Source organism: Diadema antillarum, unplaced genomic scaffold (genome assembly GCF_040938485.1).
Source record: "Diadema antillarum isolate AM-2024a unplaced genomic scaffold, OU_Dant_1.0 seq00001465_RagTag, whole genome shotgun sequence".
NCBI classification, from domain to species: domain Eukaryota; kingdom Metazoa; phylum Echinodermata; class Echinoidea; order Diadematoida; family Diadematidae; genus Diadema; species Diadema antillarum.
The window spans coordinates 380249-452337 of record NW_027272205.1 but is presented as its reverse complement, the minus strand read 5'-3'; the positions used below and the strand labels follow the sequence as shown (position 1 = coordinate 452337).

At 37.9% G+C, this 72089-nt stretch overlaps 3 protein-coding genes across 3 annotated transcripts; 2 read left to right on the top strand and 1 right to left on the bottom strand.

Moving 5' to 3' along the window:
• Positions 1 to 7992: 7992 nt before the first annotated feature.
• LOC139709738 (NADH dehydrogenase (ubiquinone) complex I, assembly factor 6-like) lies at positions 7993 to 14381 on the top strand. The gene is made up of 7 exons (XM_071621693.1): positions 7993 to 8126; positions 9902 to 10082; positions 10355 to 10453; positions 10821 to 10923; positions 11858 to 11991; positions 13093 to 13194; positions 14196 to 14381. The coding sequence occupies exons 2-7, from the start codon at positions 9939 to 9941 to the stop codon at positions 14379 to 14381; spliced, it is 768 nt and encodes a 255-aa protein (XP_071477794.1). The 5' UTR covers positions 7993 to 8126; positions 9902 to 9938.
• Positions 14382 to 18789: 4408 nt separating this feature from the next.
• Positions 18790 to 27373, bottom strand: LOC139709737 (ribosome biogenesis protein bop1-like). Its single transcript, XM_071621692.1, has 12 exons — positions 27227 to 27373; positions 26343 to 26558; positions 25759 to 25910; positions 24761 to 24980; positions 23760 to 24005; positions 23133 to 23294; positions 22480 to 22630; positions 21512 to 21831; positions 20980 to 21165; positions 20304 to 20406; positions 19494 to 19686; positions 18790 to 19202 (listed from the first exon to the last, which is right to left on the bottom strand). Exons 1-12 carry the CDS (start codon positions 27287 to 27289, stop codon positions 19049 to 19051), a joined length of 2166 nt encoding a protein of 721 aa, XP_071477793.1. The 5' UTR covers positions 27290 to 27373; the 3' UTR covers positions 18790 to 19048.
• Positions 27374 to 34279: 6906 nt separating this feature from the next.
• Positions 34280 to 45345, top strand: LOC139709736 (LYR motif-containing protein 4-like). Its single transcript, XM_071621691.1, has 3 exons — positions 34280 to 34373; positions 42740 to 42860; positions 44923 to 45345. Exons 1-3 carry the CDS (start codon positions 34282 to 34284, stop codon positions 44989 to 44991), a joined length of 282 nt encoding a protein of 93 aa, XP_071477792.1. The 5' UTR covers positions 34280 to 34281; the 3' UTR covers positions 44992 to 45345.
• Positions 45346 to 72089: the final 26744 nt, after the last annotated feature.

Below are 72089 nucleotides of genomic sequence, written 5' to 3'. Positions count from 1 at the left end.
AACGTTAATGTTAGGAAGGCCGAATGTACTAACAGTTACAGCCAGTGTTGCCAGATGGTGATTTCGGGAACCAAAAAGGGTGAAATTTGGTGATTTTTGAAGTTGTTTGGTGACAAAATTTTAGCCTGGTAACCAAATCAAAAATTGGTGATTTTTGGTAACTTTTTGGTGATTTTTAGACCAATGAAAAATAATCACACTAATTGAAAACGAAAATGCATTTTGCCCAAAGTTTTCCCCTTATTTCCTTTAGAAACGTGAGATGTGCCCCTTTTTTTGTCACTCGACACACACAAACACTCACATATCCATACACATCGTACACATTTTGCATTTAGTATGTGTGACTACGGCGCGCCGAAAATTGCACCGAGACTCGCTCAGAGTGTTTGATAAAGGTTTATTGACATAATCTTGTCTTGAAATTGAAGCCTTAGCTACGCTTTTCCAAATTTGGTGATTTTTGATGGCTTTTGGTGATTTTTTACAAGCCTTTTGGTGATTTTGCTCTGTTGGGACCTGGCAACGCTGGTTACAGCTACACAGTCGAATGCAGTGACATAGTAACAGTAAGAACGTGAATGAGAAGGCATCAATCAGACTGCCTGTAACAGTGTACGCTGTATTGCCTGTAACGTTAGGAATGATACGAGGCACGATCATGCTCGCAGCTCGATCCATGCACCACAGGAGCGTTAATTTACATGATAAACTGTCCACTAGCAAAGTTACGCTCAATCGAGCGAGCACTACGAATTCCCGATGCCTTCAGGACCGAGATATCGAGTGAGCTTATCGAAGATTAATTGTATTTCTTATAGTTATGCATGATGCAACGTAGGTCTGAGATTTTACGAGACCTAGATCTAGTGCAGTATCTGGAAGAAGTTACCTCTGTGACGCGACCTGCAGGTGGTGGAAGCGTGCGGCACCGCCGCCGCGCTTCCGAGTTTTCCGTTCCGAAAGCAAAGAAGAAAAAATCACGATCGCGAATTCGCTTTTCGGAACCGAGAAAACTCTAACGTTAGTACTCGAGTCCGGTGCACGAGTTTCCATCGAGCCAACACACAAACGAGTTAGCTGCCAGCTAGCTAACGTTAGCTGGCATCTAACGTTAGCTGCCAGCTTGGCAGCTAACGTTAGCTACATTATCGATAGCTAACGTTAGGTATCGATCGCTAACGTTAGCTTTCGTTAGCTAACGTTAGACAGGACAATTTTCACGACACCAACGTTAGGTGAAACGTTAGGTGAAACTTTATTGTGACAGATACTGTACGCTATCGACTCCTCCTTAGCGCTTACCCTGTGGCCCACTTCCCCGAGTCCGAAGAAGTCCGATTCACTGACAGTCAGTGGTCGGATCACAGTTCGGCTCATGGTATGGCTGAGGGGGATGACAGCTTTAGCAAACTTCTTTTGTGATGTCATAATAACAAGCACACATGCACGCACCCTGGCATTACTACAGACTGCGCGATGCGCAGAGAAGACAATGAAGGCAACGTTACTTAGCAACACCTACTGTACGCACATTACTCTTGATGACAGCTCAACTTTGGTAATCTTCGTATCAATGCTAACGGTGATCAGCAGTATCATCAACAGCGCCCTCTACACTACCATGACTATGCACCTTTAAATCACCACAAACAAGTCGCTGAGGTACGATGAGGCCCAGTAAACTTATGTAAGTTGAAGACTTGTTGTAGAGGGCCATTCAAAGGATTCAATCCTGTGCCTGAGGAGATCCATGCCATGTGATGCATCCAAAACCACGGGATGGTCAGTTCATGCAATCTGGATTACAACTGTGGAAAGTACTCATTCATTCCAAGAACTGTATTATTGGACTTGTTAGGGTCCTAAAGTCTAGTATGGAACGCACTACCACCGACAGTCACCGGCATCACTAGACAGAAAGATCCGTCTGTCCGAAGGACTCTTTTATACTTTGCCATTAACGCTGTCCTCCGTAGACAGACGGAAGGTTCCAGTACCCATTGCTGTGTGGATATTCTTAACCACTGTCTCTATGGAAAATTGGGTGAGGTACCTCACCCTTCTCGATTGTGTCTAATTCACGGCCCTAGGTCGGCAAATTTAAGCTTGTATAGTTATATCAACTATCCAAGAATAGACTACACTCACCAGATTAATGAATAATCCAACATTTTAGTAGAATTTTCAACGTAAAACACAGCCTGTCGCGTCGTCACGTTCAAACTGCAGAAACATAGTCTACACTATGAATCTATTAGCCAATCACATGCGAGGTAGTTTCTACGTGTTTGTTTTACTAAAACACGTACCTCGCATGTGATTGGCTTACAGATTCAAAATGGCGACTTACTGCTTGCGAACAGCGATGTTGCGATATCGATACAATTTCTGCATTATAACCGAGTTTATGTGAGTATTTCGATTGCACAATGTGAGAAATTTATCCCAAATATTGCTGCATAATCTGTAATGTCATGTCAAACTTGTTTGAATGTAAAAAAGCTGTCTGAAAATTGGTCTCGTAATGTTTGATCTGAGCGCGACTGCTCCACACAGGAGCCACAATCATTGACTTCGGTCTGTATACGGAGGGGATCCGTGAAGCCAGACGCAGTCTCCGTGGAACATTCCCGACGGACAGATACAGACCGATCTTTCGGTCAACGGCATCACAAACTGAACAAGGACTCCTTCGAAGCAGCAACCTTCCACTACATCAAAGAGCAAAGCAACGGAACTAAACATCTAACACGTTATCGTTAGAACTGATCGAACAACATGTTTGTGGTAAATGGAAATATGCGGTATGTTATTGTTGCGTCAATGCGTTGAGGCGCGTTGTGTCCATGCCAATGGCGCAGTGTGCGTGTGGTTGGCATGGGCACAACGCAACTTTTATTTTTCATGTGAATATAATGACGCAGATTTGATTGATTCTGGATTCTTCACTTTGACTTGAGAGAGAATGGACATACAAATGTTGTATTCTCTATGAGCTCTGCTATGTTGAATAGTTGATAGGCCTGTATCTGTTATTCACTCTGTATTCGACATGTAGCTGAGGATAGTGCGGAGTTTAGACTGTCTATTTGATTTGCTCAATAAATCATTGCAATTTCAACTCATGGAGACTGTCATCGTCAGCGTCATCATTAACCCGGCTTACAACAAATGGTGTCAGGAGTGGGATGATGACAGCCTGACGGAGTGATCCACTTCATCCAGTTGAAGAACCCGGGGTGATCGACGAATAACAGCCTCGAGTACGACGGAATAATGGTCCACGTTTCGCTCCGAGGAGACCTGCTGTTTTGACTACACTTTGGTAGCGGACAGGAGTATGGAGGAGCGCTGGGTAATCTTGATCTTGATCTTGATCTTGATGGTGTACGTTGATCAGCCCTGGTAGAGCAGCACTACTCTGTGAGGCAGCTTCAAGATGATCAGGCTCGTCAATGGCGGGCTGGAGACTGGAGCTGATGGTGCGTCGGGAGTTTTGCTGTGGACGTCGGAGTGCGCTGGCGTGACTCGGGGGCGGCTGAACATCAATCGGGATGCGAAATCGACGGTTATTACAGAGCTGCGATATAGCATCTCACGCACTGAGCAAGTATTTGGTAACTGAAATAATGGATGATGCTGAACTTTCGTTTAACCGATTGGACTTCATGCAGATTTTGGACCTATGATGCCATTTGGGCATTACGTTTCATGTTTGAAAATGATGTGTCTTAATTGGTCAGTTTAACTGCGTAATTAGTCATGTGTGAACAGTTTGTTTATAAGGATGTGCAAAGTGATAATTGCTCTTCGTCATCATATCGACAGGCAATAGGGTTGTGTGTAAATCTCGCTCTAGGCCATGCTCAGATTGAAAAGTTTAGTGGGTATTGTGAAGATGGCACTGAAACACCTTTTTCTAACTGGATGGAAGAATTCAATTTTATTATTGAACCTTTCCATTTCAATGATGAGGAGAAGGCTTGGGTTTTGGTGAGCAACCTTACGGGGTCAGCAAGAGAGGAGATTCTTTATTGTCTGTCTGACGAGAAGCGGAGGAGTTTCACAGAGATTGTAAAAGCTCTCCGTCTGTGTTTTAGTCGAGAGAATTCTCACTATTTGCGATGCTTGTTCTATAATCGTGTTCAACATGATAGTGAAGACTTGGCAGACTTCAGTAGGGCTCTCATGCGTCTTTATGCCAAATTGGTAGATGCTGCAGACGATGAGAAGGAAGCTGCGGCTCTGAGGCAGCTTAGGGATGAAGCTCTGTCAAATCAATTTGTCAGTGGAACACGGGATGAGAGAGAACGAATTTTGTTAAGGCGTTTGCACATGAGAAATAGGGGAGACCGATTTGAAGTGCTTAGGAGAGAAGCATTGTTAGTTCTCCGTGAAGACTGTATGCTTGAGGGAGATGGGCTGAAAACTGGGAGTGCTGATACTGGAACACAAGGAGTGTTCACTGACCCGGTTGCTCAGCAGCTAGATCTTTCCTCAGATACAGCTGGACAGGAGAAGGAGGACGTCATATCTCTTTTGGATGGGGGATCGCAATTTCTGGGTTGCGTTGATGTAGATGAGGGTGGTGCAGAAATTGATGCTGGGGGACATGGACATGAGTCATGTGATGAACAGGTTGATGCAAAGGATTTAGTTGCTGGGGTGCTTCTAATTGCAAAACCTGTAGGAGAGGGTACCAAGAGGGTTCCCGAATTATCACTTGAAGGTCAGGATGTCCAAAAGCATGCAAAAGTGCAGCCACAAAGAACTAACGTAGAGCCAAAGGAGTGGTCAATTCCAAAAGGGGAGAATATTTCTCATGGTGACATTGTTGTCAATAATGTAACAACAAGGGAGGCATGCATACCTATTTGTAACGTGTGGAAACATGGATGTCATGTTCAGGGAACGGTATGGGGGCCTTGGGAGTCAAATTGGAGACCGGATTCTTATGAAAGCTTGGTCGCTGCAGGTTAGAAATTCGTTGTCCGTCCATGGAATTTGTTGTGACTTGATTCGCTTACAGTGTATATAATTATACGTTCATGACTGCAGCTGAAACTTGTGTACCATCTCAAGTAGCAATGGAATTATAGGAACTATGCGCATTAGAGATGCAATATCAATGCGAGAAATGATTATCAAGATATGGTTGTTTTCATTGATATGTGATTGATAAGAAGTTTCTAATGAGATATTGGAATAGTGATATGAAAGTATATTTGAAATCACTATTACGTGGAAAAACGAAGGAACTATAATAGCTATTGTTTTAATTGTTTTGTTGGCAGCTGAACAACATGGCATTCTGACAATATTAGTGGTTGTTCAGTGAGTCAGAAACTTTTGATAATGAGAATAATTGGTCAAAAATTCATGCTTTGAATGATCCCTTAATTTGTGTGAAGTTTTGTCAATGAGCAAATTGTCGACTGTGACGATATGACACATAAAGCGGGGAAGTTATCTTTATCATTCGCTTGCTAAAGCGGGGAAGCTCATATTTGTTATTAGTGAATTCTAACATTCCGTGACTTCACTTTGTTTTAACTGTTGCATTTCCTGATATGTGTTATATTGAGTAATTGAGAAATATTACTCTTAGAAAATAGATTATCATCATACGGGTCGTATGATATAATCGCGGGGAAGTTGTCGTGTTGTATGTACAATTTGCATAGTGTATTAAGAGACCTGTCTATGTTGTGCCTCGATATAAATCTTAATTGATACAGACATTAATGTATGGTTTTATATACAACGCAGAACATGTTCTGTTGCGGCACGTTTGACGTTATTCTGGGCTTATATAGACCATTTTCTCGGAGAATCTGTACATAACTGACAATGTGGAACAACTGAGCTTTACATTGAAGCGGAACTGAAGATGACGTATTGATGTGTTATTCTCTTGGCCCGAACCTTTATGCCATGTATCTGAATTTGTATGATTTACTGTAAATTTGGAAGGTTCAAGAGTTTCAGCTTTTGGCAGATTTCAAAAATAATGTTCGATTTTGTAGTATTTCCGCGTTTGTATATTTGGCTGGAAAAGCGGGGAACACACGCTTTCCTGAAACATATTTTTGTAATTATCTACTGTTAATCCGCTCTGTGTGTAATTGCTGTAAAGTGTAATGATCTGATGTGAAGAGCGGGGAATTTTTCGTTATGTATTATTGTGTGTAATGGTATGAAAATAATATGATGTAATTGGGATTATATAACACATGGTTGTGTTCTATAATCGCGGGGAAGTTTGTGGTAAATGGAAATATGCGGTATGTTATTGTTGCGTCAATGCGTTGAGGCGCGTTGTGTCCATGCCAATGGCGCAGTGTGCGTGTGGTTGGCATGGGCACAACGCAACTTTTATTTTTCATGTGAATATAATGACGCAGATTTGATTGATTCTGGATTCTTCACTTTGACTTGAGAGAGAATGGACATACAAATGTTGTATTCTCTATGAGCTCTGCTATGTTGAATAGTTGATAGGCCTGTATCTGTTATTCACTCTGTATTCGACATGTAGCTGAGGATAGTGCGGAGTTTAGACTGTCTATTTGATTTGCTCAATAAATCATTGCAATTTCAACTCATGGAGACTGTCATCGTCAGCGTCATCATTAACCCGGCTTACAACATTATTATCTAAATCTTAATAGGCCTAACGACTAACTTGATACTTGATACTTGAAGTTAGGAAGTACGGAATACTTTTTGAATAGTTTTTAAGTTTCTCTCTCCGTGCTATCATCAACATCAGCGCACCCTCTGTCAGGTTGGTCCCTAAGGCCTAACGTTACTTATTAGGTGTGTTGGACTGGAGCTGGACAGTAACATCATTATTATTAGAAGAAGAATTATCAACTGTTGTCTATTCAACGTTACATGTATCTTAGCAGACCCTGAAGAAAGTCTGCACTGGCAATCACTGGACTTTGGTTTGCACTTACCTCGACTGCTTAGAAGCAGTTGTTCCAATGCATCTGGCGTTTGTAGTAGATGCACGAGACTGGCGTACAGCAGAATTCAACGCTGCTCTCAGGGCCATTTTGCGATTGAGAGTAACGGTGTTACCGGTACCCAATAATACGAGTGTAACAGAGGATTACTAGCAGTAAGTACTGCCTATATGTGAACAAATCAGCTAGCAATAAAAGGCAAGATAAACACAACCGGTGGATGACGATGAGCGATCTTCCGTCCAGCACGTAGGCGCAGGCAGCGGGCGAGCGAGATCCTACCGTTCGCGTCGTATACTAGTAATAGCCGTGGCCGTCTCGTCTCTACATAGTCTCCGCCGAGCTAGCGACGAGCGGTGCGGCGCGGCGGATCACGGTACGTACTGTCAATCAGTAGAGCCGCGATGCGTACGCATCGAACGCTGGCGCTGTGCACGGCAATACAGTCCGCGCCACGCACATGGGCAGCTGGAACACGACTGTATTAGGCTACGTGCTGGTCAGTCTTTTAGAATTTAGGTCATACGTTTCAAAATTATAATTTTCTTCGCAAACAAATCTATGAAAAATACATACATTTATATATAAAAAATAAACATAACTTACTTTTTTACTAAAAATCTATTGAAACTCTCTGTTTTTTCCAACTTGTATTGTAATCGCTTTCATAGTAGGCTAGGAAACGTTAGAATCACGCATTCCCCGACTGACCTGGATGAGGGTCAACAAACTATTTTCATGGATTTTTAGTGAAACGTGAAGTTTTATTTTGTGCTTCCCTACGAGTACCACCAGTCGGATATTTTTTTTTTTCTCTTCAATTATGTATTATACATGTACTAAAACCAACACAACTCTTCATGGCGTCAAGCAGTATAGTCATTAACTGTTTTGCTGAAAATGTTGTAATTTGCTCATTTCACTACTGAATCACTGTAGTTAAAGATTTTAATAACTGTAAATTGTCATTCTATATTTGAAGTCACCATACAAAATGGCAGCCCCCATGCTCCTGAGAAATACACGCCATGAGATACAATTTTTATCATGTTTCTGTCATCATGGAGCACTTATTAGCAAATCTTCTCATCGATTTCGCACTTATTCTACAAGGAATGTAGACAATTCACAGTATTGCGTAGATCAACTAAGGTAATGTTTCAACGGCAGGCAATATGCATATGATTTGAACTGATTAGTTGCGTCAGTCCCACCCCTAGGTATACTTGCTGTATTTTCGTTGCTCCAAAGTCAACAAAGATTGATATGATGTGACTGTGAGATATCTGTAAAATATCATGTTTCGGAGGTAAATGTAATTATCATCACTAACAACACTACCCTTGATGTATAACCACACGGCACGAACACCTACAAGGTCATTTTTTTAGGACCTAACTACACGCAGCCGCTGTCGCGAACGCGCCACAGCGCCAGCTGCAGCGGTCTGGTCAGGCTATTTAGGACCATGATTGAGTAAATACTAGGATTCAGGGTGGTCCACAACTTACAAGTTACAGCTAGCAACTTGAATTTCAGTTGAAATTATTTTGAGCATGTTGTTTGTTGCATGTTGCAAGCTCAGAACTATCCGCACCAGCGACCCCCCAACCCGTACTAACTGTTAGTTACTAGTTACAGCGCAGCGCCCCACGCTGGGGTTAGCTCAAAACCTGAGAATATTGCAGAAATTGTATGTGCGGAGCGCATGAGCTGCGCACACCATGAGCATGTAAATTGATTACCTTACGCAGTATTTTGCAGCTTATCTCTCTTTGTGCTGCTTACATTCAATGTTCTCTCATGTTTTGCACACAAATATCGAAGTATATGGTACCATATAGTTTGATGGGGATGTTTTGCACAAGAATTTGAGCATGTTGCAGCAACATCATTGAACATGCTAATAAAACCCATCGCGGAGCACCCTGAGGATTTGTTGTGATCGCGTCGGTGTCCTATCACTGCCTGATCGTATCTAGACTTTTAGAATGTGTATGTTTTCTAAAGTGATTTGTTGATTAATTGTACCATTCAGAAACAGTAAATGAAATGAAATGAAATATGGTAGAATAGGTACCGGGTAGAGGGTGATTATACATGGCATCTTGTGAGGCTATTAAAAGCTTGGGTTAGCTTGTAAACCCTACTATTGGTCCAATGACAAGCTTTTAAAGAAAATATTCAAAATAGGTAATATTCACTAGTAGGAATAGGAGTAGGAGAGAAAACAGGGATGTGAAGGTGAATGGTGCTGTTTGTGTATTAATATGTCAATGATAATGGTAACGGTAAACAATCTTGTAATGTAGTTGTGCCTTGAAGCTTCAAGGTTGATGAAGGAGAGGTAGTTGGAGCTTTGATGAGACAGCACTTCCAAATTGTATGTTACACAACTTACACATGTATTCAATGATATGATAAGTAGATACATATGTATGTCTAATGTGGTTATAGATTCCATCAAGAATTTATAGTGTCATGGAAATTATGTTTATGCTGCAATTTATTATGAATTTACAAAACTTTGTAAACTTAGTTACACTGCACCATTGCATTTTTAGCCCTTCATTATACTTGCCAATTTCCACATCATCATCAGGATTCATGATCATTTTCATATTTTAGTCAATTATTTCATTTATTGATTTTGTATGTGGTATCTAAAGCACTTTATTCCTCTTGAAAATTTTCATATAATATTGCTATAAATGGGTTATTGTTTTATTTCAGTTTTTTGTTGAACAAAACTTTGTTTATTTTTGTTCATATTTTTGGCCACCAAAATCTATTGTTGGGCCAATGAAATTGTGTGTGTGGGTGTGTGTGTGTGCATGTTTTTGTGTGTGTGGGTGTGTGTGTGAGTGTGATTCTTGAAGATTAGATTGAATTAATAATCCTATTTCTCTCATTTTTTTTCTGAAAAGGAAGCAAGATTATGAGGGTTTCTTAGTCTCTCTCTTGATGCCTTCATCATCTCGTTCGGCATCGATAGCCTTGAGGACCTTCAACGCTGAACTAGCCTCAGTCAGAGATTCTGTTTCAAATGTTCACATTGGGAAGATGAGGCTACAGTTTTGGAGAGATTGTATTGAGAAGATATATGCTGTGAGTACATGTTTTCTTGAATTTTTTTTTTTTTTAAGTTGTTCAAACATGGGCAAAATGTATTTTGCTGTAAGAGAATTTATCAGAAATAAATATCAAAGATAACTAATATAATTCTAGGGTTATCTTAGTGTTCATGAGAAAATGTTGAAATTGTATTAAGTATTATGCACCTCAACATTTATCCAAATGTATAGAATGCCCGTACAAGGTGTATGTGTCAAGATAGAAATCGATGACATATCTGCATTAATTTGTGTCTCATTTCACAGGGGAACCCTCCACATCAACCCATTGCCATGGAACTCTTCAAAGCAGTACAAAAGCATCAATTATCTCGCAGATGGCTGTCACGCATGGTTGATGAACGGGTATGTTGGCTTTGATTTAACCTCAAGGAAGGCAATGTTTAATGAAGTTCAATGTCGAGTTAGAATGAGCTGATTTGATAAGTTACTTATTGTGCTAATGATGGTAAAAAGGAGGTGGAAATGTGGAGAACCCCTTTCATGCTCTCTGTTATAAAGCTAAATTGTGAATGTTGCTGAGTATTTAGTCCCATGTTGCATTCCTAATGTCTAATTTCTAATGCTCAGTTGCTGTACAGCCTACTTGAAAACATGCAATATGAATATACTTTTCACAAGAGACTGATAGCTATGATTATCTTTTAAATTGTAACTAACTATACAAGTTTGTTGTTTTGTTTAGTCCATAACTGTTGATTTATCCTTACAGGAAAGTACTTTGAAGGACAAGTCATTTGCCACTGTTTCAGATGTCGAGACTTATGCAGAGAACACAATGTCATCAGTATTGTACTTGACCTTACAAGTGTTAGGTGTGTATGCCTCAGTAATTGCCTCTTGTAGTCATAGCTTCCCTTTTCATTGTTTCTTTACTTGCAGATTTAATTTTTCCTACTTTCCTTTCTGCAAAGATTTCCTCGGTAATAATTCCTACAATTGTGTTTGAATTTCAAAGCATACTGGTAATCAACCCTGTACATAGATGCAAAAGTGCTCCAAAACACACTGTACATCCCTGTGCTATCTGCAAGCAGTCACAGTTATAATGATGTTTATACAGTAATGCAGTGGTTAGACTCCATAGATAAACTCAAAATTAATTGTGATGAGATTTCTGTTGATAATATGAATGCTAAGTTATTGTTGTTGTTTTTTATAATAAAGTATATAGGCTGCAAAACTCCGCCATCAAATATTTCTGTTGTCTTTGAAAATTTATTAGGGTTGAGAAATACACAGTAGGCATGTATCAAACACACTGTGGCAATCTAAGGGGGCCTTGCAAAAAAGCTCAGTTGCAATCTATTTCAAATATCAATTGCATCTTTTGCAAATTATAGGTCAAATACAACTTTGCAATCAATTACTGGTACAAATTTGCTAGTATACATAAGAATGGTTTGGGGGATTTGTAATCGATTGCAACTTTCTTGCAATGCCCCCTTTAACTACAAAGTTAGATTCTTCTAAGTAAACTGTGTGTTGAAACTAATCTCTATATGCACACATGTATTATAATGCACTGGGATATGTATGGAAACAGACTGAAATCATAAATTAAAGTGATATCAGCTCGAATAATAATCTGAAGCTCATGAAATCTTGTCATGCTTCTAAATGAAATGAAAATTGTCAGCAACAGAATAACGCTTTTACTGTGGACCTCAATGCATATAAAATTTGTTCATGTATTCAAACTGAGATTTTAACATTGACAATGCCATGACATTCCTTTGTATTTCCAAGGCGTTAAAGACATCCACGCAGACCATGCTGCCAGTCATATTGGTAAATCACATGGCATTGTGAACCTCATTCGGGGAATACCCTACCTCGCCCAGAAAAGGAATGTCCTCGTTCCCATGGAACTAACAATGAAGGTTTGTGTCAGAAACTTTTCTCAAGATGACAAATTGTGACTAGAAACAAACGCATGTGATCCTTTATGAATAGATTCAAATTTCATAACCATGGCTCATACTTAGCACGAGCAAATCTGTATGAAATAGAGCCCCGAACAGGAACCTCCTCCATTAAACATGTGTTTGTTTATATGATTGGCTTTATCCTGCTTGTAAAGTCAAAACAAAATAGAATTAAATTGTTGTAAAGAATTTAACAAAACATTACTGAATTATAAAGGAGCAAAAGAAAAGGATAATCTCATGTGATACTATGTACAGCATATATGAATTATAAAAGGCACTATATTTGATTTAACAAGGAAGCAGGAGACCATCATCATAACATTGCTTCATCCGGATGAAGGCCTCATGGGAAGTATAGCTCAGGTATTCCTCTCACAAAAGGTGTATTTTGCAGTAGTACTGTATAGCAAGATATTTTCACGGCATGAAATTTTCGCGAATTGGAGCTCACAGCCTTTTTTCGTGGCATAAAATTTTCACAAGTTGTCACTGGCATTCAATGCAAATAGTGTAGACAAGAACTTTCGCATGCATTTTAATTTCAAGAATCTTGGCTCTTGCGAAAGGAAAAAAAAAAGAGAAAACATTCCTTAAAGCCATATCATATGTAGTGTGTGCATATGGGGGAATATCTCTGTGTATTTCAGAAATTTGTTCAAGGCAGTTATATCATGGAAATGTGTACTCATATACAAATGGTAATGTTTTAGTAAGTCATTCTTGTTTCATGTCAAAATTTCTGTGAATCATCCATTTTTATTGAGAATGAATGGGAAATCCATTTTGTTTTGCAAGTTATCCAAGTTGTAACAAAGTTTCATTTGAAATTACTACTGGAATAAAATAACGAAGTGTCAAATTAAGGCAAACTGCCAACTGGTTCAGTAATGCACATTAATGTTCTCTTAGAATCTTTTGTACTGTTATTTTGAATGTGTGAAGAATGTCCCGTGTGCTCAATGTGATGTTTAATTTCTTCAATGAATATCACTTTATGATGAACCCAAGCATGGTTTGACATGTTCAAGTTTTTTTCTTAATTTTGTCCCATAGTACAATCTATCTCATGAAGACATCATCAGAGGGAATAGAGGACAGGCCATGAAAGACTTGACCTTTGACCTTGCCAGTTTAGCAAATTCACATCTTTCACACGTAAGCTCATGTATTTTTCATGATCCAGTTCATGTAATCCGTCTTAAACCACAAAGGGCTCTGCATTTTGTTTATGTCAATGTCAAGACACAAGCATTTTTGCAGCTCTACAGAATTTTTACAGAACAAATTTGTTTTCAACAGCATGAAGTTATCAGAGATATATTTTATAGCTGTAGTGTTCATTATGTATTTAAATCATGTGCATATTGTACACATACAGCAATTGCAGGGAAAAATAAGAGTTTATGAGCAATTGTACATGTACTTGTATAGGTAATTATCACAGATGACTGATATATTTTAATATGTAATTTCAGCTGTTGTTGCAATAGCTGTAAGTCTTAAAGGACAAGTTCACCCTCATAAACATAAGGATTGAGAGAATGTAGCAATATTAGGAGAACACGTCATTGAAAGTTTGAGGAAAATCGGACAACCCGTTCAAAAGTTATGAATTTTTGAAGGTTTTGTGTAGTAACCGCTGGATGAGAAGACTACTGCAGTGTATGAATAACTTAGATGTCACATGCGTACAACAATATAAGGAAAATATAAAGAGAATTTCACAAAATTCCATCTTTTGAAAAAAGTACATATTCCCTTGACTCGTTACCGATATATGTTAGGGGTAATATTATTCCCCCTGCTTTTAGAAAGAGACAAGTCAAGTGCTCTTTTATTATGCGAAAAAAGTGAAAATATGTTGAATTTTCTTTACATTTTCTTTATCCTGTTGTACGCATATGACTCACAAGCTGTAGTAGTCTCCTCATCCAGCGGTTCCAACACAAAAATTTTAAAAATTCATAACTTTTGCATCGATTGTCCAATTTTCCTCAAACTTTCACTGATGTGTTCTACTAATATTGTTGCATTTTCTCAATCCTTATGTTTATGAAGGTGAACTTGTCCTTTAAATACATGTATTTCATAATTCTGGTCATAGTAAGATGTATAGATAATGATAATAGTTAAATACTTTCTGTTTTCACCTTCAGGCTCGGGACCTGAAGAAGGATATTCCTCGCAGTGCCTTCCCAGCATTCCTTGTGACCGTTTCCTTGGAGTCGTACCTAAAACGAATCCAACAGGCGGACTTTGATGTCTTCCATTCAAGTCTCACCAACAGGAACCCTCTCCTCCCTGCACAGCTTTGGCTCCAGACATGGCGGAGAACATACTGAGACTTTGTTCTTCTTCTTTCAGTTAAGAAGGAGAGAAAGAAACAAAGTGATCTGGTCCATGCAACATTCTGTAACAACTTTGCTTCAGTGACATTGGCTCACCTGATCGAAAGTCTGGTAGCAATCACACTTACTGTGATGGAACTGTTAAAGAAACACTGGAGCAGCTGTGGTCACAAATGGTACTGATGCACAACATTGCAGGAATACTGTCACCAAGTCACCAAGACACAAACAGGGTGTAAGCTTCTCAGGTTCCCTCCCCCCCCCCCCCCCCCCCCCCCCCACACACACACTTTGATGGCAGTAAAAACTTCTACATAGTTTCATAGCAGTGAGGGGGTCATTCTAAAGTATTCTTTACTAAAAGAAATTCTTGTGCAATTTCTTAGCCTTTCAAAGTATCTGTAAGTTACTGTAAAATGAATGTTCGTGTGCATTTTAATTTCATGAATTTCTTGAGAGCCAAGATTCGCAAATTTAAAATGCACATGAAAGTTCTTGTCTACACTATATGCATTGAATGTTAGAGGCAACTTGCGAAAATTTCATGCCGCGAAAAAGGCTGTCGGCTCCAATTCGCGAAAATTTCATGCCACGAAAATATTGTGTTTTACGATATTGATTGTTGGGGTATACATATACTTTAGTAGCAATATCAGTCACTTTGCTGTTAAGTTTATACTTTTCAGAACTTCCTGGTATATCTTCTTTGCATTGACTGCCCAAACTGTTACTGTCATGCAGTAACTCATGTGATGATGGAACAAATATGCTGATGAATACAATCATAAGTAGGGGCAAATTACTATAGATAATCGAAACTGGATGACCTTATAGGAAAATCAAGCCCATAGAGAAAGATGCATATGTTTGCAGTGATTCAATGACAACAGAGTAGTGTAGATTTACAGACAGGACGATAAAAAACATGAACATTACACTTATTCAAATGTTAGACGGTCATTTGATGTGGGGTTTTACCACAAGAAAAAAAAAAGAGAGCAGAGAACAGACCTTTTAGGTATACATGTATGAAGATGGTTATAGATGAAAGTGCCACTGTCTTTAATGTCACTCTCAATGAGAAATTCATATTCATGGGCATATATTGTCAAAAAAAACCCCCATGAAATGACAAGTACATGTCTATGTCATGCAGTATGGCAACTATGGCAATGACTTCAGTCCTCCAAGTTGCTTGGCTCCTGCTGCCATGGTATACATGTATGAAGATAGTTATAGATGAAAGTGCCACTGTCTTTAATGTCACTCTCAATGAGAAATTCATATTCATGGGCATATATTGTCAAAAAAAACCCCCATGAAATGACAAGTACATGTTTATGTCATGCAGTATGGCAATTATGGCAACGACTTCAGTCCTCCAAGTTGCTTGGCTCCTGCTGCCATGGTTGCAGAGGTTTGTGTGACATGGCTAAGGGTAATCATATCCTGCCAGATGTATTACTGAGGATGCGTGTGCGTGTGTGTTTGTGTGTGTGTATCCTGTTCATGCCAACACTGCTACAACATTGAAGTACGAATTATACATTTATTCAGCAGGAAAGAAATATTGTATTGAATACCCCTAAAGAATATGTATCTTTTCTATATGTGTTTAATTTCTTTGCTCAGTGTGTGAATGTACTTTTTAACTATTATTTTGTTTTGATATTCATGAACCGTCAGATCATGCATTTATTCATAGGTCCATGCCTATGTGTGTGTGCGTGTGTGTGTGTGTCTGTGTGTGTGTGTCTGTGTGTGTGTGTACCTGTGGCTGTTTGTCTGCAAATGATTTCTATAACTATAGCTGAGCAAGATATCAAGCCAGATATTTGAAAAGATGGCTCTGTCTTTCAGATGTGAAGTACGTGTAATGCAAAAGCTGTTATTTTTGCGGACGGACATTTTTTGCGAGATGCTGTTTTTGCAATTTGACACCGTGGCTACTAGTATCGTAAGTGCATGCCACTTTAATGTACATGGTGATATTTTCGGCTGTTGTTAAATTCACAAAATTCACGAAAATTTAACCCTTACGAAAATCACAGCTTTTACAGTACAGTATTTATGTTGCACCTGCTTATGTGTGATTGATACGTATTTCAACATTTCCTTCAAGCTTGTGAAGTTGTGGGAGATTACCACAGATGGTATCAAAAGTCTCCTGTATTTGAAACAAGTAAATAGAAGATGTCAACAATACAAAACATGCTTGATGACTATTATTTCAGTAATTAAGTGCTGGCATTGAGGCATGAATTCTTTTGTAAATAATAATGAAGGCAAGTGTGAACAATCAATACATTGCATATCCATGTCTAACTTATCAAAACTTATCGTCTGCAAAGTTTGAAGTTTGGATGCTTGTTGACATATGGCTTTTATCAAATCTAATTTCATACACAGATTTACATTTACTGCATCACCACTTACAATGGATTTTGAAACATTATCATGCCTTGATGTGGTGAAATTAGACTGGTTTTCTACCCAAAACAAAACTACATGGGGCAAGATAGTTGTTTGATAAAGACAACATACATGTATTTATTTTTTGAGCATGTCCTTTGAAGTTTGAAGCAGTGCAACACTTAGATAGAAAAATCTGTCTGTCCAGAGGAGTTTTATAACATTTTTGTTACCTTCACGGTTTTGCTCCAAGACAGACAGAAGCCTCTCATAGACATCGCTGTGGGGGATGCTCAACCACTGGCCCCATGGACATATAGGGTGAGGTATCTCACCCTCCGTGATTACATGCTAGATCGACAAATTTAGACTTAAATAGTAAAATTTGCATAAATTATGATACATAAGATTGTAGTACACTGTATACAGTGTGCTCACCAGCTGTATGAAATACTAGTGAAGATATGAGTGGAATTTTCATGGAAAAAGACGCAGCTACAGGCTCATCAACACACTAATACAGTGTAATGCAATAATACATTGTAGCATGCTGATAACTGATCATTGGCGAATGCATCCATTAGCCAATCACATTGGTTTCCATGGGCAGAGCATCCCCCTACAGTATTGGTTGTGAGAGCCTTTACTCTGTACAGGAGAGGAGATTCTGTGAAGCCAGATGTAGTCTCCATGGAACATATCAGCGATGATAAATACAGACTGGTCTTTAAGTTTCGGTCTACACAACACTACCTTACACGTTGAATACATGTACCTCACTATCATAAGTTCAGATGCATATGTGAGCAAGGTAGCAAATATTTTTGAGAGTAGCCCTCTTTTATGTACTGTCAAATGGGCATTAGGCTGTGATAGGTTTACCAGTCTTCTGCAGAATTAAACCTTCCATGAAATATAAATCCATATTAAGTAGTTGCCCAAATCAGAAATGTATCTGAAGAATTTATAAAACTGCATCTTGATTCTTCTGCCAAAGAATGAGAGGGGTATAAATACAAACATGCATTTTTAATCCTCGCTACTCTCCCAGATCATATGGGCTTTGCATGTGCAGACCAAGGAAAATATACCATCATATATTTTCAAGTTTAATAACAAGGAATGCAGTCAAATTGAAATCTGTGGCAACACACAAGGCTCTTACAGAACTATAAGTTTGATCTTAACATTAGCACATACTTGATGGCTTCACAGTTCATAAAGCTTGATTTTGTTATTACACTCGTGTGACCAAAACTTGGTGTGCTGGAGGATGGGTTTATATGGCTTTTACCTGTATATTATTTGTTAACAATTTCCAACTGGTTTGGGAAAAAAGAGCTAAGAATGTCACTTGTTACTATTGGGCAATGCCATATATCTTGGCTCAACTAGTATCATGTTGCCCCCATCTTCAACTTGAATAAATATGGCCTAGGTTAAGTCATTACATATAGTATCAGTCTAGATCTCGTGAGCATTTAAGCAGGGCTTGACATTTGTGGTGGCCCAGTTGCCCAGGACTACTTAGAATTGATGTTGGGCCACCAAATTTCCAAAAGGCTATCTTTTAGTGGCCTAAGCTAATATTCCAAATGAATTTTTACATTACTTGTCATTTTGAGTCACTACATTTCTTTCTTGGTACACCAAATTTCAAATTTCATAGATTTTAATGGCCTGAACACGCCACCAGAGAAAAAAGTTAGTGTCTGAGTTCTGTATTTATTTAGGGTAACGCCACACCAAAGTTAGATTTGACAACATGCCCAGCTAGGAAGAGTTGTGGACATTATGTGAGGCTGCAATTACAAAATGTCATGTACATAATCACAAGAGACCTGGGATGAATTTGGCAGCTCTATAAAATGATGTTACCATACTCGTGCCATAATTCCTTTATCATTATATTAGTACCTGTATGTGTAGTGTAAAATCAGCAGACTGGAACATAGTTGTACTCTCTGCTGACACTTGGAAGAAGCTGCTTTGGTAGGAAAGAGAACCATTCTGGGATGGAGATAACTGTATCTTCCAAGCATTTGATTAAATAGGATTCAGCATCTGGTATGATGCAAAGACTGCATCTCTGACTCATCCTTTGCAAGTGAAGAACTTAGCATAGAAGATGACATAGGTCATGCTGGCACTGGTCCTAACATGTCACAGTTCACCATGATAACAAGGCACTGAGAATGTTCTTTTCAAGTGTACACAGAAAGTATTTCACAGCTTTTTGTTATGGGTCTTCATGTGAAGAGTCGTATCGTTGCATCAGCTCCAGCCGTGAATATCCATGGTTGCGAAGGGTGGAACTCACAGGCTAGCACACCAAGGCTGTTGGTGATCACATGACCTCGAAGGATCTTCACGGGCACGATGAGCGGATTCTGGAGGAGATCGCTGCACAACAAAGAGAAAGAAGTGAGAGAGAATGCCTCATTTCAAGATTTGTAAAAAAAATGCCAAAGAATCATTTTATACTGGAAATGTGTCTAATAGAATAAAACCAATAGCTTGGCTTGACATCAGTGGTGACCCTGGAGGCCTGGAGCAACTAAAAATTGACGTTGGACCACCAAATTTCAAAACAGACTATCTTTTGAGGCCCAACTGGGCAGCTAAATTCAATGTGAATATCTGTATTTCCTTTTTTTTTTTGAACCTCTACATTGAATTGAAGCATGCACTCACTTGTACACCTGTCCATGGAATATCATAACAGCGCCATCATCGGAGGCAGAGGCGAAGAGTGGATATCGACGGTGGTAGCTGACCTCCCTCACAGCCTTACGATGGTGTCTTAGTGTCTGGTAAGGCTTGGTAGACAGATCCATGTCAAACCAAGACACTCTGCAGTCATAGCTCCCTATCAGCACATTGTCACCTTCATACAAGCAAAGTCACAAACACTAATAATAGCTGTAGAATGAGACTACACTGTACAGTGCACTCCCATTATAACAAACACGGTTATAACAAAATTCCGGTTACAACGTAACAAAAATCTAGGTCACAAAATTAATGTTTTTAATTGTTTATTTGTTCGGTTATAATGAAATTTCGATATAACAAAAGAAAACTGCCTGTCCCGAGGATTTGTTATAATGCGAGTCCACTGTATAACCATTGGATGTCATGTGATGGTGCTAGAAGATGAACTGTTCGCACATCATAGCTGAAGTTTACACACTGCTAGGTGCTGAACAACTTAACAGAGCAAAGGAGAGGACCATTCATTTATACATGTATCAGCATAACAAATAGGTGCAATTGACTTTAAGATTGTATGTATCCCACACTCTATGAAATGAAAGAAAAGAACAATACAGTAGGTTTCAGTCCAACAAAGTAAATTGCAAGGGCATAGCATGAACATATGAAAATTGTCCGTAGTACATTGAGAAGTTTTACATTCACTTTTCAATGTGACTTATTATTGGATAGCACTTAATCAAATTGGTAGTGTATCTACGGTAACCGATCGAAGTAACTTATCCATACCTGCGGGATGAATTGAGATGCTGGAGACCCATTTGGCATTGGAGATGAGCTTTTTGGTCAGCTCCTGTTTCAGGAGGTTGTACACCCTTACATACCTCTGGGTCTGCAGGATAGAAATACATCATTTGATGGATTAATCATCCTGTGTTACTTGAGCATAACATGAATGTTTCACTGGGACTGAATGTTTACTACCTTAAAATGGTCTTCTATGAACTGAATAATTAAACTGAAATTCTAAGATGAAGGAGTTATCTTCAAGTGCATTTACTTTTACAGAGGTAGAAAATAGTTTACATTGCAGCCATAAAGGTGACTTATATGGTACGAAAAGCATTACATCCCAAAAGCTACACTACATATCTGATGACAAACACATTTTGACCTTTATCATTGTACAGTTGGCCCGAACTATTAAGTTTGGTCACCACTATACCATAATTACTAGTAATCACAGTCATGATGATGATAAGAGTGATGATAAATCATCATCTTCATCACTATCATCATCATGACCGTCAGCAGAATCTTGCACATCAATTTCAACATTGACCACACAACGGGTAAACATTTCAGTCACTGTTTCTGACCACAGTATTTGTCTCAGTCTATGCCTTTGTAACCTAGGTACTAGTAACTGGAAGGGGATGGACAAAGATGAACTGTATAAACTCACAGCAACAAAGAAGAATGGTCTGGAAGGGTGGAAGGCCACACATTGGACCAGTCCTTTGGTCTTCTTGAAAGGAGTCTGTGACCTACGCTTGGAGAGCTGGTGTATGAGGACAGACGAGTTCCCTCCATCCGGTATCACTGCAGCAAAGTAGTCTCCCTTTCCGTGCCATGTGACCTTCTTCACCGCCTGTTGGATAATAGATGTTGAGATTGGATTGTCTTTTCATCTGCAATCCTTTCTAGCAAGCTGATTTATCAATAAAACTGCAAATGTCATGGTAAAGATAGGCACATTCTACATAAAAACTGCAATTCTAGTGCCCAGTATGACACAGTGTACAAGCCATATGTGACATTGACAGAAATGCATACATTTGAAAGGAAACACCTGAAGTGAAGACATCAACACTTCTGTTGGTCACAATTTGCAACAGCACCACAAGTATCTGTTCTCATCAAAGAATATAGACCGATGTTAAGATTACCATCCTCATTGATGCTATTCTCATTGTCATGGAATATTTTGTGTGTACCTTGAAATGTTTAAGTTGCAACCTGATGCCTTTCTCTTTCTCCTCCTCGTCCTCCGTTACATCCCACTCCACCAGGGGCGAGGTCTTCAGCTCTTCCGGTCTCTCGTACCCCTCGATCAGACGGTCCGTTCCCGAGGCAACCATCTTGTCGCCGAGTTGGGGATTGATGATGTAGATCATCGTCTCTGCACACGCCGCCACCAGGCAGACGGCGGGGTTTGGACACCAAGCAACAGAAACCGGTGTGTCTGGGAGGTCCACTGTCTTCATACAGCGGCCTGTAGACACCTCCCAGAACCTCAGTGTCTTGTCATCAGAGCCTGGAAAAGTTATAGTCACAAAATATGTGACACGGGTGTCGATATAACTTTGAAAATAAATTAAATTATGCTGTCATGACTGCAGTGACAGTAAAACCAACATATTGCTCCTCATCTCAAAGTGTATGAGCAGAACACAAGACACCATCCACCATCCTCAAGGCCTGTGCTTTTGAGATACATCCATAGGTTTACCGTGTGTTAAAGATACCACTAGGAACCGGCTTCAAAGCATGTGTGACACTGTGCAGCCTGCTCAATACTTTGCATGAATAACGAAGACCACACTTCATAAATCGTTGTTAACATGCACAAAGGTGTGCAAGTTGGCAAGTTGGTATATACCTCACAAAGGTTATGTCTAGGCCGTTGGTATATACTGTCAACTGTTAACACTACCAACACTGTTATACAGCTTATTTCTTGTTTCATGTAAAATTGGCTGACTTATCATTTATATTCCATGATGGCAGAAATTTTGGATAATTCTTTACACAGAATCAAGATTCTCAGTGGAGACAATTCATTTTATTTGTGCCATTTGTGATATACTTGCACAATTACTCTCAATCAAAACACACCTTAAAATAAGATGTTTGTCGCAAAAATCAGGGATCAACATGATACGATTTGTAGGACTAAACTGACCTGACGCCATCCATTGACCACTTGGGTCCACACTGATGGAGCGGATATAGCTCTTATGACCCTCGTAGACAATGGACTGTGTGGTGGGGAAGGGCTGCAGGTCCTTGGGGCGTGGAAGCTTTGGCAGCAGTTCCTCTGGCTCAACTTGCACCTGATGCAGACCAACATGAAGACATTTGAAACTGGTCACTTCTCAATTAGTAGGGTATTTCCATGACTACCTCTTTTACCCCGTATTCTTCATATCTATACTCTCTGAAATCACATATGAAGTGATGAAATGAGAGAGGCAGAGAACGGAAAAAGCCCCCCCAAAAAAAAAAAATAAAAAATAAAAAAAATAAATAAATAAAAGATGAAGAAGAAGTAGAAGAAGATGAAGAAGAAGAAGAAGAAGAAGAAGAAGAAGAAGAAGAAGAAGAAGAAGAAGAAGAAGAAGAAGAAAAAAAGAAGAAGAAGAAGAAGAAGTAAAATAAACCCTTTTCGTCTGTACCATCAAATCATTGCTTGAATACAATTTTGGAAAGTTTAAAGGCTATTCTGGAATGTTAACGTCATTTTGGCATGTCAACAAGCCCTATTGCAAAGATCAAAGATTATCATGAAATGTCAAAGGTCATCACGGAAGGCTCAAAGGTCAAACAAAAACTCACCCTCATTCTCCTCTGTCGGGGACAGAGGTAGAGGTCAAGGCAGCGCTCAAAGCGATCCTGGATGAAGCGTGGGTAGTACGGAACCTTGCGCAGACAGTCATACTTTTTGGGCAAGAAATCTGTTTTTCTGTCCTCTGGATCCTCTTCATTCCAAGCCAGAATCTGAGTTATAGAATTCAAAGCATGCTCAAAGATTGTGAAATTATTTAGCTCTAATGTGCCCATTCATTGCAATGATCTAAGCATCAGTAGATTTAGTCAGTTTGCAGCACTATCCTTTGCTAGTTATCATTTTAGCAAGTCTTGGAAACTCATTTTATCTTTATCTGTAGATACAATATCAATCTCTTCTATTATGACAAGGTACAGATTTTTGTTTTGTCAGTCACACCTATTATTCTCTTACCCATTCCCTCCTTCCCCTGTAGTATACTGTAATCCTTTCACACATCGATGTGTTCAATTAGGATTGTAACTATCTGTTCTTTTTCATATTAATAACAATATTAACCAACAGAGATATTATATTGAATGATGACATTCTGAACAATGGGATACAAATGCTAAAGAATAACAAAAGAAAGCAATAAATCATAGCACATCTTTCACAAGTAACCAACATCTCACCTCTTCCTCTGTGGGGAGGTACTCTGGTAGAGGGTTGTAGGATTCCTCGTGGCCTGGCAGTTTCAACTTGGGTGCTGCGATGTGGGCGTGGTGTCGCTTGGAAAGTTTGATGTTCTCCTCATCACCCCAAAGGTCGTAGAACTTTGGACCTTTCTTCTCCTCCTCCTCCTTCTTCTTTCTCTCTGCCTCCAACTCGCTGGGAAGTTTCATCCAGCCCATCTTCATGGCATGCACCAGTTTGCTCACCTGATGTATCAAATCATTAATGTCACAATTTACCACCATGCTTCGGAATGTGGCTGAACAAGACCAAAGAGTCAACCTACATTAGCCAAGAGCCCTGTTTTAGAACCACATCCTCCACACGCTGATGATCATACTGAACACAAACACTGTGTTGTGAGATCTTCTGAAAACAAAGACAACAAATGTTCAGACTACTGTAAAAGTGGATATTTTCGCGGTACTAATTTTTCGCGCTTGGCCAGGTGAGAAGAGTTTTGCGTGTTTTTAATTCCGCGGAATCAAGACATCACACACAGTAAAACATGGCAAGCAAAAATATTCGCGTGCTTTTATTTTCGCGCTAGTTGCTGGTTGCGCGAAATGCGCAAAAATTTCAACACCACGAATCTTTCCACTTTTACAGTAGTCTTCTCTATACCCGCAATCAGGGATGACATTGACTTCTGTCCATTACGAAACTGGGTTTGTCTCTTATATCTATCCTGGAGCCATACATCTTGTGCCTAAAAATTGTTACCATCCCCCAAAACAGGCACACATTCTCTTTAGAATAACAATGTTGCCTCAACGTGAATCATATCATTCACTAGTTTCTATCACCAAATTATCATAATCAAATCACAATTGTGTCATGTTCTACAACTTCAAACTAAATACAAATCTAGTAAATATACCCAAACTACGGTTTTGTGGAATTTGTAACGCTGTGAGACCTCAACAAGATTTTTTATATTTTTTTAAGTCAGGACTTTTACCTTGTCTTTCTCTGTGAGTGATGGGATGAAACTGCGCTTGTGCGCTGGCCGCCTGGTAACTGGATGGATCATCTTCTCGTATGTGAAGTGATCGATGTAGTCTTCATAGGGGTCAAAGGTCGTTTCGGGATAGAAGCCCCGCTGAATCCTCTGTATGGTCATCAGCTGCTCCTCACTCAGAACAACATCCTTTCCCAGCTTCTTGTCAAACACTGTCCGCCTGAGTTGATAAAAAAAGAAAAGGAAATATATTTGATTGTCTAGCTGTTCTACCACTGATGACTCTACCTCCTCCATGAGAAAATTAAGCCTCCTTAAAAAAGTAAAAATAATCTGTGAACTCATTTTAACAGAGAACCAGAAGATTTCCACATTTCTCACTATGTCATTAAAACACACAGCTCTACAGAAATTCAGAGAATATCCTGTATAGCTGGTTATCCCCACCAGCAATGCGAAATCACAATTGATTGATTGATTGTCCACTTTGGGTTCACAAAAATAAAGAACAAACAAAACTGTGTAATGATAATTAATACTATACTAGAATTTTTTTTTTCGGAGGTAAAAATGTAATCAAAAAGTATATTCTAATAACATATATTTGCATTAAATTGTGAAGTACATATTAGTCATCATAATCAAAGTGGGGGAACCTAAATTGAAAGCACAGCTTGTATTACTTAGGCCCCTGAAAATCACATCACATCATAGAGAAACAATTTAACACATTACAGAGTATTTACTAAAATGGCATAAATAAAACAAAAAACAAAAACAAAACAAACTTAAAATGAAGATCCGCTAAATGACAAAGATACAGGAAGAGAGGATAAGAAATAAAGGGAATAGATAAGACAAATTGAGATGACAGGGGAAAGAAGAGATGGAGAGAGGAGAGGATATCAAACAGGATGCTGCAATGCAGCACATAAAGTTACATGTACTCAAAGCATACCACAGATGTAAAAGATTTTCCTGGAGCTTATATACATTACCAGTAGTCTGGGTTGTCCATCTTGTTCAAGAATTCTTCCAGCTTGTCACGACCTTCAGGTTTGACAATCTTTTGACCCTTGACATCATACCCTAGATGCTTGTATCCTTCATACCACTCCATGGGAATGTTGCCCACTGTATTGCGGATGTCCTAGAAGCAACAACCATATATGTCACATTATTAAAACATATAAATTGGGGGGGGGGGAAGAGAAATTATGGACCCATGTAGCTTGGACATATGCTTTATCAGTTTCCTGCACTGTAATGGCTTAATAGTTCTGGAGTAGCAAAGGTATGAGTTCATGTATTAACATATAGCATTTCCTCACATGGTCACTGCTCTTCAGATAAGTTAGCAAACAAAATGATTTCTTCAGTTTGCTTAGTCTGTCTAAGCTTCTGTAAGCTTTAGCCCCTGCCTCCTCCTCACAAGAAAGAAAACCAAAAAATACAAGACATGCATTATGAATTAACCCTCACCACCAGGATCATAAACACAAACATACAAACCACCATATAGACGTTTTCTAACAGAATAAGGTTTCAAAGTAATGAGGGGAAAGACAGACAAAATAATCACCTCTTCATCTGACGAGTCAAAATCGTATTCATCAACCCGAGCTGTGTCTGTCCTGTTATCAAGTGCTTCTGCCTCAGAATTCTGAGCATTCTGTGAAGAGCCCGACTGTGAGGACTCAACTTCATCCTTTACAGCCACTTCCTGTGAGTCCTGCTTCTTTTTCCTCAGCAAGCTTTTCTCTTTTCTTGCTTTGTCCTTGCCCTTTTTACGTTCATTCTGTCAAGAAAAATGAAAAATGAAGTAAAAATCAAACTAAACAAAACAGCAGAAGTTTTCAATAACCATCTTGTCAATATCAGATAAGCTAAAAAACAGGTACATTCAGAGCTCAGACAAAAATTTTAAAATGGTCACCAGAGAAAAATGTTAAAATGTGACATTACATGAGGCTAATTTTTTTGGGGGGGCAAACTATTGACAGACTAATGAGACAAAGTTCTGCATGTCTTAACTACCAGCTGGCTATTAGATCAACATCATTATCAAGCATATTATCAGTCAAAGTGATAAATGTTTTTGGTATTTCTTCCTTTCATTTATTTTTTGTGATCTTTTTACTAGTCCGAATGTGCATCACACAAAACCATATATCTGTGCTGAGGGTAACTGGTATAAGACTTGCAAGTTCCAATTTTTGGATAAAACCTAGTGCTCAATGATGAAATGTTAACGTCATATATGTTTCCATTAGTATACTTGGCATTCAACAGTAATTCAGGTAGCATCTCAATGACGAGGTACAATGAAACTGTCTTGGCAATATGACCACGGACCAGATGCTGAGATGCATCATGTTTGAAACTTCATCTTCACTACAATGAATCCTTTCCTATTTAGCAGCAGAATAGCCCTCTGGTAGCAACTGTGAAAGTTCCAGCAATCACCTCTGCTTCTTCAGCTTCCTCATCATCTGCATCATCGCTGGATTCATCCTCTTCCTCAGACATGCTTGACCCTTGACCTCCTTCACTGTCACTGTCATCGTCTCCACTGCTGTCAAGGTCTACAAGATGACCACACAGAGAAATAGGTTTTATGTATCATGCAGTGGACACACTGTTTCAGGTACTCAAATGCAACTACTATAGGCTGTGAGGATCAAACTTAACTTTACAAACAATATGATATGATAAAGAAAAACAATTACATGTCCTCATTACTAGACACCATGCAGAGGAAGCATAATATGCATACTATATGTTCAACATATGACCAAAAATTAACAAATACACTGAAATATGCATCATAAAACAAAGTTGATGTCTTTTCCATCAATAGGCTCCTACAAATGATTAATAATGATGAAGAATAGTTTAAAGCCAATTCTGTTATCATTGCAATCAGAATTATATTTTGTTATGTCTTCATTATGTTTGACATCATTCTCATCAAAATACCCCACACTCACAAAGTTTGTAGAATACAAGCATCATCACTGTAGCAATTAAAACAAATTACCCTCATCATATTCGTCATCATCATCACTTTCAAAGTTTTTGAAAGGATCATAGTCAATGTCATCACTGTCATCAGCATCTGCTTGAACGTCATCATCATCATCGTCAACTTCAGAGTCGGTGCTGTCCTGGTCATCATCTTTGTCAACAGGGGCATCTACAAACAGATTAAGCTGAAAAAAAAAAAGAAGAAGACATTTTAGAAGATTCCATTGAATACAGATGAATAAGAGATGAATTTCAGCCTTCTGGACTGAAATTCATCCCTAAGGGAAAGCAGCTGTCTCTGGTGGCTCTTAATATACACATATGCTCTATAGAGATGTGTATAGTATAAATAGTTAAATAAAGCCCTCCATAATTCGGTCATAATGCTGTCCAAAATCATTGAAAATTCGACCCCTCGCTACATGTAAGAGTTAAAACCTATATGCCTTTGCACACGGTCAAAGTCTTGCATGGGACAGAGGTCGAACCTTGTCCTTACCTTGTTAGTTTTTATGATGCAAAAGCGGCGCTCCCTCCCATTAGAATGCTATATTGTGGGAACACTTTGGGTGTGAGCTGGTTGCATTTTTGAGATCGCAGTCATGCTGCATGTCCCATTTGTTGTAACGTTATATTTTAGGCCAAGTAAAAAAAGAAACCAGTTTCTCGTCCTCGCGCACATCGATTTTGGCCGCCGCGTCAATTTTTTTACTATTTACTATTTTCAAAATGGCACTGAAAATACCAAGAAATTCATAATTCTTGTCCCAGCCCGCTCCCCGCCCGCATCGATTTTCAGTTACCGCATCAACTTTTTTGATATTTTACTATTTTTTCGGCCGCCGAAAAAAAGAATCGACAATTCACCTGCCAATCGTGATGTCTCATTTCTAATTACGCCTTGCATCCTCTACTTTATAGCTGTAGTACAGCTGTAGCTTCTGTAGTGCGTATGTAATAACGCATGCATTTCACACTGCGAGCTCGGCAAGAAGGAATGACCCACAAAGCAGTTGAACTGTAATTGGATGAGCGCGGGCGGGCGCGGCCTGGGCTGTGATGTACAGCGCACTCAGTACGTCGTGGTGTAGACAGGACGTTGAGCACCTTCTGTACATTTTTCTCGTGCTGTTGCCCGCTTCATGTGCTGCTAGATTGATTGCGCAATGTAACCACATACTAGTCATAGACACAGAACTCTTACACAGTGGTCATAGAGGAGCCAGCCAGCCAGCATAGCATGCGCGCGTTCTGGAGCTGGAAAAAAAATCGTGGAGTGCAGTGATGGAGAGAACCGATCTCAAGCGCACGTGTGCACAGCGAACGGCTTTAATAACAGGGCCCCGTTTTATCAAAAGATAATATCAATTCTAATTTTCCTTACTACACAGTCTGCCATAGACTTACAGTTGAAATCGACTTCATAATCAATTCTAACTCTTCATAAAACGGGGCCCAGAGCTGCCAACCTTTGGAAGCACAAATTAGTACTCAGCAGCTCCAAAATTCGTATTTTTCCACCAGAATTCGTATTTTTTCAATCTCCCTCTTTTTGCTATTTTGAATTAAACTCGTCGACTTATGAGGCCTACAGGCTCTTAACATAACGTTATGACACATGCCGAAGCATCGAGCTGGTCACCAGCACGATAAAGATGCCAAACTACGCAATGTTCAGCGTTGATTGATTGCTTTCTCGCAATGAATGTGTACAAGTGCAAGTATATCCTCCAAAAACTTGCTGGGATGATTATGGAAGCTTCCACTATCTAGCAGGGGGCGTGGAATGCTTTCATCTTCTCAAGAGAGCTTCTTTGTGAGCGGATGCAATACCAGTACTCTGTTCCGTGTTTCCAATTATCGTTTACTATGAAAACATAATCACGCGTTGTTTTCAGGCTTTTTTCATTTTATTGGATTTTAAACATCAGTCTTTTCCGAAGTATTCCAATTCCTTTTCCCCTGACTGGAATCGGAAAGTCTGCTATAACGATGATCGCAAAATGCCGCGCTGTGTGTGGAAGCGCCGATGTGCAAACACGTGGCTTCACTTTCAAGTTTAAAGGAATGCGCCATGTGCTCCTGCCTATAAGAGGTTACTGCAAGTTCGATGAATCGAATGCGCCGTATAGCTGAGCTGAGCGGAATGGCTTATTTACGGTAAACATCAGTTTACGTTCGATACGAAGAAATCATTACGTCTTTCACGAGGGAAAAACACACAAAACAAACAAACAAACAAAATACACCCACAAACGAATGTTGATAGCCAAAACCTTGAAAAGTAATAAGCAGTTTTGATGAGCGTGAACTGAAATTGTCATTACACGTTGTATTTTGCTGTTTATATCACTGCTGCTTCTTGGTAGCACTGTAATGATGGCCATGGAAGAAATGAAGGGAGAATGTGACTTACCTGCACAGGTACATGTTTTGCTACATTTATGTAGTTTTGGTATACAATCATTCATCATCCAAATGATGAGTGATTATCAAATGTCTTTTTAGAACATGAAGAAACATCTTTAAATGTTTAATGCTATAATGCCATATCAGTATCATTTTGACATCCATCTGCAATTGTACAAGCCAGTTTCCAGTTGAATGTGCTACAATTGTACTGTGAAGAACTTACCAGCTGTGTGGACTCAAAAAGTCACAAACACAAATGATAAATAAAGCAGTGTTTTGAATATCATGGAATTAATTTCAGTCGTACATTTGTTGAAAGACATGTTTTATACCTGTTTCAATTAAATATAGCACAATACATCAGAATTGCAAGTACACTGGTATCAGAAATGCCAGTATTAAGATGGTCATTTTCCCTTGACATCTGTAGTGGAAAGAAAAAGCAAATGTATTTCTGCATGCATGAAGTTTCGTTTCAAGTATGGTACATAATATATCTATTTGTTTGAAAATGCACAGAGTGCAGGCAAGACATACGCACACTTGGGACCTGGTCTCTCATAACACAGCTACCAGAGTGATATTTCATTTCATAAATTGGATATAGAAAATAGTAAACCCCTCTCTCGTTACCTTTCTCAGAATTACCGGACGAGAAACACATATTACTTACATTTTGACAATCCTCGAAAAAATAGTAAGATATCAAATACTACTGAAATACGTGTAGTAAGGACCTCCCTCATCGCCTTGCTCAAAAAACCCGGACGAGAAACTGCTTTCTTTTTTTACTTGGCCTTATGTAAAACTAAAATCTACTGTCTTGTTGAATGTACCTAAACTTACAACCTTAACTATTTATAGTAATACACAGCCCAGTCGCTGTAAAAACGGGGAGACGCCGTGCTCCGTACGGCGTCTGGTCTGGTTGGGTACATGTATTCGTGTTTCGTACGTGTATGAGATTTGGTGAATGTTTGCCGAATTGCCAAACACAAAAGTGAATACTCGGGGCTACTCGGTAATGGTATATGGTAAGTACTGCGATCTTTCCAAGAAACGAGAACTGATTTTGAGATAACGTCAAAGCAGAGATAAACCACTTAACAACTCTTCGTCAAAAAACTTCAAAATAGGGTCACTTACAGAATCCGATATATCATTTTCTTGTCCACGTGCCGGTCTCTTTCTCGATTTCGAAGCCATGATCGCACTCATCACAGATAACGACGACACGTGCGTGTGTGTGTGTGTGTGTGTGATGTGTGGTGACTTGTACAGTGTGTCAGCTGTCGATGTCCGCTGTGTGTATCAAAGAGTGTACACTCTTAGCGTGTATGCAGCTTCTGTACTCTTTTGGTACGTACGTACATGGGATATGCACGAGCTGGTAGATGGTGAAAGAAGCCCATAACTCGGATGGTGTAATGCCAATTTGAAGTGGCCACGGGGGTGGGGGGGGGGGGGGGTGGGAACTGCACTGATTAGCATCTTGCCCATGAATATTAATCGTGGATCTAATATTAGAGATCATGCGATCAGTGATTATAATACACTGTACAACTTTTGTCTTTATAGAGGTTTAATAAAGAACACAACATCCCGCTTGAGTTAACATTTTCCCCTCGAAACAATGATTTATCTTCCCAGTTCTGCATGCTTCGAGAAAATTGACTCATATCTTCTCGAAGACAATCTTGGGACTCAATGGCCTAGATAAGAAACCCGTGTAAGGACTGAGAGAGAGAAAACACACACACACACACACACACACACAAACAAACAAACAAAAACAAAGATTATAGAGACCCGAGGTGTCTCGCTGTCACCTAAGTACAGGCCTATTGCAGGACATTTCTTGCAGATTGTTACCCATCAAGAAGAACATGGTTAACTTGGGTCGAAGCTTTGGGGAATATACTCAGAGGAAATGGTGTCCATATCTATAATCTATTACACACTGGCAATAATACCTGACAAGTTTGTAGAAAATTTGATGCATTTTCAAAAAGAAGATAGGAATGTGGGCCCCAATTTGGGCCCTGATGGGGCACCACGGGCAGTGGGCAGACCATGAACAAAATTAAACTACATGTATAGTATTAACGTAGTAACTCAGAGTGCTTTAGACCCTTCTCATAATAGCACTATAAGATTTCACGTCCGGTTCAAGAGAAGAAGATATTTCGAGATTTCGAGCCCCAAAAGAGCAAAACAGAAGACTGATTTGATCGAAATCGAAAAAAAAAAAATGGAAAGTTGTGAAATTGTTAAGTTTTGCTTATTTTCACACAAAAGTTCTTGAACAGGTGACTGGTGTTTATAAAGAAATGAGTGAGCTGATGACGTCATCATGCACAATATAGACTACATATTAATTTGTAAAAGAACGGAAATTCAATTCTACTGCTTTCAAATATTAAACATAGTGTTATTCTTATATATATATATATATATATATATATATATATATATATGAAGGGTTTGTTTGCAAAAACCGATAAGTCCATTTTTGAAGATTTTGAAGTACGATCTCTGTCATAAAGTACAAAATAATACCTTTTAAATGATATATTGGTCACTACATGTAAAGGTATATTTTTGAAGTTATGGTCAAAAGAAGCAAAAATTTTCTTATTATTCTCTTTATTTTGCTTGACCTTTAATCGCAAATATCTCCATTTGGCAAATATGGATTTACCGGCTTTTGCAAACAAACTCTTCATATATATATATATATATATATATATATACATATTATATATAATTATATATACATATATATATATCCATTTTCAAAAAACATTCATTTACCCACCGAAGTGAGTTTGAACTATATGAATAGTCATTGATTTTCGCTACACTGCCCAGCAGTCAGCTAGCGGTTTCCATAACTTTAACCTTTGACCAATCAGAGTCCTAGAATTTTAGAGTAAGGTATACTTAAACTTTACTAATGACTCGTTGTAAGCGAAATTTCGTGTAAGGCTAAATAAATACCAAGTCACCATTGTTCGCTCTTGATCAATCATTTCTTTGATAAGGATCTGTTTTAGATCTAGGGCATGATTGTTCATCATTATCACACACGTCCGTTTATTCGCACGGGGTGACCTACAGCTAGTTTGAAAATGAGCAAAGTCTGAAACTTAACTTTGAAGATAAACAGGACAAGTTGTAGAACCGATTTTATTTTATGATATCACAACCAAACTACCCCTAACAAAATTAGACACTATTCATCTATAAACCATATCAATACTGCCCGTCGTCTACCAAGAATATAGACGTTCATCAGTCCTGTCACACCATGGCATTACTATCCAAGTTGGACCGGGACCTGTTACACACCCGCCGTCTTCTTGTACAAGCAACAATGTTTACAAAATACAACATAACCTGGTGAATATCTCCTTCCCAGCCATCATAATCCCAGCAACTTATATTGGCAGAAATGACCACCTCCTCAAATACACAGTCCCGGAAGCCACAATTGATCCATACAAATATTCATTCTTATTTCTTCCCAAGAACAACAAAAATGTGGAACCGCCTACCAAACACCTACTACTTTCCAAGAGGCTGCCCTCCCATGTATTAGGAGCATGCAGTCCCCAGTAGGATCCAGAATGCTATAAATCCACCGGCTTGGTTTTTACTTGCACATGGCAAAATTTTTATTTTGTACAATTGATTATATTTGCCATAAATACACTCTGTCCGTTGGCCGTTAATGTCACCGTGTACCATCCCAGTATAGCTTCTCACGAAAAGCTGCAACAGGGATTACTTCTTCGAGGTTCAAGATTATACTTTTTGTCTTCAAGATCAAAAGTATGCCATGTTTGTTTGTTTGTTTGTTTGTTTTGTTATTATATTTTTGACACCCTTAAGCTCGCACTGCGCAGCATGTATGGTTAGCATTCTTATACCTTCTTCAAATTGGCACCAGGCCTTGGTCCCCGCGAAATCTGGTCGAATTTCCAAATTCCATCGGGGTGCGCACATAGAGCTGTATTATACGTACTTATGTATGTAAATGCAGCTCTACGGGTGCGCACTACTGCACTGTTACGGAGATCATGGCTGGTGCTCAGGCAAGCAGGATGAGGGTACTTGCTCTTTATCGTGAAATGTTACGAGAGTCGCAGAAGTTCTCTGGATACAATTATCGGTAAGTAACATCCATCGTAGCAAGGTGGCCTCGGAGAGTGAGAGAGATCTATCTAGAGACTAATGATGGTGAAACTCATTTACTGTAATACCCCCGTTCTAACAAGCCTTAGTCCCACTCGCGAATAAATGTGTAACCGAACTTTTGTCTTTGCATGATGATGATGATGTAACTCCGACGCCGCATTGCATTGCACTACACTACTGTCACTAGTACGACTACTAGCTACGTAGTTCTACTTCTAGTAGAGTTGGTTGTCCAACACATCGACGCTCTAATATTTCTCTATCGATAGATACTTAGATATCTCACAATTTGTCTGAAATTTTACTCACAATATCAGTCATATGTGAAGAAAATATTCTGAATTCAGGTGTGCATTAAATTAAAATGCGATTTGCGTGTTGCGGTACACTTCAAGATAACTCACTGCTTCGATTTCGAACGCGTGGGTTGTTATATTGACGCACTCAGTTGTGCCGTAATCACAGTAATTTTGAAACCAACACCCCTACCCTCTGTTGACCATACGTGTGAAGTGCACGTAATTAATGCTTTTCCAATGTACGGAATATATTATGTGCATTTATATTAATCTATGGTATCATTGTTTTGCTGTTGATCTTGTTTATTATCAGGTTTTTCAGTAATATTTGGACATCTTCATATCCCCAGTGAAGAATACAGAACCACTGTACATGGCTAAGTCTCATGCGTGAAATTCGTTTTTACACGCACTGTAATAAATCCGTAAAGGGGATTCCGTGAAGCCAGACGTAGTCTCCAGGGAACATATCCCCGACGACAAGATACAGAGCAATCTTTTACTGTAGTCAAATGAGTTACTAAGTTAGGTAATTACTATGGAGAAGAGGGCAGGACAGGTCTACCTTGATCATTCATACCAGCAATCAGCAGACTGTCCTGACAAGCCATGGCCATGGTTATGGCTTCATTCATTGTACATGGTACAATTCACTTCATTTTGCTTCAATTTTTCATGTCAGGACAGGTACAGAATGCATTTGCTGTCATTAGAAAATGATGAGTCATTATTATAAATGAAAGACAAGCGCTTGCCCAATTGCCTCAATTACTTTTGGGGCAAGTAAAAATCAAACACGGGCAAGTGTTTTGGCACAATGAGAAAAAATGTGTGCCTGAATTGGCCGAACAAAAAATTTTGAAGCCACCTATTTTTTTTTTTCACTTTTCCCCCTTCAAACCCACCAAGTCAATTTATACAGAAGTCCAAATGACTTTTTTTTTTTTTTTTATAGCGGTGCAATGCACCTTAATTTCATTTTTGCAACTTTCCAATAACTGTGTGAAAAAACCCCAATGTAATGCAACACCGACAGTGGTTCGAACCAGGTTTACAATGTGTGCTTTTTATAATTCAGATGATTATGTTTTAAAGCCCTTGACTTATAAGAGATTTTTGTAATCGTTTCCTATATTTTTGGAACTTTCTTTTCAGGCAAGTGTTTTGCAACAATTTGAAAATCTGCTTGTCCAACTGGGCAAGTGGTAAAATGAAGTTATGTACGGCACCCTGAGGTGTATGCATGGATGCAGTCTACTATGTAGATTAATTCAAGGGTGTTAGATATGCTTATTATTAACTAAATGTACATACAATGTACGTGTGTAAGGATTCAATGTTTTCAGGCAGCATGGCATTATACATACACACCCTGCACCACTAAGCCAACAAAAAGTCGCCAGACATGGATTTTTAGTGAAGGGCAGATTTTGAAAGAGCAGACTCTAAGTTTTGAAATGATTTACAACTCAATTCAAATGGACCCTCCTAACCTATCTACCTGGTAAATCTTTTAAAGAAAGCACATACTCTGGAGAAGTGTGAACTGAGAAAAGAGGCCGTGAGGTACAGGGTCTAGTCAAGCACTTTATCTTTACCAAGCTGTGGGACAATAAACTAAGGTGTAAACCACTGTAGCAACAACAATTAAGATATTATCAGATTAAGCTGAAATTAAGCATACTTTACAGGGAATAATTTTCCTGGTATTGCATCGCAATTTGCTATGGACTTTTACACCACTGCTACACAAACTATCTTTTGTGTAGCAGTTCTCCTATCATAGAAATGTACAGGATACCATGTGAAATATTGTTCATCAGCTGAAATTGCTAATCAAATTTGAGTGGGAAAATTATTCCCTGCTTTATTAACACATTCTGTCCATGATTAATGCCAACTTTTAAAGCAGTAGCATTATCCTTTCTAAAGTTATTGAGAGCTGAAAGGGATTAGTATATGGCCATTTTTACAATCAGTGGTGTAAAACACAGTGTTGGCACTAATTGGTGTATAACTTTCTTATACACTGACAGATATGCATTATTTTTTCTCATAAACTTACCACCCACAGTGTCTACCTTGGGTACCTTAATGAACTTTCCTCTCTTTTTCTTTCAGATGTGGCAGGCACTTACATGCTTGAAATCCAACACTTTTGGTGTACTCACTCTGACATAGTATTTTTGTCAGAGCTAGCATATTAAATTGTTTATTCCTTTTCATTATTTTTGTTGCTGTTGTGATAGACAGGTATCCAACATTAAGAACTATTATGTTTACCAGGTTCTGCTTTGTCTTCTTTAAATACTGAAATCGTCCAAACTTTGTGTTTCGGAGGTGACATTTTCCGTTAACAATTAACCCCTCTTTTGAGTTAGCTCTTGTTCACAATTATAAAATTCAACTTTGCTAATTTCCATCAAAACAGAATAGTAATCAACCTGACTTAACTTTGATCCAAAGATTATTTAATTCAAATAACTTATCATTTTTTGGTGAGCGTTTATGAATTTATGTAACTTTTCCGTTAACATTTCTGTCACCTCCGAGACAACAGATTTATGTATTAGATTTTTTTATTCTTGACATCAGTTATACATTACATTTGCAAAAATGTAACATATCCCCTCACATTATCTCTGAAGGAAAGTAGTAGAAATATAGCCTGTTGTTTTCATTTCGGAGCAATTTACAATTTTCCGTTAACACTTGTCACCTCCGAAACAATTGTCACCTCCGAAACAACAAGCATACTATATTTGATAATTTCTCGAAGACAAAGCAATTTTGTTTGATTCTGTCCAATGGACAGGAATCTCTTTTGGATGACAATAGTAATATGGCAACAGAAAGTGAGAATTCTCTAGAGATTAATAAAAGATCCAATAAAAACTAAAAATTACTGTTTCGGAGGTGACAAAACACTGTTAACAAGATTTTTTGTTCATTTCTGTTGAAGAGAAACCATATCATGTACATCAATGGTTTAATTTATTTTAGTAACATAAGTCTCAAAGTGGAGAAATCAACTACCACACTCTCACTCTTTTTTTTATTACTAGACTGTACATTTTAGGGCAAATTTACATTTTTTCACTTTTTTTAACAATGAGAATGCACAAAATACACCCATCTGTTGTATATACAATATTGTAATCAAGATCAATTCTCCTGCTTTAGTTAAGTAAACATATAGATGCTTTCATCTTAGAAGCTTGAATTCCAACAAGCAATTTAGTTGTGAAGATTTACTAATCACAGCTTTCCATGTAGGTTGCTTTTTCTTGTGTTTCGGAGGTGACATTGTTTGTTAACACCATATTGCTATGTGATAGTGAAAGGCAAGACTTCAGTTCCTTTTCACTATCTATTAACATTTTCTAATACAGATCTACAAAATCACCACAACAGAAGTGACTTTTGTATACATAGCTCACCAGAATTCCCTTGATACCAAAGTACAATGTAATACATGTGGCAGTTCATGCATGCCCTAGTCCACAATCTTAAAAAAAAAAATGCAAAAAAAAAAATCATCAAATAGTCAAACTCCACAAAAAGGCCACATGCCTACAGCTGGTGCACAACTTGTTCTTGAATTCTTAGTTGTTGTTTTTCCATGTACAATGTGGTAATCATAAACAAAATTATGTGATTTTTTTTTTTAATATGACAATAATTATTACATTTTCCAAAATGAACCACCTGTTTATGACATTGTATTTTTTAAGATTATTGAAGTTATGTGACAACTAAAGTGAACAGAGGAACAAGTCCCCAGGACTGGAAAGGGAAAGATCAAAAAACAAGATTTGTAGTTCTACTTCAGTATAATTTTGAGTAGGTGTTTACCTTGTTTTGTTATTATGTTTTATCTTAGAATTTGGCTTTAAGTACTGGAATTTCAAGGAAAAGAAAATGGCTTCTTAAAAGGATAAGTCCATTTGAATATACAGGGATTGAGTGAATGCAACAACATTAGTAGAACACATCATTGAAAGTTTGGGGGAAATTGGACAATCCATTCAAAAGTTATGGGTTTTATATCTGCGCAATCACTGCTGGATGAGACGACTACGACAGTGTATGATGTCACATGCATACAACGATATAAGGAAAATATAAATGAATTTCACAAAACTTTACTTTTTGAAAAAAGTGCATATTTCTTCAACTTGCTACTGATGTATTTTAGGGTAACATTATTCACCCTGCCTTCCAAAAGAGAGAAGTCATGTGTTCTTTTGTTAGAAGTAGAATGTAAGAAAAGTGAAAATACAGTATGTTGAATTTTCTTGATACTTTCTCTATATCCTTGTACACATGTGACATCACAAGCTATAGAAGTCCTCTCATTCAGCATTGACTGAGCAGAAACTTAAAATATCCATAACTCTGGAACGGATTGCCTTACTTTCCTCAAACTCTAACTGATTTTTTTTTTTTACTAATATTGCTGTATTTACTCAACCCTCATGTCTATTGAGGTGAAATTGTCCTTTTCCAGTTTCGGTCCCTTATAGGTTTATTTGAGACCAGTTTGTGTCCGGGACCTTCTGTGAAGTTGATGGGGAAAATTACTGAACAAAAACAAATTTTCCCCTCAAGTTCACAGAAAAGCATTATGCTGCTCTCTTCAGCTGGGAAACACAAACTGTTCTCTTAACCCAACTGTAAAAACCTGTTAAAGATTAGTATGAATAACAATCACAAACAAAATATGAGCTGGTATCCATTATCATGAAAGAGAATACCCAAACAAAATAACAAGTAAGAACTGAAAGAAAGAGCTTTCCTATATTTGAAAATTAAAGCCTGAGGAAAGACATGAATGTTCACTAAATAGTTAACACCTGAGAAGTTGGGTTGTCTCTGTGTTTTGTCACCTCAAAAACAATAAAATGGTTTTTCTTATCTTACACTTTTTACTCTCAAAAGTGACTGTTAAATATGCATGATTTGCAGGTAATTTTCAATCAATTCAGAACGATGCATAAAATATATTTTAGTAATGTCAGCAGTTTAAATGAATCTTGTGTATAGAAAATTTATCCCAGATGAACCAAACACCTTTCACCAGTATTATAACATTTGTATGGTGGCTATCAAGGATGATGAAGAATTCATGAACATCCTTGAATTAATCCATTTATAAAACTATGTGCAAACAAAAACGTACACTAGTCAAATAAGAATTTTTACTTTTGGTATTCATCCCGGCCGTACAAAATGTATGTCCCCGCCAAAAAATTACAGTGGTACCCTCCGCAACGATAACTTTAAAGATAGTGAATCAATCTAAAATACAATTTGAGGGATTGAAACTATAACTCATTTCCCACACCTTACAGAAAACCCCATTCAATTTGCTTCAGAGGTCAAAGAGAATTGAGGATTTTTGTACAGCATGTGAGGAATCCCTTCCCTCCAAGTTCTGCATGTGTTTACACATCAATATGCAGTTCCAAGAGCATCCAAGTGCTGAACTTGGAAGAATCAGACTCCTGACATCCTTTATAACAATCCACATTTCTTTGAGATCACTTAACCAAATGGACTGGGGCTTTCTGCAAAATAGAGCTAAGATGTTATAATTTAAGACCCCAAAGTAGAATTTAGCTGATTTAATCATATTGGGTGCTATCAATGCAAAAGTCTAATTGTAAATTTTTTTTGGGGGGGACATACTATATGAATACTTGAACACAATGTTAACATTGAATGTCACCTCCGAAACAAAGTTATTCTTCCCTGGTTTGTGGAATGAAATGTTCTGAGAGCAAAGAAACATTACTAAGATGATCTTACACCCTCATTTTAATTTAAGGTAGAAAATGGAATGCCATGTTTCTTAAGTTTACTATATCTAGTTTATTTCCGTCATATTCTTACTGTAAATTAATATTTTAACACAATGTTAACATTGAATGTCACCTCCGAAACGAAGTGATTCTTCCCTGGTGTTGTGATATAAAATGTTCTGAGAGTAAAGAAACATTACTAAAATGATCTCACACCCTCATCTCAAGTTAAGGTAGAAAATGGAATGCCATGTTTCTTCAGATTACAATATTTAGCTTACATCCTTCGTCCAAATGGAAGGCAAACTACCGGTACCCATGCTAATTAATGAAGTGTAAAAAAAACACTTGTTCTGTGTGGTTTATCTGCTTGAAACAGGAGTTAATTTCTTGTTCTTGAGTTATAATTATTATAAACATTGATAAAAAGAAGAAGTTTTTGTATTATTGTCACTTATTCTAAAAAAAGGTGAGTGTTAATGTTAATGTCACCTCCGAAACATTCTAATATGTTAACTGTCACCTCCGAAACATCCATGTGTGAAAAATCCAAGTTTTAAAGAAATGATTGGAATTTCATTTAACCTACATAGGAAGGTAGCCCTTCTTAAAGACTTCTTATAGTAAGAGTTTGACCTGGCCTGCCCTCCAATAAATAGTTAAAATCTTAAAAATTACATGTCAATTGGTATTTTTAGCAAAAATTTATAGATCTCATGTATTTTTTTTCAAATTCACTTTATATTCAACCCCAAAATAGTTTTGATTCACAAACTATATATTGTTGTTAACCATATAAACTTTGCATGGTGAAGTTTGACTACAGAGTTTTGTCAATATGGTGGAATTCATGAAAGCAAAATTTTGCTTAAATTTACTTCAGGTCCCATGGTTTTCCTTAAATTACAACAATAACCCTTCAGCTTTAAGGTCTGAAATGTTATTTTTTCAAAAATTTGAATACTTTCAAACAGGAATCAAACAGAATAATGAAAAAATATTTTGTTTGAAATTTTGACCCTCCGAGTACAAAAGTTACACCACTGATCGTAAAAAAGGCCATATGCAAAGGATTTTTTGAGAAATGAAGAGAGCCTGTAAGATATTTGTAGAGAACCTGCTGAAAACCCATTTTCGCATTCATTTAATGATCCCAAAAGTATAGATGATATACAAGAAGAATAGTGCATTCAGAAAATATGTAAAACTAAAAATTGACTTTGTTCAGCCATTTCACCATTTTTTGGGTCCTCACATAAAATACTTTTTGTTGGTTTTGTGATGTATAGTCACATATGAATATACAATTTATATACATGCTGGCTCTGTGGACTAGGTTGTGTTCCATTCTCACTCCATAGGGCCAGTTCACTAGTTTCTCAAATTTACATTTTTCTAAATGCCAGTATTGAAGGAATCATTATTCCTGTACATCTATTTTTAATAACATACTGTGTAGGTTAGTTTGTATGCGCACAACTATGAGCATTTTGTTGTCCTTGTTGGTTTGTTTGTTTGTTAGTTTTTTGCAAGATCAAGATCTAAGGTAAGCCTGTGACAAACTCTTAAGATTGCCATAAACAACTGCTGTGCAGGAAGCATGCATTTACTCTTAAAAAAATAAATAAATGAAAAATAAAAACAAAATTAGAAAAGCACTCTGAGAGCGCAGACCACCACCAAGCAGCTACTTTCCACCAATGATCTTGCTCTTCCATAGAGATCAGTGATTTCCAACCTTGCGTATGCATGCTGAAAAATCGCCCGATTTCCCAATATAGAAGCCTTTTTTTCGTCATAAACCCTCAGCTGCGCCGCGCGCCTCGCCCTAGCAGAAACTAGAGCACGCACTTCAGCGCACGTATGAAAATCTTAAAAATGCGCAGCCTCAACTCCCAAGTTCATTGACCCTACCTGCCAAAATATCAAAAATCCTTCAAAAAATCCATAAAAATTTCCGGATCGCTACCAAAATTTAATCATCTGTTCCTTGTGTCATTCTCAACCTTCCCTGCAAGTTTCATCCAAATCCATGCACAACTTTTTGAGTTATTTTGCACACGGACAAATTAATTAACTAACTAACTAACCAACGGTAATGAAAACATAACCTCCTTCCCTTGGTGGAGGTAAAAGTTACTGATTGTCTGTATTTCCATGTTGTTCAAAAACCACCCAACCCCCACTTTTTTCCTTCCCAATTTGATAAGCACACTTATCAATTGCTTGTCTTTCAGAACGTATGCACTGCGTAGAGTTCAAGATGCTTTTCGTGAGCACAAGGATGAGACATCGCCAGAGCTGATAGAGGGTTACATCAAGAAGGCTCAAGAAAACTTGCAAGTGATAAAACGACAGGTAACAAAATTCTTGCAAGTTCAGCTGAAAGGGAACAGTACTTCGTACCAAAAGGAGAAGTAAATCACAGAGAGGTGGATTGATTAGGAAACAGTGAAGAGAAAGCAATACGATATATCAAAGTTAAAATTAAAATGATATTTCAAGAAAGTTGTCGCATGTGATGAACAAAAATGATGCGGGTTGGTTCAACTATCATCACTTTCATTGCCTGAAAGTAAATGCCAAGTTCTCATAACTGCAATATTAGTTGTGTGGTACTTCTGAAAGATATAATGCATGAATGATATCTGGTACTTAGTTTTGAATGGGACATTACAGTACTTGTAGCTTTGTATCAGATTTGCAGGTATGTTGCTTTGATATGACATATTTCAATTAAAAGACTGTCCTCAACTTTACTCTCAACTGTAAGCTCTGTCATATGTTTATTCCGACTTTTGATTTTTATTTCATAATCTTATCTTCTTAATGTGGGCATGATTCTATCTCAAGTCATTGAAAGTGATAGTGGTCTCTAACTTAGCTCTTTCTGTAAGATAGAAATATGCATGTTCTGAATTTCATCTGTGTTGGAAAGAAAGTAAAGGAAAGAAGACGTATAGATCATTTCAAAATGAAATTTCAGCAAAGCAGTCATTCTGCAGCTGGTGTTTGTTTTTATGCCTCCGCCACGTAGTGGTGCCGGAGGCATTATGTTTTCGGGTTGTCCGTCCGTCCGTCCGTACGTCCGTACGTCCGTACGTCCGTACGTACGTACGTCCGTACGTACGTACGTCCGTACGTACGTCCGTCCGCTTTCGTTTACGCGATAACTTGAGTAATATTTACTGGAATTTCACCAAACTTGGTCCAAGTATGAAGTATGATGGGGCAATGATTTGATTAGATTTTAGGTGAAATTGGCTAAAGGTCAAAGGTCAAAGGTCAAGGTCAAATCATGAAATTTATCCGTTTACGCGATAACTCAAGACTGTATATAGCAAATTTCACCAAACTTTGTTGGAGGATGATGTATGATGGGACAATTACTTGATTAGTTTTTCAGTGAAATCGGACAGAGGTCAAAGGTCAAAGATCAAGGTCAAATCCTAAAATTTATCTGTTTACGTGATAACTCATAACTGGATGAAGCAGCTTTCACCAAACTTGGTCCAAGGATGATGTATGATGGGAAAATTAGTTGAGTAGATTTTAGTGACATTGACAAGAGGTCAAAGGTCAAAAGGTCAAGGTCAAATGCTAAAAATGTTGCTATTTCCCCCATATCTATGCATTGCCTGCAGTTATTTTCTTGAAACTTAGTGTAGACATGTACTACTGCATAAAGATTCTCCAGAGAGAGTTTCATGTCATAAGGTCAAAGGTCAAAAGGTCATAGGTTAGGTGAAAATGTTGCAATATCACTTTTCTCACAAATGGTTCAATGTATCTTCATTGAACTTGGTACATATGCATATACTGACTGGCAGGGATTATCTAGGGAATTTAGGGGTCATGGGTCAATAGTCAGGGGGTCAAAGGTCAAGGTCAACTTCTCAAAATGTTACTATTTCCCTCATATACGCCTGTACTAGTATATGCAATGATTGCCTTATTAGTTTTAAAATTTAATATATGTACATGTATTACTTAATGGAGATTCTCTTGGAAATTTCCAGCCAGAAGGTCAAAGGTCAAAGGTTAGGTTTAAATGAAAAAAATATATATATTTTGTACTGGTAATTACACTCTTTCTTTATATTTTGAAAATTATACTCAATGCATAAACTTATAATAAGGTCGGTCAGAAGTCAAGTAAAAATTTCCAATTTCCCAAATATGTGTACCTGCACTCTTTAATAGACAATTATAGCAAACCCAGTTCGTGGAAAGTGAACATTCAAGATATTTCTGATAAACCTGTTATTTCGATATTTTGCCAGTTATGTGAAACTGTCATCACACATTGTGAAGACATTGAACTATACACCTATTGGGAGAATCATGCATTATGGCGGAGGCATCAGTCGCCGTAGCGACATTTCTAGTTTTATTTATTACTTTGTTTTCTCTGTTGCAGGCTTCCATAAGCCAACTGTACAAGGACCCAAAGCTTGTGATTGAAACCCCCTCAGGGAAGACTAGCTAGCCCAGTGGGATCTTGGTCTGTGACAGTGCCCCGCACTATGGCTTGAAATGGGAGAGAACTGTCAGATGCGGGAATTATGCAGAGGAGCATGGAGGAAAATGTAGAGGGCCCCCTTACAGTGGTATCTTTGTGATGCAGTAGCCCTTTACCCTTTCACAGAGATCGGTGAGGGTCATCACGGAAGGTCTGTCAGAAGAAAGGGGATTCTGCTTCATAAGAGGCATCCCACCAAATGCATGGATTGATTTACTCTTACCCAGGAGTAAGGACTTGGTTGTGGTTCAGATGCTGTCTAAATGTAATATCTTAATATATAATGCATGGACTCCTCAGAATTATTAATGTTCAAAGTGTCATCAGGGTTTATAGTTGTGTATTGTAAGACGATTCAAACAAAGATTTGGATTTATGACCGTATTGTGAACAGCGATAACATCGTAGATACATTCCATGCCTGCACACATGAGAGCGATGGTTTGGTTCATTACAGAAGTAGCATGTTCCAGTCAGGTTGTTTGACAAGGGTGGAAGTTGTACAACGGATGCAAACGACTTTCCCTCCGGATTTGAGAAGTAGTTACTCTGTTGAAATGGGAATGGAGGTGGAATTCTCGGGTGTGTGTGGATTTCATTGCTGAACGAGCGAGGCAGGCCAGGTGGAATGACAGGTAAGCTCAGCGATCTGGAGCCAAAGGTTTGGTTTGAAGTTGGGTTTCTGGCGTCATAGGTTTGGTTTGAAGTTAGGCTTCTTGCAGGCTGTGAGTATGGCCGCCTTTGCAGAGGTTGATGTGGAAGAGGGGGGAGGTCTGAGATCCCCGGTGGTGCTGGAAGAGGGGGGAAGTCTGAGATCCCCGGTGGTGCTGGAAGAGGGGGGAAGTCTGAGATCCCCGGTGGTGCTGGAAGAGGGGGGAAGTCTGAGATCCCCGGTGGTGCTGGTTGAGGATTTCCAATGGGGGCGACTGACGGCTGAGGCTGATGCGATGATGGTAAAAACTGCTGCCCCATTTGTCGTTGGTCATGGTATTGGGCTCTGCTCTGTTGACGGGGGTGAGGTTGAGCCTGAGGCTGGGTCTGGCGAGCAGGTTGCTGTCTAATCTGTTGATGTGGCTGTTGATGGAGAAAGCGATCAGTCGACAGTGAGTTGTGAGGATGACGTGGTGGCCCCGATGATTTAGGCTTGGATGGAATATTAGGCGTTGATGATCTTTGGGCTCCATCCTTTGCACCTACAGTTTGAAAAGCAGCATGAGGATGAGATGTAGATGCAGGCTCTTGTCCTGGATGGTCAAGGATAGCCTCGACTGCATGCTGTACTCTCTGAAGATCAGAGGATAATTGGTCGATTCTATTGTTGATGCATTTACAACGCATGCAAATGCAACCCTCCTCATCACTGTTTAACCTTAGGTCACAAAGAAGACAAGATTTAATCACTTTTGAGGCATGATCTAGTTGACTCACATTATCACTGTTTGTAGAGATATTCACGCACGAGCTTTCATCCTCGGGGTCAAGGGTAGCGCCCGCTGGTGCCGACTCTTTTCGCGTCAACACAAAATGGCGACATATTTCAAGATTTACGTTCGGATATAGCTGTGTTAGTTCACCAAGGAAGAAATCTCCAACAGCTAAACCGTCAGGAACTTTCCTATATGCACGAACAATCAACTCAATGGCGTAGTCTATGCTTTGCTTTGTTGTTCCTTTAGGCAATTTGTATACAAAGGCTGACGAGCCTGGTGCACCACGATATTTATTTGTCCTCACACCGTTTGCCATGCGTGGGACTAAGCGTTCATGTCAGTGTTACTTGACGAAATTTCAAAAATATCGGGTATAAAGTATTCACTGTCTGGCAAAAGAAATAGTTCTCATACCTGGATTGTGATAAAAAAAGGCACACTCCTCCGAAATGAAGATGGCAATAAGATGTCCTGGGATAAATAATAAAAGGCCCGCGTTGATTCCCTCGAAAATATGACACTCTCAGCTTTACTCTATACGGCTTGACTGTGATCAGACTGGTGCAAATATTCATAAGCAATAAGTGCTGGACATATATACAAGTACGCATGTCATGTAAACTCACAAGCATACGAAAGTCATACACATACTTTAAGTGTACCTGATAGACTGTAAATGCCATAGATTATTTACGGCTATTTTTCTTTTCACTTCAATTGTATGCTATAGATGCTTTTTCAAAGCAAAGATAGATAAACGAAGCCTTTGTTAGCCCGGAGGTCCCTTTATATTACTACTTCCATTAGAAAATCTACAAGTTGATGAAATTAATCCTAAATGGGAAATACGTAGTTTGAGCACTATGTCAAATTTAATTTTGTCCTATCAACTTTCCAATAAACACACAGACTAATTGATGTATATTCCAGATAATACATAAGCTACAAACAAATGAATAGGCATTTCAGTTTTGAGTCAAAATGCCTTCACTGATAACAATTTAACATGAAAATGTCATTAGTTAGTGCTAATCTCAACTGAACTGTTAACAATCAATCATGGCTAATCTCCATCTGCATAATGCACCAGAATCATGGCTAATCTCCATCTGCATAATGCACCACAATCATGGCTAATCTCCATCAGCATAATGCACCAGAATCACTTCAACATTTTTATAATGTTTAGTCATGATGAGAATGGCATTATACCTGACCATGACCTTTAACCTCAGCAGATCATGCACCAGAGGAACTAATGAATGAATTTCCCAATGACTCATGTGTGCAACAAGAATGAGAAAACTTTGCAGTATATCCCAAGGGTCCTCACTTTACGGGGCAAGATTAAGGAAGAGATTGACAGATGAACGAATACGTCAGACAGAGGACTGAAATACTCAGGCTGTCTATTGTCAATCTTTTTACTGTCATTCAGAGAGTAATGGCCAGAGGAAATATACCCCCTTCACACTAAGTGTGACGGGGGTATAATGAAACAAATAATTACAATCCTCGTAGGGTTCTGAGCTGACAAGACAATGGTAATGTAAAAGACATGACTACATCGTCTCATGATGATAACGGATAATATCAGGACAAAGGACATCACAACATAAACAATTGCTTACAAAATATATGAACAGCCATGGCAGGAAAAGAGGGCATAAACTCTTGAAAAGAGCATGAAAAAAGAAGCACAGCTACTTGTCATATTCAGAAAGATTTGATGCACAGAATTCACCAATGTCTGTGTTCCAAGACTGGGAATATACATGCAATTTAAGCAATATTTGTTATTCTGAAGGTTTGTTAATCCAAAAGGTTTTTATTCCAAAGGTTTGGTCTTCTAAATGTCCATTATATACCGAAGGTTTGTTATATCCAAGGTTTGATTCTAAAACAAATTATGGTTTGTAATTCAAAAGGTTCCTTAGTATGCACCTTGCTTTCATTTTTGGATTAACAGACATTTTGGGATTTTTTTAAATCAAAAACCTCCAGAATTATGAACCTTATTCATTTTCAGATTAACAAACCATATTTCATTTTAAGATTAATGAACTTTAGGTAAACAAACCTTGGAAATAAATGTAACTGTTCAGGCTAATAACAAACCCTTTTTCATTTTCTGATTATAAAGGAAAGTCTATTAGTACAAGGTACTTGTGTGGTTCAGAATAACAAACCTTATTTCATTTTCAGATTTAAAAACCTTTGGAATAATGAACATCATCCAGTAAGGCAACAAGACAATCAAGAACATGTCTTCACTGCCAATTTCAGTTTTCTGGCCACATTTCAAAAACTTGGTCAGGTTTCTGCATTCAGTGCAGTACTAGGATTGGATGTGTGTCTATGATTATTGTATGTTTGAATACCTCTCCTTGTTCAAGTTATCAGGTGAATAACTTTATCAAACACACTTATGATATATAAGTCAAAGAAACTGAAATGCAGAAATTTCACTCCAGTTTAAGATGTGTGGAATTTTGATGATTCATATAAAAAAAAAAGAGCGATATTGATCACAATATCATAAAAAGAAATGTTCAACTGATGAATCATTCATTGATAACCTGATATAAGGATGTAATCAAAAGGGAATTTCAGAGAGTTAATTAAAAGTTAGTCTCAAAAGAGAGAATAACATTTTATAAGAAAAACGGCAAACATCTGATCAGAATCAGATAAAAATTAAGGAGGTTACAAAATTGTGAAGCTCTGATAACTTTTTTTTTTTTGCAAAACTGTTCTCTAACAGTTATGAATATGCAAATGAGTGAGCTGATGCCATCATGTTAAAGTTTTTTATAAAATGGGTTCAAGAATGTAGCCAATAGGAAGCGCTGAAATGAGTCACTTGTGCTTCCTTTATTCTAGTCCCATTGCACTGCGTGTTAAATCCTACTGCCGATCGTCTGTGCGCGCGGCGGCTCCTTTGAATTCAATTGCATGCATACGCGCTGTCAATCCTGTAAACAACTTCTAGTTCGGGCTGCCGGCCGGCCGGCCTTTCTTCCCTTGTGCATAACATGTGTGGCGTACGTATACTCGCTACACTTTGTACAGTACAGTAGACCAAGCGTTGTGGGACCGGACGCGTACATGGAGTCACTTTGAAGGGCAAATCCAACGATTTAGCAGGTTAATTCTCACGCCGTTTTCAGAGTATGTTGTCTAGTAGGCCTATATGAGGAGTCTATATCAAGTCTTTAAGGTAAAGGGTGCATATTCTATGTAAAATAAGTAAGTTTTCATGCGGGAACTTAAGTGTCCGGAAAGCCAACCCCCCATCACACTGTATGTGCGGGATTTCCGAGTGCGACGTGCGTAAATGTTTGGGACGAACATCTTCGGACGTCTTGACCCACAAAGGTCCGTGAAAAACGCTGAAAAATGCTGTTAGTTTTCGAATTTTTGACCCATTTTATAAAACAAATGATGCACAGGATTATTTTGTGGCGTTAGTGGAGGCGTAGCTCACTCTCGGGTATTTACAATGTAGTGCAACATGCACTCGGCTTCGCCTCGTGCATGTTTCACAATTGTAAATACCCTCGAGTGCACTATACACCTACACTAACGCACTCTATCCTGTGCATCATTTGTATACTACTGTAAAACGAGAAATTTTCGCGTGCATTTTAATTTCGCGAATTTCGCGAGCGCCAAAATTCGCGAAATTAAAATGCACGCGAAAGTTTTTGTCTACACTACATGCATTGAACGCCAGTGGCAATTCGCGAAAATTTCATGCCGCGAAAAAGGCTGTCAGCTCCAATTCGTGAAAATTTCATGCCGCGAATATATCATGTTTTACAGTATTGATTACATACAAAAAAACCTGACAAAATTCAAATTTTCTGTGATAAAAGTGCAAACCATTGATCGTATCCCTTGCTAAATAACTTCAAAATAATGATCAATCACATATATCATGAAATGAAACTTGGGCATGACGGTCTTTGAACAACAACACCAACAAAAGAAAGAACACAACCAAAAACAAAGAACACAAAACTGGAATTACAAGATTTGTGTACAAACTATCAGTACAATGAAAGTTATGAGGCAATGACATCATCAACTCACTGTTTAAGAACTGATTTGTGAAAACTTAGCTAAACTTTCAAAATTCATACTCACTGTTTAAGAACTGTTTTGTGAAAACTTAGCTAAACTTTCAAACTTCATAACTTGCTTTATTTTCATCCAGTTTGAACAAACTTTCACTTTTTGTGCTTAAAAAATTCTATCTTTTCTTATCAGACTAACTGGTCCAGAATTCCCCTTAAAAAATCAGACTCTGTATTCTATTCTTTACTGAAAATTCCAAACCCATGGCCAATCTCACTGACAAGCTGAATGGCTTTCAGGTGAAACAAAATTAATGACTAGTGTTGTGACCCAACACAAAGAAAAGGTCATTTCCAGTGATCACAGCTCTGAGACTAATTGAATGTATAATGTGTGTGTGTTTGTTAAACTAACAAATTACGTTGTGCACTCACGCATTTCAGAATCAAGCCAAAACTGTTGATGCCACCATGGAGGCATTGGTAGCTCTCACAGTATGCATCACAGCAATCATGTCCAGCTGTATAACATTAACAAATGCTACAATACCCATAATTATGTTAACATTTCTTTTGTACCTAAAATGAAACTGAAATAACCTTGACAAAATAACAATATAAAATTAATGTTTTTCTGCAACCATGGCTCTGAGATATGAAACCAGCATTCAAATGAATACAATGTATGCTATCCCTTTATGACTAGAGAAGTTTTCTCCCTTCATTATGAATGATTCAATTTAAATTTGTACTACATGTACATGATGATGCATCAAACACATTCCTACAGCACGCATTAGTGTCTTCCACTACATCATTTCCCACATGGTTTCTACACAATGAGCAATGCTTGAAGTGTGCTGCTCAATAAACACTGCTATCTGCACACCATAAACTCTGCACCTTGGAGTACACAAAAGAAAGAAATTAGGCCTTATCATTTTGAAAAAAAGAATCCTGTTTTTAATACCATGAATTATGACACACAGGCATTCACTAGAGTAATGTATAAGATAACAAATCGCTGCTCTATTATACATTTTGCAGTGATCCTGCATGTACTACAATTCAACTCTTACCAAAGAATTTTATACAATTCTTCTTTTATGAAAGAAGCATGATTTTGTGTGATCCCACTGTATTGCGACATGGAATCCTCATTTTTTTCTTCTTCTTTTTGTAAGTGCTGTTCTAACATAATATAAGCATGCAAACAAAGTAAATCACAGGATTGTATGACTTTCACAAAGAAAATCTTGATTAGCATGGTTTAATGTCTCTTTTGAATGTTTGTTGTTGTTGTTGTTGTTGTTGTTTGTTTGCTTGTTTGTTTTTGGTTTGTTTGTTTGTTTGTTGTTGTTTTTTTTGGGGGGGTGTGTGTGTGTGTGGGGGGGGGGGGTATGTTAAGAATGCACATCAAGCTCCTTGACTTGATTGTTGTGGCCAAGAAGGGTACTACAAATCCACATGGGCTTACTCATGCAACCATAAATCACTGTCAGGCAGGTTGAAATGTATGACAGACACTTGGCCATCCAACATAGTGGATACTTACTCTAGTTTTTCCCTGCACATGGCTAAGAACTATCTTTATTTTTACACAGCTGTTGATCAAGAGAGTAACATGAAGTGAATCTTTCTGAGGTTAACTCACACATGAACAGTGTGTGTAGTTGTCATGGAGCGACAACTTTCCACACAATGTTATTTCGCTCTTCGCAGCTCTCCTTTCCGACACTTCCTGTACACGCCTTCACAGTTGTTGCGTTGCTTACTTGTGAGAGAGGAATACTCCTTTTGGCACTGCATGGGCATATATAAAAGTCTTTGCATTGCCTCACCACACTGTGTGACACATCATGACAGCAGATTCCCACACAAGCCAAGTGTGCAATACAAGATGTGGTAGTATTACTGGATAAGCCAGAAGACTTTCATTGATACAGTGATAGACATGTTTGCAACCTCTGCTATGGATTACATGTAAAAGGGAAATCTTGTATAATGCTTTATCAACTGTATTACAAATGAGCATTTAAATGATCTTGATGGATTATTTATCAATTTGTATCTGAAGAACTATTGATCACTCTGAAATACAAATTATACACTTGTAAGACAACAGGCATATTCACACAGCCACCAATAGTTACAATCATTTGGATTGGATTTGAAAAGCAAGGTAGAATTTTTTTTTAATGTGTGTGGACATACATGTACTACTCTTGACCGAAAGATCGGTCTGTATCTGTCCGTTGGGGAATGTTCCGCGGAGACTGCGTCTGGCTTCACGGATCCCCTCCGTATACAGACCGAAGTCAATGATGCCAGCTCCGGTGTGGCAGTAGCGCACAGATCAAACGTTACGATAAACCAAATTTCAGACAGCTTTTTTATATTCAAACAAGCTTGACATGACATGACACATTATGCAGCAATATTTGGGGTTAATTTCTCACATTTTGCAATCGAAATACTCACAGTAACGCGGTTATAATGCAGAAATTTTATCCATATCGCAACATCGCCGTTCGATAGCTGTAGGTCGCCATTTTGAATCTGTTAACCAATCACATGCGAGGTACTTTATTAAGTAAAAAAAACACGTAGAAACTACCTCGCATGTGATTGGCTAATAGATTCATACTGTATGTTTTTGCAGTTTGAATGTGACGACGCGACGGGCTGGTTGATGTGTGTTTTGCGTTGAAAATTCGACCGAAATATTGGATTATTCATTAATCTGGTGAGTGTAGTCTATTCTTGAATAGTTGATTTAACTATTCAAGCTTAAATTTGCCCACCTAGGGCCGTGAATTAGACGCAATCGAGAAGGGTGAGGTACCTCACCCAATTTTCCATAGAGACAGTGGTTAAGAACATCCACACAGCAATGGGTACTACAACCTTCCGTCTGTCTACGGAGGACGGCGTTAATGGCAAAATACAAAAGAGTCCTCCGGACAGACGGATCTTTCTGTCTAGTACTAATCATGACTATTTGTGATATTCAAATCACGATCTGCTCACCACAAAAAGTGTGACATTTCTGAAATAGTCAAGCTTTTTTCTGTATAGTCGTGATTATTTGCAGTGTGAAGTATGATGAACGCTGTGAGAAATCACACCAGTTTTCTGTATCCCATTATGCAAGGTGTGCAGGACAAAAAGGTCAAAGTCAGGTTAAACATTAAGTTTCACCCATGCGAAGTTTGGTCTCCCTTTTATAGAGTGCAATTTTTAATTGCAATTTTGCTTTGTGAACCGGTGGGCTTTTCTTCCTGCCTGTGTACATGTGAACCAGAGTGCAAAAAAGTATGATTTGAATCTTAATTTGAATGGCAATCCGAGTCACACTGTTTCGACACGTGTGAATGTGAATATAGAATAGGTAACCAACCTTATACAAACTCATGACAAACAGGAACAAGCCAGATATCTTACAACCAAAAGATATTTCAAAACTGACACTTATATACAGTCGGCACAGCTATGAGCACAATGTAGAGCTCATCATTGTGAGAACCATGAAAGATCTACATTAAGAGCAAAATCAAAGACTCATCCTACAGGATACTACTCCTAAAAATTGTTTTTAGTATCAGGTTGTCTGGTCCTCTGGAAGTTCACGAAGATTATGTAATTTGTGTATGTATACTGAAATCACTTATAAGAGAATTAATACATGGTATGTATGTAGGAAAAGGTAAATGATGTGTTCTCATAATAATCACTACATTATCTAAATTCAATGTATAGTGTAAATATTGAGTTTCAAGCCTATAACCAGCCCCCCCCCCCTTTTTTTTTTTGGGGGGGGGGGGAGGGGTAAGAGGATTGAAAACATGTACCTTTTCTCATACAAACCTTAAGCTCATGGATACATTTAGTTGTTATAAGAAAAGGCCCAATCGGAAATGAGAGGAGTACCTACCGCCACCTGCTCATCCGTCCACTGGTCCAGTGGGATGCTCTTGGTGCGGCTGATCTGAACTCCAAGCATGCGATGGATGGTGGCACAATGGACACAAAGGAAGACACCCAGATTGTAGGCCCCCCAGTCTGAGTCCTCTGTTGGGTTGGGAGCATGCAGGCAAAAAGAGAGATGGATGGATGGACGGAAAGATGGATGAATATGGAAAGAAAACAGAAAGATATGAGTAAAACAGACATATACATTGTTTAGCACAAAGCATACTAGGAAAGAGACATTAATGCTATTAAAATATAATGGACCTCTTCACACTGCAAACTGATGAGATTGCATCAGCAATATCAAGAGAGTGTAAACAGACCAACACGTTTACGTCTACATAATTAAACACACAAATACACACTATTGTGTTCCTTTTGCCCTTCTCACATTTGCTATTATGTATAATTCTTCTTTTCTTCTTATGGTTTCAGAAGAGTCAAAATTTGTGTGTAGGCCAATGGGAGACCTGTGGGTCTATGACATCAATCAATGCATCTTATTCATCATTCATATGGTTGTTACTAATCTTAATATTTCATATGACACTACGTGAAAGTTCAATTTACAGTGTAAGTCCAAATTTGCAGAAATCCATTGACCACATGACTCTGTTGGATTTTCTCTGATCATGAAAGAAAATTGGATCATGGTACGGGAATAGCACCTTAGAAAACAACACAAGTAAAAACAAACTGAGTACCATATATACGCCATATATAAATAGCAAATCTAATATTTCACGAAGAAGGACTACCCAACAATTACATAATTTTAGTTGATTGATAACTTCATGATCCTGGGGTACAGGAATGAATGGAAAAATGTATGCGTGCACATCACATTCCAGTCAGGATCAGAGCTCATATTTTCGAATGTTGATAAATTCGTGAAATAGCATCCGACGAAATTCACAACTATAAAAACCCTATGAAATATATGGCGTATATAGTGCTTATCTTTGGCCTACATGAAAAATCTTCAGAGCAAATTTTAAAGAGGAAAACAAATCAATGAGGTCAAATTTATCTTCATAAAATTTCAATTCACTTTCATCAATTTCATTTTAGTGCCACATTTATGACAGAGCAAGAGTGTTGTGAGAGTGAGTGCAGTTTTAAAATTGTGTAATGAACTAATAAAACTCAGTAGAAAAGAGCATAAACTAGCTAATGCAGTAGAATATCAAGATAACTGTGCTGCGGTCTGATTACTGTACAATGCTTTAGGTTCCATTAGGTTGCATTACGGCCTTATTGCTCTTTTCATACCTGTACTCAAAAAGAATTAGTGGTCCGTAAGACAAATTATAAAACACTGTGTAGAAAGCATTGTGCATCTCATATTTTCTGCTTCTAATAGTAGACGCATTGGATTTGAGGCGTGTTGAAGCATTTGAGGTTGCAAAATGAGGAAGCAGTTAAGGTTTGCATTAAGAAACCCATACCAATACATACCTGTACTCTTAAAACATTAGTCCATGGGCCAGGTCTGATATTGGTACCACCAAAAGGGACAAAACTTTTGTGGTGCCGTTTTGTTTGTTAGGGATATATAAGTGTATCAAACTATGATAGCAATTCCAAATGAGTAGCTTAGTCATGAAAAATGTAGTCTTTAATCAATGCCTTCTGGGCTTTAATAATCAGCCCGCGCGTCTGAACCGAGACTATACACAGAACGATAAAGCACGGTCTCTACGGAGCGCGCTGATTTGAACGCGGTGTATCCCTCTGTGGAGTGATAGTCTACGTTCAAGGCAGCCGCGGCCATATCCAAATGCTGTTCTGCATGGTACCTCTCTCTCTTTATGTAGGAAAAATTGTATGGAATGGGAGACGGTACCGCAAAACGGTATTTCCTTATTATTCATCGCCATTCATTTTCTTGCTAAAATACCAATGGAAATTTATTTCTACGATAAATTGCAACATTCCACTGTGCATACTTTCATATCTTTATATACAGTTTTATAGCCAATTCAAGGGCTACATCTGGATGAGTGACTATTGTATCAATGAATATTTAAGACATAGCTTAATCAAGGCTTACACATTATTCTGATAAGATAAGTGATATTAAATTTCCTGTTTGAAAGAACAATGAAAATTGGAATTATGGAGTAATCACAATAAAGATGGCAGTTCAAAATGACAAGATTATACAGAGCGGAAGAGAGTACTGATGTAAATTCCATTATATATATAAAGTTAGTTAACAGCGTCAAACAAGGTATTTGCAGATCTTGATACCATGCAGCAAATGACCGCGGTCGTACCCTAAGGGTTGTATACAGCAAGGGAATTGGAGGGGTTTTGCCCATTCCCATTCCTAGACTTTTACCCCAAAACCATACCATTTTTTTTACTTGGACATCACATTTTCAAATGATTTGTCAGATATTGAGTAAGTCATTCAACAATTAAAGAAATTATCCTCTTTTTTTTTGGGGGGGGGGGAGGGGTTGTTAATTGTGCTTCTCGCAACATGGTTATTCTTGCATGACGCATGGCAAGGAGCAAAGTAATTTCGATTTAGCAATTCTATTTGTTTCTCGGTATCTACTTGAATTTTTTTTTTATACCTTGTGTCGGAGGGGATCGCTATAATAATTCTTCCCTGTTCCAGACTTATGAAACTCCACCTAAATGCAATTGCTCTGAAAATTCTGACAAATACTCTGCAACTAACACTAATTTGCTCCGTAGACATAGCTCTATTTGCATTTGCGGACATTTGCTACTCCCCAGTAATATATCGAGGCTTGCTGACTTTCTGAAGTTGCATGGCGGTGACCAATAAAAACAAAACAGAAGTACAAAGCCGCCCCAAAACTCTCTCTTTTCGATTAACGCCCATAATATAGTACATCTGCGTGCCTATTTTGTGTTTGCTCATTAGTTTGTTTGAATTAGCATTAATGTTCGTTTTTTTGTATATCTTTTGGTATGATTATCATGGCACTATCTATCCTATTTCCTGTCACTTTATCCTTTCTATTAAGTGTCGAAGTAAATTTGCTCTAAAGAGTGTTTCGTATATTTAGTAACATCAACTCACGCGTTTTGCAGAATTATTAGTATCAAGAATGATGCTTTGCTAGCTCTCGTTGCGCTCTTAATTTTGCTGAATATGCAGATATCTCGCTATTGGCGTGTTGATACTTGGGAGTTGTTTGTTGAGGTGTCTATGTCAAAATGATATTGAAATGTTGGTGATGATAGTGGCTCTGATTATTTGGAGTAGTACAGAATTATTTGATTACGAATATAGTAATCACGATTTTAACAAAAGGTGACAGATACAATTTCGCCATTGATAGTGTAGTTTGAAATGCTGGTGTTTTTTTTTTCACTCTTTCCCCCTAAATATTCCCCAAAGTGTTGACCGCGTAGTTGAATAACAACTCTAAGAACACGAAGAATGCAACAGCTCGCGTGTGTGGAATGGGGATGCCCTCGCATTTGTTAAATGTGACAGTGGATGAATTGTTATTATCTCCAAAATAGCAAAAATTTGGAGAGGGAGGTGCTTCGCTGATACTGAAAATTAATTTTTGCTCACTATAAGTTTCATATCTTGTCTGATCACCTCCAAATTTGATGTCGTTTCCCGAAACTTATTACGCATATCATACATTGTATAAGATAATTATGTTTAATTAGTGTTAAAGTATTTTGGTTACCATGGCAACAAATAAACATAAGTTCCGTTTCACATTTTGACCCCTTTTTAGTTTCTTGTTACTTATCATTTTATGTATTCACAACATAAATTAATAAAATTTTATACTTTTAAAGGAAGCATTCAATATCACGTTTGAAAAAGCTACAGAGCCCTCTTGTGTTTTGTCTTAATTTTTTTCTGTGGTGAGCACCATTTTCTTAAGATTTGGACCTGTAAATGCTTCGAAAAGGTTGAAATGAAGTTCAAATATGTCTTAATATGTCTAGATAGAAATCAACAGCAAAACTAGTTGCAATTTCGCCTTAACTGCCCGACATATGTCTTAAAATTAGTTAATTTAATATCATTTAATGGAATTCTCTTTGTTTTCTTTGTATTTTGACAAATTGCTCCCCCCTTTGTGGTTTCCAAGAAAAGTTTTGATGGTGCCATTTTGTAGAGTATGTCTTGATTTACATTTGTGCCACATTTCAGAGAAATTGATTGAAAAATATTGAAATCATAGAGGGAGCGGATTGTGCCGTAAATGGTTTACCGAGCTTAAAAAAGGTATTTGGAGTTATGAGGGTTAACGGCTGATACTGAGACTAAGGCCAAAAAAAAAAAAAAGGTTGTATTGGCGTAACATGAGATTTTCAAATAGGGTCGGTCGCGAGTCGGGCGGATTTTTTTTTTTTTTTTTTTTTTTTTTTTTTGCTACCTGCATTTTACGTGTAAAACTCGTGCTCGGTAAACAGTTACAACTACTGCACCGTATGTGCTATGTTCATCTGTTCTACAAATCATTTATGAGGCCGATATTACTCGAATTATACCCCTTCACAGAATTAAAAAATGTTGGAATCCCTATCCTGAATGTTTTCACTTCATATTTTACTATTTTGACTTAGATAAGATAGATGCAAATTGACCCATATGTACGATCTTTTCATCGCACACGGCAAATCTCTATTACAGTCCCACATATACAGATTTGTGTAAGTTCTCCACACAAGAAACCTATGGCAAAACTGTGCACAATACATTGCAGTCTGAATGCTAAGTATACACTGTATAAATCTTGATAGAGTACGCGTCCGTGTTGGAAACAGATGACGTACTGATCAAGCGAGGCTATGCGAGGCGCTAGCGAGATCTCTCCGGAGCTCCCTCGTACATCCGATAGCCCCAGAGCCGTTTCCACTTCCGGGTTTTTTGCGATCGCGATCGCAGTCAACAAGATACTTGATATCGATAGCAAAAAAAATAATAAAAAAACATAGGGTCGGCGGAATTTTTAGGGTCGGGCGGGTTACGCCAATACAACAATCTTTTTTTTTTGGCCTAAGCTACTTCTCTGGAATTGCTATCATAGCAAAATATCATCTACAGATACATACCATTTCAAAATGCATAAGCAGAATTTGTCCCTTTAAGTGGTACCAATATCGTAAAAATCTGGTCTTGGCCCATGGACTACATAGAAAAACACACACATGCATGCATGTGCTGGTGCACACACACACACACACACACACACAGATAGGAGAACTCATTTGCAATGCATTCATATCACACGGGTCTCAAACTTGATTGGCACAACACTAGCAGCTCTTGAAATGAACACCCTACAAAGTACAGTGTATAACGCCATAACCAATGTTTGAGACTAATGCCATGGATATATTCTATAATTTTTAAATAATTGATTCTCAAAGGGAATATCAGCGTTAAAATTTTCCAATTGAAGGGGTCCGTGCAATATAGTGCTAACCCACACTTTTGTCAAAATTGAGTTACATGCATTTTCTTGATCCTTATCCTTCACTCTAACCTCCGTGAAAATATCATATTTGAATTCAACCAATAAGATGGTAAAAAATGCATGCATTCATGTTTTATTAATGTTCAATGTATGGACTTTCCAAAGATTCAACAGCGATTCTCTCAAAATGACTATTGTGTGGGTTAGCACTATACTGCACCGACCCCTTCAATTATTTGATGGGACAGAGACCACTTGAAACAGTTCAAGAAAAAGAGAGAAAGAGAGAGAGAGAGGGAGAGAGAGCATGATGCGTTACTAAGAGACAACATGCGATCTTTCGACATTTATTAATGCCATTGATCAGGGCCGGTGGAACCACTTTGGGCCCCCACTTGTTTTATCCCGGAAGTGGCACTAGAAAAGAATAAAATGTGGTTAACAAGTTGTACCAGAGCATTTTTTTGTTTTGTTTTGTTTTTGTTTTGTTTTTGTTTTTTTCATTTGTCAGCTGAAGAAACCCAGAAGTGGAATTAGAAAGTTGCAAGCTGATGCCCTTTTTTCCTTTTTTTTTTTGTTTGTGTGCTTGTTTAAAGGGACTGTACAGTACTGGTTGAGGTGGGGATTCATGTTTTGAATACTCCTAAGTGAGATAATGAGAAACCTCTTATGAAATATGAAAGAGCATGTAATTCTAAGAAGGATTCAACGTTTATTTGATGAAAATTGGTTTTCAAATGGCTGAGATATCCAAAAAAGTGATGATAATAATAAAAGGCGACAGGCCACGCCTTTTATTAGGATCTCTTTGTTTCACGTTGTTTTTGGATATCTCAGCCATTTCAAAGCCGATTTTCATCAAATAAACTTTTGATACCCCTTAGAATTGCATGCTCTGTGACATCTCATAGAGTGATTTCTGAATATCTCGCAAAATGTTAAAAAGCTAAATCCTCACCTCAACCAGAACTGTACACACCCTAAAAGCTGATGAAACCCAGAAGTGGCACCAGAAATCTAAACTGAGCCCCCCACTTTTGAATATGTGGCACCGGCCATGTTCACAACATTTACTGGGCAGTCTCTTTACGGAAATCTCAAAGAATATACTCATGAAAACTGGCCTAATGAAGACATGTCAGCTTCAGATATCTAGATCACAAAGTTGGATATTTTGTTTGAATTACATACATGTTACATACTTTCTGCAGTGTACTATGGCTTGCCAACTATTATTTCATGGGAACAATGCCCTCAGGCTTGTTGGTTCATTTGTATACCACCCAGAAAGACATCATAAAGACTGGAACTATTGTGAAGAAAATGAGATCCTGCTGTGCATACGAAAGGCTAGAAGAGCACTGTGAACTGCACTCTGGCAGTCTTTCACTGCAGTATGACATGGACCAAAACACACAGAGAGCCCTCTAGTAAATCTTATCCTTTGCTTTACTGTTTGCATTGAAATGATGCTACTTTGCAGAAGAGAATCAATCTGAACAAACCTTTGTCGGTGTGGTTTGCGATTATTAATATTTCTGCCTCATTAAAACTGTATTCATGATGAATTGTAAATTTTATTGATATGTGCATAGCCAATGCAGCCCTCATTTCTTATAAATGCTTCAAAATAATACATGCAAAACTTAAGTGGTTAAATAGTCTGCAGGGAGGAGACGCTATGTGAATTCAGCATTCGAGCAACTAGTCATTGTAACAGCATTAAAATGTTTTCTGATCATATAATCTCCCCCCCCCCCCCCCAGCATGTGACAGACAATGTATCTGTTATCCCTATTCGTACAAATAATGTATTTTCTCATAAAATCACTGACATAGTGTGTTTGGATCTTATTGATGGTAGATAAGGATTCTATCTGCACATTGTCTCAATTATGTGATTTATTATTAAAGAAAAACCTTGCCCTTTCCTCCATTATTTGGGAATCTGGATTGGTTATCTTATTTTTCCTCACCACGATTCTACTGGATGTTGATCTTTCTCAGAGCAAGCTTGGCTCAGAATACAGCAACTCACAAACTGAATCATTGTCAAGCCCCTCACAAATGTGACAGAAAGAGACAGTGCAGTCTTGTAACACCGCTGCTTGCCTCATTCGGCTGATTTGGAAGCCCTGGTAGAGAAGGAAATCACTTACAGGGATTGTGCAGTTTTGGTTGAGACCTAATTTCAGGTTTCTAACATTTTTTGGAGAGATGATGAGAAACATCTTATGAAATATGAAAAGAGCATGTGATTCTATGAGGAATTCAATGTTTATTTGATGAAAATTGGTTTCGAAATGGCTGAGACATCCAAAAAAGAGCGATTCTATTAAAGTGTGGGACCCACACTTTATTACAATCGCTTTGTTTTACTTTGTTTTTGGAATTTTCAGACATTCCAAACCCGATTTTCATCAAATTAACTTTGAATTCCTCTTAAAATGGTTATGCTCTGTACTATATCATAATTATTTTCTTGGTATCTTGCAAAAAGTTAAAAGCCCAATTCTCATCTCCACCAATACTGTACCATCCCTTTAAGAGAAATGACTGGCTGGGCGCCAATAACCTTCTTAAAGCCCACATACAATTGTATCATTATGGGACAAGGTGAACGCCATTATTTAGCGAGTCTTCAATTTTTTGCTAATTGGGACTTCCCAACAATTTCATGAGTGGTTGAATTCTCGATCATTGAGTACAGTAATGACAAAGAAATTCACATGTGCACGTCACATTCATGTATTCACAGACTTCATGCATTGCAAAAATTGGTGAATAGCATCCAACGTTAACTCATGAAATCTGCATAAAGACCTTGTGAAATACTGTAACCACTACCAGAACAAAAGAGACTTGTTCTATGGTCTAATGAACTGCCACATAATCCAACAGTATGGCAGTGCAATGATAAGATACTGCACTGGGACCAACATTGACAGCTAAATTGGATAAAATTACTTTAGATTTGTAGTGGGTCCCATCCACTGTGATAAGAAACATACTCTTTTTTTTTTATAGCAAATGTGACATTTGATGTAAATTTAGTCCACAAATACATGTATGCTGGTGTCCTCTATAAATCTTTGTTTAAACCTGTGGGTTTGGACTAATGCAATGTGAAACTTTCCTTCACTATGCTTGTAAATCATCGTAATGTTCTTAGTTGATGGCACACCGTGATGTCTTAAAGGACAAGTCCACCTCCATATACATAAGGATTGAGAGAATGCAGCAACATTAGTATAACACATCGGTGAAAGTTTGAGGAAAATTGGACAATCCGTTCAAAAGTTACGAATATTTTAAGTATCTGCGCAGTCACTGCTGGAAGAGAAGACTACTACAGTGTATGATGTCACATGCGTACAACTATATAAGGAAAATAAAAAGAGAATTTCACAAAACTTTACTTTTTGAATAAAGTGCACATTTCTTCAACTTGCTGCTGACGTATATCAAGGGTAATATTATTCCCCCTGCCTTCTGAAAGAGAGAAGTCGAGTGTTCTTTTGTTATGCGAGAAAAATGGAAATATGTTGAATTTTCTTTATTCTTTCTTTATATCGTTGTACTCATGTGACATCACAAGCTATAGTAGTCTTTTCATCCAGCCGTGACTGAGCAGAAACTTCAAAAATTCATAACTTTTGAACGGATTGTCCGATTTTCCTCAAACTTTCACTGATGTGTTCTACTAATATTGCTGCATTCACTCAACCCACATGTCTATGAAGGTGAACTTGTCCTTTAATAATGAGTTGCACCTGAAATAAGTTGACACTGCACACTGGCACTGGTCCGACGGTCCCTGACCAGTACAAATCACTGTCGGACCAGTAACTTTTTCAGGAATGGACCAGTAAAAATTGGGAAAACTGGGTACCTACTGGTTGACCTGTCTGTCAGACCAATAGAAAAAAATTGTTAGTGTGCACCCCTGAATAAATGTAGAGTGAACACATTCCTCCTCATCTGTAGACAGTGTGTTTTACCAGAGTCAAGCCTGTCTTTTTGAAAACCACATGCATATATTGCAAAGGGCCTTTTACAAAGTGTTGTGAATATGAGCACTGCAAGAACATAATATTCCATAGCTCTCATATATGTTTGTTCTTTGTGCTGCAATACTAACAAATAACTTTTCAGCACTTGGGGATTGAAATCTGATTCCTTTGATACCAAATGCTTGGCCATTGTATCAGGCATATTCAACAAACAACCAATGTACCAAAGGAAATGATTTGATGGAACTGAATACTGTAAAAGTGGTTTCTTTCGCGTACAGAAACTTTCGTGGTTTCCATCGGTGCCGACTTTTTCGCGTGTGTTTAAATTTGCGGTCGGTAATGATAGCGTTGTAACAAGCGACGAGTTCAAAATATTTTCGCGTGCTGTTAAATTCGCGGTTCAACCTCAAGGCGCGAAAAGCGCGAAAATAAAACCACCGCGAAAGAAACCACTTTTACAGTAATTTGAAGTAGAATGTTGACAGCGATTAGCTTATTCTCATAACATGAAATAAGAACATTCCGTCAGCTGAGAACCAGAAGGGCACTACCGTTTTTTTTTTTTAAGATTTGAACATAAATAAAAACGAAACAATCAATTTTCATGAAATATTATTTAAAAGTTTATTTTCTTTAATCAAAAGTGGGTGGATCTATTCAAGTAGGCCTATTGTTCCAAAAAGGTACGGTAGGGTAAAATATCACTCAATTTTGAATTTTAACAATTTACTGAAGATGAAAATAATTTAAACTTGGCACCTTAATGTAGAGGAGATTGAGTTCTACAACATGATACTGTTAACTCATTACTCCCCAAAACTGCGATAAAACCCTTCCAATTCTCAGCCGATGATTTGTAATAGTCATGTGTATCAAATGGGAGTAATACAGTACAACATGCTTTTAATGCTTTGTGCTGATATGACAATAGATGCACTTCTGCTCCATGAAATGAATTGATTTAATCAAAAGACTTGCACTTTAATTTTCTTGATGCAGTTGATAATAAAACCCATAGCATTTCTATATGATTTATGTATGTTAAGGGCATCTTTAATAGGCAGTAATGCTATTAGAATAAGAGCTGGCTTCCCTTTTAGCAGAAGTACAAGTAGACAAAATTAGTATCTATAGAAACTTCCATTGCAATCATTATGGAACCCATATGGAAATGTACAAATGTACAGAGCAATGCAATTTGATACAGTACTGTAGTTCTTGTGCACATGTACCGCACTCTTCACGCACGCTTGTAAAGTAAGTCTACACTTCCTGTGTTAAGTTTGTTTTAGCACACTGTAGAGGTAGAGAGAGCAGGCTCATGTGTACAGTATTGAAGATACAAATGTAGCATGGCAAGTTACTTCGTACATGGAGTGTCAGATTAAAGGTATACAATAGATGTAATTCTCTAGAAAGTTGTGACTGGCATATCATAGGCTGATCTACGATACATGCCAGCAGGCATTGTTCATCTAGATGGTGGGACAGACACATCTCATTAAAAAGTGGTAGTGAAGGAGATTTTGACATTGTTGGTTTTTTTTTTTCCAAGAGTTGATAGTAATCATTAATCTTATCAAGTATCTCGGAGTGTCTGTTCATTTGTTTGTTGTTTTTGTTTTTTGCTTTTTTTATCAAATGCATCACTCAGATCTTAATTATGACAAGCCAGCACATAAACACACACACACAATAATAGAATTCAGAAAGGTATGGGAGCACTACTCTCATTTCGGACTATTTGGCTTAACAAACAAGGAGCGTATTGAAATTGATAGATCAGTGATAACATTCTGTTCTATCTTCATGTAATAATACAACAGTGTATGGTGGTTTTGTGAAAATTGGGAGGAACATATTATGCAAGAGACAGAGGCTAAAGTACAATTCTGTGTTCAAATTGACTTCAATAGATAGAGTAATTCGCACTGTACAGTAGAAGTTTTGAAATGGATCGTGAACATTTCATCTTCTCACAAACCTACCACTGGTTTATACACACAAGGACCCTACTGTGCCGCCACCCCCCCCCCCCCCCCCCTGCCAAAAAAAGAAAGAAAGAAAGAAAGAAAGAAAGATGATAATAGTAACAAATTTCTTTGGCTGATAATGAAGTAGATGTTTACATTCCACTCCCCCTGTATATTAGCAGAGTAAATGTTATTACAACAAAACAAATAGTGAATACTGTAATTGCTGCAAAGAACACAAGTTTATTACCCTATTTCAGGTGAAAGAGCAAATTTAAAAGCAAATGATGTATGTGCTAGTGAATGCCATAATTTGTAACAGTGGGAGACTGGGACAATGATTTCACCTCATAGGTGTATCACTTGCATGTCATTGCAACTAATTCATAGAAACACGTCAAATGTTTTTAAGACTTTCTGATCATTCATCCAATGAAACTTGAATCTGATTTTGAAAGCCAACAAGAACATTGAGTGACTAGAATGACAAAGCGTGTTATTGATCTTCAAAAGCCTGTTGGTAAACATTAATCACTAAATGATCAATATTTAAAGATATTTACAATGCTAACAGCTGTATATGAATTATTATCATTATTATTTATTTGACCAGGTAAAGAATTTTAATAGGATACATATAAACATTACAAACATGAAACAAAAACCAGAATGAACATTACAAAGGATGTACTGTACTGTGTTACATAAAATGAAAATGAAATGAATGGAGACTACATGAGGGTCAGGGCACACAAAAGTAAATGCATTTACTATTGACCGTGTAGCTTATGAATCACATTTCAGAGTTAATGAAAAAAATGCATAAATGTCAACAATATTTCAATGCTGTGCTGTAGCAACAATAAAATGCCATTGTCATTCTTCCTGGACATATTGTCATGCGACACTATGACAATGAGAGCATATCTATTCAGCAGGCCAGCTCAAGGACAGCCACAAAACACCACTTTTGCCACTGAAACTTCTGACTCAACCTTGGTCATATTTACACAAACAACCCTCAAACTCAGTAGCCACAGGAACCTTTGTGTATGCCTCCTTTAAATTGGAAAGTTGTCACACATCATAACAGGGGTACTACCACACCTTGTCACTCGCAGCACTTTTTGTTATGAATTATTCATTTTTATTTTTTTTCCTCCCCAATGAAACCAGTAATTTTCCTTGTGTAACAAAATTATATTCTGTGGAGCCAGGAGTATGTTATTTCTGTGTTTTTCTAAGAAAAAAAAAATATTGAAAAAGACACACATATATCCAATGTTCCTTGGTTGACTTCTCAGAAAGTTTTAACAGTCACTTTAAACTGCCTTCTTGATCTGTAGAGGAAAAGCAGATCAATTTTCAAGGACTTCAAGAACATTGAGTCGACATAATCTGGTTTCTGTGGTAACTGTTTTGTGCGGTAAGCCAGAATTGATCAACAGACAGAAATACAATACACAGTAATTTAGAATGATTAAGATTTACAATGAACGTACAGATAAAAGCCATAAAACCAAACAGACAAACAGACTTACAACATAACATCATACTTCCTGGAAGTCATAACAGCATTCATTCTCAAAACAGCAAAACGCAGACATTGACAGCTGGTCATTCTTGGAAATTCAAGGAAATAAACAAAGTAAGCAGAATACGATATAATTGCCAAAAAAAAGGTTAACAGATCTATCCACAATTAAATATTCCTTTTTATTTCATAACAGTTTTCCAATATTTCAGGCACAAAAATATTTTTTTATGTGTATGATAATATATTTTATATCATCAATAAATTTGCCTAAACCTGAACTGTTACTGACAAGAGAGATTGTTCCTTGTCAGACAGCAGAGCTCATGACTGTGGCATGCACGAGTCACATGACAGCTTCCTCAAGATTGGAAACAACTGTTGAGTTTGGGAATTACTCAACGGACTTCACAGCCCAGTCAGCAGCTGGGTCAGAACCAACAGAGAAAACCTGGATATAATCTTAAATCTGAATTTGCAAGTTCACATATGTTCACCCATTGCACCAATACAGAAATGCAATTTATCCATACTTTGACTTGCCTATCATTTCATGTTCTGTGTTTATCATGAGCTACTATGTAAGCCAAAAATGTCTCATAAAGGTGATAAACTGAGTTTATAGGTGATAAACTGAGTTTATAGGTCGATAAACTGACTTTGTTGATTTATGTGACATTTGGCTCGCCATATGGCAACCCAAAAGTTCCATGAAGGTGATAAATTGAGTTTATCAATGATAAACTTGGTTTAATGCCTGAAAAACTAATGGTAGTTTGTCAGCTGATACAATAGTGATATCAGTATGGAAACCTTCAGAGTTTGTTTGTTTGTTTGTTTGTTTTTTGCAGATAAACTAAATCTATTATGCGAAAAACTAAAGGTTATCATTATCTAAATGTTTTTCATTTGATAAACAGAATTAATAGATAAACTTAGTTTTTCATTCAATAAACAGAGTTTAGGTTATTAACAGATAAACTAGTAAGTTCTTTGGTGATAAACTAAGTTTATTGGTTGACAAATTAAGGGGTTTTTTTTAATCATCTATGGGGCATTTGGCTTGCCATACACTCCTGCCAATACTTTCAAACTTCAGAGAGTATCATACAAACAAATGGACCCCAAATCAAAACTTGAATCAAATTTCCCCTCACCTGAGATGCTCAAATAACACATGCTTGCTTGCCTGGTTTGGCCAAACTCTTAACCCTTCAAGAATGGGATACAAAGACTGTAAGAATGAGATACACAAAGACTTGAATATTAAATTGTTTATTTCTTACCTAGAAATGTATACTATGCTGATAAAAAATATAATTGCCTTTAACTTGTTGAAGACAAGTCCCGAGTATACCTGCCTAGTATAGACACCTGCTGAGTATACATTGTAGGCCTACTCGGCAGGTGTCTATGGGAAATGCGTTTTGTAGCAAAATCAGCCCGTCCTCAAAGGGTTAAATCACCTACTGCTTGCAAAGTTTGACCTTTGCACATTCATCTCAGCTTTACTTTTGGCACAAAGTACAGCAATGTACTACAATAAACACAGTTTCTATTATTGCAATGCACACACAATGCAGCTCACATTATTACAAATTTGTACTTCCTGGTTTTTCAGTACCGGTACTTGGTGAATATGAGAACTCACAGGCAGGATGAATAGCTCCAGGAAAGCCTGGGATCTATCTTAATACACATTCCCCTATGCTTTGGTAAGATATGTTTTGTTTTTGATGTTGTTGTTGTTGTTTGGTTTATTTTTACCCATAATATTGGTTATATCTGTAAACTTTTCTTAAATGGTAGGTTACCTGATATTACAACCTCTGAACAGATAGCATATTCTCCACACCCATACACTTTTAAAAGGAAGTTTATCTTTCAATCAAAAGAGAGAATAACTTGTGACTTTAGAATGAGATTTGAATTGTCGATACCAGAACTCAATAGATAATAAACTGCAACTTCCCTGGATCTATATTTGCCATGACTTACAGTAAATGACAAACAGTACTAGCATAAATGAAGGGAATAATTAGAATAAATTGATTAGCTGGGAAATGTGTACACTGTAGGCAATGGGGACAGTGCAGAGACTCCAACTCTCCCGTTTTCGATGGGAGATCTCCCGCCGAAAACCCCTTTTTGCAAAATCTCCCGTTCTCCAGCTTGAGATTTAATTTCTCCCGCCCTGGCTCTGTGTCTCCCGTTGGAAAGGATTTCTTACTTATTGCTATTGTATGTTAAAAAACTAAGCCTTCGATAGCACCAGAGAGCATCTAGAACCTTATAGGAACTTCGCGCTTCGCACACATCAACTTGGAGTCTCCCGTTTGCTAGGGGTTTCAGGCGGGAGAATCTCCAGATCAGAAGGTGGTTTGGGTTGGAGTCTCTGACAGTGTATAGGCCTATATTGAGCAAGGTCACTAGAAACAAGTAAGAGGCACACTACAGATATCACATAAACTTTTTTTTTTTCTTTGTATAAACTAATCTTCAACAGCTCAAGGCAAGTGTGTACTTATTTCTGCCTCATGCAAGTTTTAGTAGGCCAATGGGTAGTAACATATTGCAGTAGCAAGGATCTACTGAGCAGTGAAGAATGATAGAGCCAAATGAGTTCTTACTCATGTACCTTAAAATATCACAGAGAGCAGTATGCTGTACCGTAGAGCTACAAGACAGGCACTAAGCTGTGGGTGACAGCGCTATCACTGTTGTACAATGAGTGTATGAAGAACTCCCCTTTCTAAATTTAGGTCCTTGAGTCACCAGCCTTATTACTCATATTTCTAAAAGTAAAGCGACTTATCATTTACCCTGAACAAGTGAAACTCATACTACACACCACAGCGAATGAATAATGCATACATACATGTGAACATACATAAACACACAAAGAGACACAACGACTGTAAAGCAACCCAACACAACAACAAACGAGATATGAAACTCGTCACGCTGACGAGTTAGGTGATACGCTTGGGGTCATCAGGTGTCGGTCATCTGTGATCGACAAAGAAAAGAATGTGATATAGGCACCTTGAAGTTATATTGAGCGTGCATGCAAAACCATTTCTCTAACCACTCGGCCACGGGACATCCCGGAAATGGTAAGGCAAAAAAGAAATGTATAGATATTACAGGGGGAAAAAGTCAATGCCCACTCAACAATCGTGGCCGCGTGAACATGTATTGCATTGCTAGACGGAAATGCGGCCTTGTAACGACTGATGTCGCTATGCCATTTCTTGCAACTTGGGAAAAATACGCGCCGTAGACATAAAGCCTATAATCGGCTGGTTTTGATACCTTGCCTTTAATCACAATTTTCAGTGTGATGACGTCATCAAAGTACAAAACAATGACATGGTCTTGAAAGACAATTGTTCAAAGTACAACACCTCCGTCGTCGTCATTACATACTATGATCGGTTTGACAAAGTCAGCCTGCAAAATTTTGCAGCAGTCAAAGCAATGTGGTCTCCAACACAAAAAAGAGGGATATGGTGTGTGTCTGTGTGTCTGTGTGTGTGTATAGGTGCGTTTATATACGAACGTGATTTCTACATGGACGAATATTTAATACAAAATTGAAGAAAAAAAGTAAAATAGCTAAGTATTTTGTTTCGTGATCTTGTGGGGTTCGAACCCGCAACCTCACGTCTCTGAGACGTCGCCTTTAACCACTCGGCCATACGTCTCGGCGAGAAAATATGAGGAACGTAAACTTATGTATGTGAAAGATGAATCGGGAATCGTTATGTCCACATTCCATTCTCATTTTCAGTTTTAAACTGCAAAATTGTCAACCTGATGATGAGATTTCAAAAAATAAAATGCATGATTACTGAAGCTTATTGTCTCAGCTACAACATACTTAAGTTTCAGAGGAAATGAAGCAAAATCAGCTGAGATAAAGGTGCTTAAACGTTGTCAAGTCAATGCATGGTTTTAAAAAAAATCACCTCCCATAGACATAACACGTAAACTTGTCCGATTTTGCATCTTTACCTTTAATCACAATTTAAGGTATTATGACGTCATCAAATTTCAAAACCATGACTTGGACTTAAAAGGCAAATGTTCAAAGTACAACATATCTGAATTTGGGATAATATTGAGCTTAAACAACAGAGATACGAGCAAATGAATGTCAGAAACAGTACCTCAAAAAATTAATTCCACTTTTTTGATTTCAGATGATGATATGATGACGTCATAATGTATTTAGGGAAATATTGATACTTGAAACGTTATTTTCAATTCATATGCTTTTGTAATATGCAATAAAAACATAGGGTCACCTGACGTTTTAAAGAGCTATGGCGAAATAAACAAAGACATGTTTTTCGCTATATTTTCACATAGACGCGCACACGAAATTTCAACTTTGACGCCAGCGCATTCCTTTGTTATAGGTCGAAATTGATCGGAAATCAATGGATATTAATACTTAATGTATCAGGAATCCAAATCTGTCAAAAAATGTGCATTTTCATGTTGCTTACGCGCACTGCGCGCGGAAATGCGCGGACGGACGCGAACGCGCGGAACGCTTAAAATTGTCTGAAACTTCGAGATTTCCCATTGGGAAGTCGTTTTAAGCATTTAAAAACTTTGACG

What these genes read in the sequence shown, in the direction of transcription:
- LOC139709736 (XM_071621691.1), top strand. Translation starts at nt 34,282, where the DNA reads ATGGCTGGTGCTCAGGCAAGCAGGATGAGGGTACTTGCTCTTTATCGT. An exon ending in TTCTCTGGATACAATTATCG is followed by an intron (nt 34,374 to 42,739) that starts GTAAGTAACATC and finishes CTTGTCTTTCAG; the next exon opens with AACGTATGCACTGCGTAGAG. An exon ending in TGCAAGTGATAAAACGACAG is followed by an intron (nt 42,861 to 44,922) that starts GTAACAAAATTC and finishes TCTCTGTTGCAG; the next exon opens with GCTTCCATAAGCCAACTGTA.
- LOC139709738 (XM_071621693.1), top strand. Translation starts at nt 9,939, where the DNA reads ATGCCTTCATCATCTCGTTCGGCATCGATAGCCTTGAGGACCTTCAAC. An exon ending in CCATGGAACTAACAATGAAG is followed by an intron (nt 11,992 to 13,092) that starts GTTTGTGTCAGA and finishes TTTGTCCCATAG; the next exon opens with TACAATCTATCTCATGAAGA. An exon ending in CAAATTCACATCTTTCACAC is followed by an intron (nt 13,195 to 14,195) that starts GTAAGCTCATGT and finishes TTTCACCTTCAG; the next exon opens with GCTCGGGACCTGAAGAAGGA.
- LOC139709737 (XM_071621692.1), bottom strand. Translation starts at nt 27,289, where the DNA reads ATGTCTGAGGAAGAGGATGAATCCAGCGATGATGCAGATGATGAGGAA. An exon ending in CACTCACAGAGAAAGACAAG is followed by an intron (nt 24,006 to 24,760) that starts GTAAAAGTCCTG and finishes TTGATACATCAG; the next exon opens with GTGAGCAAACTGGTGCATGC. An exon ending in TTCCATGGACAGGTGTACAA is followed by an intron (nt 19,203 to 19,493) that starts GTGAGTGCATGC and finishes TTTGTTGTGCAG; the next exon opens with CGATCTCCTCCAGAATCCGC.